We start from the raw sequence: 72,089 nt of genomic DNA, 5'->3' as shown, positions 1-72,089 counted from the left end.
CCTCATCTGTCAAATTGTCCTCGGTTTCATTAATCTTACAATTCCTCTCTTGATTGAGTATCTGAATTCGCCTCTTCTCCCACGCCACATCTCGTGGGGTTTGGCACATCGACAAATTCTTAGACAAAGCCCTCTTCCTATGAGGTGTGTGTTCCAATCTCTTCAGATCATCAGATTCTGATGAAGACGTGACATTGGTTTTCTCGATTAATGATCCCGATTGAGAAGTTCGAGTAGATTGATGATGTCGTTCAATTGACGACATCAATTCAACCGACCCTTACTCACCAACTAGGGTGGGGTGGTTGGAATTTTTAACTAATTCTAGCTAAAATATATGCATAAATGTTTAAGAAAGATAGGATACATTATTTAGGATTTAGAGATCAATATGTTTTTCTTTCTTTTCTTACAACCAAAAGAGAGGAGGGAAAACAAAATGAACCCCCATGCATGCATGCATGCAGGCACAAATTCCTACCGCTACAACATTGGATCAAAAAAGAGGTTTTTAATGGTAGGAATTTAGAGATGAGGGCAAAAAAGGACCAACCATTCTTATTTATGAATATTATAAACTGGTTCTTTCTTTTATCATAATTGAGACGTTTTTAAATTAGGTGTGAATTTAATTTCTCTTTATTTAGGTGACCTCACGTTCATAACTGTGATCTAAAATAGATAGGGCAATCAGAATCTTTTTAATGACAATCTTTCTTTCAAATATTTTTTTTTTATATAATTACTCAATCTTTCAATTATTATAGGCACGATCAAATCTGATAAGATCTTCTGCTACCGAAGGGGTGTTTCCCTATTGCAGACCAATCAAAACTCAACAGCATTATTATATTAATAAATTAAAATTGGGTTGAAAGGAAGAGAGAACTCGGAACTCGTATTTTATTCCGGATTCAGCAGAAGCGGAAAGGAGTGAAACTTCCTTTGCTTCACTCCGTTTTACATGACCCATTGAAGAGACGGTCTATACCGTTTTACATGAGGTTGTCCATGTAAACTGATTGACATATATTAATTGTTGAGTGAAGCGAACTTCATTTGACTCCGATTTATAAATTATGTTTATAAATTTATTTGTGATGTATTTAAATGATTAAATAATAATTCATATATTTTTATTTCTGATATATATAAAATAATAATTATGAATTAATATAATTTTATTTTAAGATCTGTTTAAAATAATAATCATAAATTATGTGATTTGAGATATTTAAATTAATTTTTATGAATGATTATAATTACATTTTATAATTGTGATATATTCAAATGAATTTGTACAAATTATTTTGTATATTTATATATTTAATATGCATAAATTTGTTTGTAATGTATTCAAATATATTTTGACAAATTATTTAAAATTTTATATAATTATATAATTATATATTAAATATATACATATAACAACATATTTTTAATTAATTTTGAAAGATATTTAAATTATTTTGTAAATATATTTAAATAAATTTGTAAAATAAAATATTCAATTTTTTTTTGTAATATATTTAAATTAATTTGTAAAAAAAAAATATTTTAAAATTTATTTGTAAGATATTTTAAAAAATTATTTACATTATTTTATATTTTATATAATTATATATTAAATATATATAAATGTTCATGTAAAACCACTGACACATGTAAAAATATTTATACGTTCATGTAAAAGTATTTATGATTTCATTTAAGTCTGTAAAAGAATAAAAAAAAAAAAAACAAGCGTTACCCGGTGAAGTAAGCTTCACCTGGGTATTTACAGCGCTCAAATGAGTGAAACAAGCATTACCTGGTAAAGTTTGTTTCACTCAATATTTGTTGCGCTGATAGAAGTGAAACAAACTTCACTAGGTATTTACATTTGTAAGATATTTAAATAAATTTACTTTAATTATATATTAAATATATATAAAACAACATGTTAAAAAAATTTTGTAATATATTTAAATAAATTTATAAAATAAAATATTTTAAAATTTATTTATAAGATATTTAAAAAAAATTGGATAGCGCTTGTTTTATTTAAGATAAGAATAAAAATAAATAAAACAAGCACAACCAGATTTTTTTAAATATCTTACAAATAAATTTTAAAATATTTTGTTTTACAAATTTATTTAAATATATTACAAAAAAAAATTTGAACATGTTGTTTTATATATATAATTATATAAAATAATTAAAATAAATTCATTTAAATATCTTACAAATGTAAATACCTAGTGACGTTTGTTTCACTTCTATCAGCACGGCAAATATTGAGTGAAGCAAGCTTCACCAGGTAGTGTTTGTTTCACTCATTTGAGCGTTGTAAATATTCAGGTGAAGGGGCAACGCTTGTTTTATTTTTTTTTATTCTTTTCCAGACTTACATGAAGACATAAATGCTTTTATGTTACGTATAAATGTGTCAGTGGTTTTACATAAACATTTATATATATATATATATAATATAATTATATAAAATATAAAATAATTTAAATAATTTTTTTTAAATATCTTAAAATTAAATTTTAAAATATTTTGTTTTACAAATTCATTTAAATATATTACAAAAAAAAATTGAATATTTTATTTCACAAATTCATTTAAATATATTACAAAATATTTTGAACATGTTTTTATTTTATATATATATATATATATATATATATATATATATATATATATTTATATAAAATAATTAAGGTAAATTCATTTAAATATCATTTGTTGTAAATAACCAGTAAAGTTTACTTCACTTCTATCAGCTCTGCAAATATTGAGTGAAGTAAACTTCATCGGGTAGTGTTTGTTTCACTCATTTGAGCGTTGTAAATACCCAGGTGAAGCTTGCTTCAACGGGTAGTGCTTATTTTTTTTTATTATTCTTTTGCAGACTTTGTTGAAGACATAATTATTTTTACATGAACGTATAAATGTTTTTACATAAATGTGTTAGTGGTTTTACAAGAACATTTATATATATAATATATAATTATATAAAATATAAAAAATTAAATAATTTTTTTTAAATATCTTAAAATTAAATTTTAAAATATTTTATTTTACAAATTCATTTAAATATATTACAAAAAAAATTGAATATTTTGTTTTACAAATTCATTTAAATATATTTATAAAATAATTTAAATATCTTTCAAAAATAATTAAAAATATGTTGTTATATGTATATATTTAATATATAATTATATAAATTTTTAAATAATTTATCAAAATATATTTTAATACATTATAAACAAATTTATGCATATTGAATATATAAATATATACATTATTAAATAATTGGTACAAATTCATTTGAATATATCACAATTATAAAATATAATTATAATCATTCATAAAAATTAATTTAAATATCTCAAATCACATAATTTTTAAATTATTATTTTAAATCGATCTTGAAATAAAATTATATTAATTCATAATTATTTTTATATATATATCAGAAATAAAATTATATGAATTATTATTTAATTATTTAAATACATCACAAATAAATTTATAAACATAATTTATAAATTGGAGTCAAATGAAGTTCGCTTCACTTAACATTAAATATATGTCAATCAGTTTTACATGGACAACCTCATATAAAACGGTGTAGACTGTCTTTTCAATGGGTCATGTAAAACGGAGTGAAGCGAAGGAAGTTTCACTCATTTCCGCTTCTGTTGAACCCAGAATGAAATAAGGGTTCCGAGTTCTCTTTCTTTCAACACAGTTTTAATTTATTAATATAATAATGCTGTTAAATTTTGATTGAAAAACACCCCATTCGTTAACAACAGATAATATGATCTGCGATCAAATGATTAAAGTTAGATCTCTTTTATCTCCATATTAAGTCTTTAAGTTATATTTATAGAATGGTTAGGTAATGCACATTGAATTATATATATATATATAATCAAACATATTAAGTTTTTAATGGGAATGAAAATTATTTTTGATTTATTTATTATTATAAAATAACAAAATAAGACATTATATATTTAAAATAAAATAGAATTTATAAAAAAATTTAAAAATATCAATAAATATATATATATATATATATAATATTATTAATTAAAAAAACTGAAATAAAAAAAATATTTGTTAAAAATAAAAATAAAAACTGTTAAACAAATTAATAAAAATATTTAAATTAAAAATATATTTAATTAAATAGGTTAAGTTTTAAATTTATTTAGAAATGTTTTTGGGACTTATTTATTAATATAAAAATATAAATTAAAATACTTGAAATCATTATTATTTTTATTATTTAATTATATATATATATATATATATATATATATATATTAATTTTAAATAATTTTTTATTATATAAAAATAAATTAAGACATTTTATGAATAATTTTTTTTATTAGCAGATATTTTTTGTTTGTTTAATTATTGTTTTTATTGGTTCAATTATCTATTATACTAATTTATTATTATAAATTATAAATTAAATTAAAACATTGTATACAACAATTTTATTATCATATATTTATCTTTTTAGTTATTTATATATCTATATATATTAATTTTAAATATTTTATATTTGTCTAATTATTTATTATCTTAATTTATTTACTTATAAATAACTTTTTATATTTAACTTTTTTAATTATTTTAATTTATATAAATGTCAATTCTTATTAAACTTGGTTATTAAATAATTAAAATTATTATAAATATAAATAAAATCTTAATAAATTAGTTAGATTATTTTTTAATATTTTTATTTTTCAAATATGTATATAATAATAAAGAATATTAAATATAAGTAAAATTTCATATAATTTGATTGGTTAATTTGATTCAAAATTTAATGTTTAATTAAATTATTTTTCTAAACTACTTTTTTTTCCGATAATTGATGTTGTTAATTTATATGATAACCTTTCTGTCTTAATATATTTTTTAAATATTTTTCAAAATTTATATATTCGACAGATATAAAGATTTAATTTCATTTATAAATTAAAATAAATATAAAGACTTGAATAATATTATTTTTATTTAAAATATTTATAATAAATAATATTTATATCTTCATGATGTAACGTTAAATAGAAAGCTCATGCATCAAATATACAAACTATTTGAAAATTTTAATCAAAAAATCATGTAACATTTGTTATTATTTAATTTGTTTTAATATTGTTGACTTATTGAATGAAGTTTGTTACATGTTGAAAATTATACTAAAAATAAATCATTGATTTGTGATTTGATTTTATAATGTGATATTTTTAATCTTGTTTTTGTGCTTTTATTTCTTTTACGGTTCCTTTGGTTTTTTAATCTTACCAAAACATAACCATTTCATTATATATATGTAAATATATTTAATTATTCAATTGAATTGATTAAAATAATTTATTTTTATAATTTTAAATACAAAATATAATAATAATTCATCAAATTAAAAATTCAAACAACTTATTTTTTAATCGAATAATATATTTGGTAAAAGCTCACTAATAAATAACTTAACATAACTTCTTAATAATTTGTATGATATTAAGTTTTTATTTTGAACTAAAAAAATAAAATAAAAAAATAACTTCATATCAAACAATTTGTAATAATATTAAGTTATTTATGATAGACTGTTTTAGTTTTTAATAGATTAAATTATAATAATTTTTTTATATTTAAATTTTATAAAATTATTTTAGTTAATAAATTAAATAATTGATAAGAACTATAATATATATATATATATATATATATATATATATATTAGATAGCTAGAATAACTCATTTTAATTTAAAGTTGGTATTAGTAAAAATTAAAGATTAGACAATTTTATTACTTGAACTATTTAGGTGGTTTGAGTATATAAAATAATATTTAATTATTTAAATTTAATTATTAATGAAAATATATTATATTCAAAATTTTAATTATATATATAAGTAATATTAAAAAATAAGGCATGATATATATATATATATATATATATATTAAATCTTTGATTTTATTCTCTGAATTTTTTTTTATCATAACATGTTGATATCTTTTTGCAGTTATTGATTATATTTTTATTGTGTGTAAGAAATGACTCTGCACTGTATAGAACATGACTATGTAAAGGAAATCATCATGATTTTAGAATTGCAGTAGCAAGACTTAAAGAAATCGTACACGGTTAAAAATAATTTTACTTTTTCTTTTCTTTTCACTTTGTTGTAATTAAATTCATACAAGTAAATCATATATATATATATTTATATTTGATTCTTTATTAAATGTTAAAATATATTTTATAATATTCAGACTTATACAGGTTGTAAATATATCCAGTCATTTAAAGAAAAATAATATATTTTTAAAATAAATTGAATTTCCTATTTTGTAAAATAATAACAAAAAAAATTAAAATATTCAAAATTTCGGTCTACTCATTCTCTTTCCTCGTGGTCCACGCGAGTACGGTTATAATTTTGAATTATTTACTAGGCTAGATTGGATAGGTTTATATTTCTAACTTATGGCTTGTTTGATGTGTGATTTTTTTATTTTTCCAAGATTTTATCCCAAAATTTAACATTTTTTAATTCATAATTCCAACCATTTAATCATTATTTTTATATATTTAAATACTAAAATTATTCTTTATTTAATTATATAAAATTAATTTATTTTAAAAAAATAAAATATTTTTAAATTTTAAATACTACAAAACTCATTTTTAAAAATTTAATTACACACAACTTTTTTTTTTAAAGAAAAAATCTCAATAACCACGGCATCAAGCTAGCTAAGGTATATTACTATTATTTGATAAATTTAATTATTTCAATTTATAATTTGTATTTGTTTAATTGCAACTTATTATTGCTTATAAACTAAATTAACTAACTTTCCCACAACTATTATATCCAAATAATATGAACCTAAAAATATATGATGGGTTGCATATATGATTTTATTATATTATGATAAATAAGATTTATTCAATATTATATATTATAAATTCAAATTATTTGGATATAAATAAATCTTTTTAATAAATATAATCAAATTTAAATTTATTAATAGAGAACTTTATATTCTCAAATCTCATCCTCTCTCTCCTTCTTCCATCTCCATACAAATTCTTTTATAAATATCTCCAATCCCTTCATTTTAATATTCACAATTTAACATTTCATTTCAACTTCAGTTTCTTTCTCTCCATTGTTTTCATAACAATATGGCTGATATTTCTCAGGTAAAATAATTTCATAATTTATAGTTAATACATGTATATGTTAAATTTAGAAAATTAATTTTTTAATATTAACACATTTTCATTTATTCAAATACTCATCGTTTAATAATCTGATTAAGGATGATTTGATGACATTAGAAGTTTAAAAAACTGTAATATTGTATTTTTTTATTATAATTCAAAATTTGTTTTATTTTAGAAATATAAAAACAAAATATTCAAAATCATAATAAAGATTCAACTGAAATTAAAAAGAAAAACAAAAATAAAAAAAAATAAAAAAATTGGAACAAATAGTATTACATGTTTTATTCTTAACCAAATACAAAATTAGTAAGGTGAGATAAGAAATTAGGATTTAACTCAAATAGTATGTTTTATATTTGGTTTAGAGTATTCTAAAAATAAAACAAACTATAAGATAAAAAATTATTTAAACTTCTTCTAAAATAAACAAGATATAATATATATAAATTGTATTATGAATTAAAAAATATAATGTTATAAACTATAAGAACTTACAGTATATATAGATTATTATTATTTATAAATAATATATAATATTATTTATAAATAATATATAATATTATTTTAAAATTTAGAAAGATAGCATATCCCACATTTGATTTGATGAATAGATAATTTAAAATTTTAAAGAAGAAAAAAGGAAAAAAAAATGTATACCTATTTATTTACTTTATGTGAAATATAATTATTTAATCATATATATATATATATATATATATATATATATATATATATATATATATATATATATATATATATATATATATATATATATATATATATATATATATAGATAGATATATATATATAGATCTATAGATATATATAGATTATATAACAAAATTATATTTTCATTTTCTTTTAAATTTTATTTATAGTCATTTTATTAATTTTATTAATTCTTTTATCAAGTATTTATATAAATTTATCATCCATTATATATTATTACTTGTTTATATGTATATTTTTAAATTATTGACATAAAAAATTGTTAATAACCTTCTTACATAATTTTTTTATTTGTATTTTATTATAAAATACATATTTTTAATTAAATTAATCTAATTTATGTTTTTATTTTGTAGAAGGTTGATTAGAAGGAGATGCACATGAATGGTGGTCATATTAGATTAAGTTCATTTTTTTATATTATTAAAGTTTTATTAGAAAATTAATGTGATTATTTGTTAGGAAATAGTAATAGCAACAATATATAATGTGATTCTTGATAAATGTAAAAGGATAGTCACTCTCTTGACTAATACATTAATAACGTATATAATTAAATGTTTTTTTAAATGTAGCCTTATCTATGCAACGAACATATACTCTCTTAGGATTTATACAAAATCCAACAATTCTTGAAAAGATAATATTATAGGTTTATTTTACAATATCAGATACATTTATATTATTATCTCCTCAAAAATTTCTGGATGAATTTTGTACGATTAAATCCTAAGAACATAGATGTTCATAGGATATTAAACACTACATCAAATAAAACATATAATTATATAATGTGATTATGGTATTAGTCAAGAGAGTGATTATCCCTTTACAATTACCAAGAATTACATTATAAGGTATTATTGGTTAGAATTATCCTAATTATATCCTAATTTAATGTGTGAAAAATCAATATCTGAATGCGGCGGAAGCGTACCTTAATTTGATTGCATGAATCTTCTATTTCCTTGTAATAGAAAAAGTCTTTAATCTTCTATTTCTTTAGACTTTCTTTATGTGGAATGGTTCTTCCATTTGATGAGTAAGTCAATGGATTTCTCTCTCTGTTGATGGGGACGCAAAGGAGAATTGACGTTACATCAAATGGGGACCATTACCGTTACATATAACCAACAATAAATTAGTTATTATGGTTTGGCAATTTCTAATTTATCCCCTTCATAAAATTAGAAATGTCACTTAGGTATCCTCACTTTATATTCATGACAAATACACCCATAAGCCATAAACTTAATTTCACATTAGATCACATTATTTTGGCTTATATTAAATATGACATATGCACAATTATTTATTATACAGTGAACCTAAAAATTCAAACAATTTCTCACTGGGTCACGTATGTACAAAAATAAATGTATCAACCATAATGCGCCTGAAGTTGTATGTCATCTTAATCATATGTTGTATAAACAATTTTATCAATTAAACGTATAAATATAGGACCAAAGAGCTCGTCGTTGTATTTAAGCACAACTAGACCCAACAATGATCACATAAATCAATACAATTAATTGACAAATCATATCATGAATGTGAGGAATGAAAATTTCATGCAAGGTGATTTTTTCATGTCAATTTTCAACTGGTCCTACTTGACTTTAATGAGATCATACTTTAAACATAATTATACAAAGTGTAATGAACTGAATAATACTTAATTTCTGATCAGAATAAAAACTTTATTAATATCTATAAAATAATTAAACTGGAAGATGTCAAAATTACAAACTCCCACTGAAGTTAGAGATCGTTGATCTCTATAACACTCATACGAGCAATATCCTCATTAAAGACATTAAATGATAAACTTATTTTCATGAGGTTCATAACCATAGAGTTTGTACATATATATTTTATAGAAATCTATCCACTTTGTATCATTTCTTTCATAAAATAAACTTGATGTCAAAATCACTTAATTTGATGCCTAGTAACATGTCATAAATTTCGCTGCAATAGTGGATGACGCCATAAGTGTTTGTTTGACACTTCTTTAAGAAACGACAAAACCAGCTAGAGAAAAATATTATCCGAAGTAGATTTCATACTATTTTGGCATCTCGTAATATCGGAGTCAGAATACTCAATGATCTCAAAACTTTCCGACTTCTTATATGTGAGCATTTAATTCTTAATTCTTTTCAAATATTTCATAACAATTGGGCTACTTAATGTCCAGCAAAGTTTGTGACAAACAAAATGTCACCCATATATAAAACCATAAATAAACATTTACTCCCATTGAACTTGTGATACACAAATAATCAATTAAATTCACCTCAAAACCAAAAGAGAGAATTGTTATTTTGTGAAACTTATGGTATCACTAACGAGACGCTTTTTTAAGTCTTTAATTTGCAAACCATATTAATTTGGTTTCTCAACACAAAGTTTTCTCGTTGCATTAAATTGTTTTTTTCAATGTCTCTATTGAAAAACCCCCCTTAACATCTATTATGGTGAAGCTCGATATCAAAATATGCAATGAGTACTATAAATTGTCCTTAAAGAGTAATTCAATTAAACTGGATTGTCATAAAGACACTTGATTTTGAGGTTGTTGAGTTTGTACTTAATGAATTTGATCAATATTGTCTTGTTACTCTTGATTTTTTAATATTATCATAATATCAATAAAATCCTTATCAATGTTAAAAACACTTGAGATATAAATCAAATATTCCAAAATAGGAATTATTGATCTAAATCATTTTTAGAGACACAATCATTTCTCCCCTCAAACTCAATATCCTCAAAAAAAATATTGCAGTCTCGTCTAAAAAAAACTATCTTTATCTTGACATAATAAAAAAATTATAGCCCTTAATCACTTAGAATATTTAATAAAATAGTTGCTCACATTTATACACTTAAGTAACAATTAAATTCAAATAATGATTTATCCCATCTCAAAATACTTAATGCAACATTAATATCAAGTCTTTGGACAGTAATATTAATTGCTAATAGTATTTTGGTGTAATGATCAAACATTAATAATAAGACATGTCAAATAATCAATCTATCTTTGGATCGATTAATTATTCACATGAATAAGACTTTATAATTATTACATATTTATCATCACAAGTATTAATGCAATTCTGTCAATTAATTATGAGCCTTTGGGCCAAATAATATAATCACATGAATTACACAATACTACCATTCAAAATTGTCTTGATTTAATTTCAAACAAACATTGTCACTTTGGTGATTATTTGTATCAATCAATACAATCCAAATAATGAAAAATAATATCATTATTTTAAATTTAAATGTCATATTATTGTATAACCCAAATCAATAATATATATTTTTCCAAAGAAACATATAATTTATTTTATTATAAAAAATAAAAAATATACCTAAACCAAATCATACTTCTTGAATTTGAAATTTGTAATGTCTCTTATTAATTAAATTAAATAATAAATCATCAAGATTTATTTAACCAAATTTCAAAAATTCTTATTATTAAAATCCAATTATTCATTAATTTATTAATAATCATCAACTTTAATCTTTTAATCCTAAAATAAAAGATATAATTAAATTTTATTATATATTGATTTATATATACTTAACAATAAAATTATTCCTTAATTTTCTTTGATTTATAATATATATTATATATTATATATTATTTAATCCCTTAACAATAATATCCAAATGATATTTAATTAACCGTCAATTTAAAACAGTCAATTTAAAACCAGAATTGAAAATCTAACTTTTTAACAAAACTTAACGAGAGAGACTAAATATCCATAAATTTAGTAACTTAAGAGAGAATCTAAATATCCATAAAGAATCTAAATATCCATAAAATCTAGGACAAATCTTTATATCTTTCTATTATGTGATTTATCAAAATTCAATATATCTATAATCCAAAAACATGCTTTTAAATAATTTATAAATAAATTCATGCATATATAAATCTAGTAATCTTATATATTAATGATAATTGCTTAACCTTAATCTATCGTCAAGTCAATCTTGATGATATATATAGATTGACGATATATATAAATGTTCCTCTCTAACCGATACTTAAAAAATAATATCCATAAATTTAAGAACTTAAAAGGTAAATATACATAAATCTTTATATTATCGTATTCAAATTAATTGATAACATACTTTTAAATAATTTATAAATAATTCAAAGCATAAATATATATAATCCGATTAACATGCTAATTATTTATAAATTCATAAATGTATATATCATTCCCAGATAATTTAAATATCCCTCCTAAATCTAGGGATCTTATCTTAATAATAATAACAATAACTAAGTCCATAGATAATTCAAATATATCGTCAATCTTAATAATCTTAGATAACATTATTGAATTCTTAATTCAGAATATATATTAAAGGATAATTATCTTTCTGATTTAAAATTTCTTCACATAATTAAATTAGGATGGCTCTATACCAATTGTTATAATTATCCTAATTAGATCCTAATTTAATGTGTGAAAAATTAATATCTGTCTGCGTACCTTAATTTGATTGCATGAATCTTCTATTTCCTTGTAATAGAAAAAGTCTTTAATCTTCTATTTCTTTAGACTTTCTTTATGTGGAATGGTTCTTCCATTTGATGAGTAAGTCAATGGATTTCTCTCTCTGTTGATGGGAACGCAAAGGAGAATTGACGTTACATCAAATGAGACCATTACCGTTACATATAACCAACAATAAATTAGTTATTATGGTTTGGCAATTTCTAATTTAGCCCCTTCATAAAATTAGAAATGTCACTTAGGTATCTTCACTTTATATTAATGACAAATACACCCATAAGTCATAAATTTAATTTCACATTAAATTACATTATTTTGGCTTATATTAAATATGACATATGCACAATTATTTATTATACAAGTGAATCTAAAAATTCCAACATTATTTACTACTTTTATTACTATTGCCTAACAAATATTGACATTAATTTTTTAATAAAACTTTAATAATGCCAATACTTTTTTATATTAATCTAATATGGCAATGTAAAAAGGTTAATAATAATTTATTTATGTCAATAATTTAAAACTATACATATAAACAAGTAATAATATATAATGGATGATAAATCTATATATATATATATATTTGTTAAAAATGTTTTAAAAAATTAATAAAATGACTATAAATAAAATTTAAAAAAAATAAATAAAAATATAATTTTGTTATATAGTCTATTAATATTGCCCAACAACAATTTGAAAAGAGTAATCACATTAATTTTCAAATAAATCTTTAATAATAAACAAAAATGATATGGTTTGCTGAAGAAGAAAAAAGATGAGTTGGTATATGTGGGTATAAATGTAAATACGCGTTTGAGAGGATGATGTAATCAGGGACGAATCTATATAGGGGCTCGGGTGGGCTGAAGTCCACCCCGAAAAAAAATAATTTTTTTTTACGACAGAAATATGACATTACCCTTAATTTCTTAAAAAAATTTAATATAATTCATTGTTTTTTTTATCTAATTATTAAAAAAAATGGTAAAACTTTACTTTATATACTTGTTTTTTTCAAAATTTTCTCGTTATTATTTTAAGCCCATCCTAAAATTTTTCAAGCCCACCCCAGTTCGAAATCCTTGATCCGTCCCTGGGTGTAATAGTCGTATATGTGAGTACAAATTAAAATAAATTATTCGATGGGATAGTATGATAGTGATATATGTGTGTAAAAATTTGAATAAATTATATGTGTTTGAGACGATAATGTGATGGTAGTATATGTGAGTGTAAATTTGAATAAATTATATGTGTTTGAGAGGATAATGTGATTGTGATATATGTGGATGCAAATTTTGAATGAATTATATGTATTTGAGGAATAGTGTGATGGTGTTATATATATATATGGATGCAAAATTTGATATTATTTATAGATAAGAAATTATAAAAAGAATTATAAATCAACATCCCGTTATATATATATATTAAAACTTAATTTGAATTTAATTGATTTATCGAGAGTTGTAGTTAATTTGGATATATAAAAAAAATGGGACAACGGACTAAGTATGTAGCCCGCAAACACACTTAACCATTTAACTAGGCGCCTGATGGACTCGAACCCATGAAGTTAGGGTTAACTCACCTTTTATTGCCGCTAGGCTGAAAAAGGGGATTAATTTGGATATATATATATATATAGTAAATGAATACTTATGTCGGATCGTGGGTTGACCTGCCCATAAATTTGAAACGGGTTAAAAATAAAATTAAAAATGCTATATGTATGTTTCGAACTTATAACATAATAAAACAAATACAACCCTTTAACCAACTAACCTAATAAAATTTAATATTTTAAATTCAACATCAAATTTAATGAATGTGCGATATTTCTAACAATATAAGTTCAACTTTTAACTAACTAATATATATATATATAATGCTTAATTTGAATTTGCTTGGTTTGCAGGGTCAAAAATTGTGGTTAATTTGGATATATATGTGAGTGTAAATTGATACTTGGGTCGGATCATGGGTTGACCCGCCCATAAACTTAAAACGGTTAAAAATGCTATATGTATGTTTTGAACTTGCAACATAACAAAAATAAGCACATCCTTTTAACCAAGTGTGATTGAGGTGTGGTTTTTCAATGGATAATAGGTTGATAACAAATGAGAGTGGTTAAAAATATGAATCAAATATTTGATTGACCAAAGTATGAGATCACGAGGTTAAATGTTGATTGAGATTGATTGTTAATTTTTTAAGGATAAAAGACATGTAAAAGTGTGATTGGGATGTGATTTACCAAGGAATAAGAGGTGGGTAACAAAGGATCGTGAGGTCACAAGATTAGAGGTCGATTGAGATTGATGGTTGGTTTACTAAAGGATAAGAGGCGTGTGAAACAATGATTGAGATTGGTGGTTGGTTTTCTAAGGAATAACAGGCGTTTGAAAATATGATTGAGATTGATGATTAATTTATCGAGGATTAAAGGCGTGTAAAAATATGATAAAGAGGCATATAAAAAAGTGTGAGTCACAAAAAGTTAACTAATTAACTCTTTAGTAATAAATATTAAATACAAAATATATATACATACACAAAATTATAAAATTATTTCAACAATCTCAAGTGGTCTAGCGATAAGGTATTCACATTTCATGTTTTGAATCCAAAAAAAATAAATTTAAAAGTGAGTATTATAAATATTTGGGAGATCGATGTTAAAGAATGTAGTTTTAAGTATAATATATGGTGGCACAACTTTTAAATAAGTGATAAGAGACATTTGAAAGTGTGAGGTTGGATTTATTTGTTGCTTTGATGATCATTTAAAATTGGAAGGTCACGAGATGGAGTTCAAATGGTGGGTGGTTTGTATGTTGAGGGGATAAAGATATATATGAAAAAATATGAGTCACGAGATGATGGTCAATTGGGAGGGGTTAATGGCTGATTTGATGAGGTATAAATGGTGAGTGATCAATTGGTATTGGTTATTGATTTATTGAAGTAGGGGTAAAAGATATCGTCTAAGATTTGTAGGTTGTTTGTCGATGGAGTAAAGAGACATATGATGGGATAAAGAGACATATGAGAAAGCGTGAGTCATAAGATGATGGTCAATTGAGATACTAGAAAGTGTGAAAATGTGTGAGGTCGTGAAATGAGATGTGGATTGAGATTTGGTGGTTGGTTTGCTAGAAGTGGGGAATAATTTAAAAGGTTGGTAACAAATAGATATTAGTGGTTAAAAATATATGAATGATATGTTGATTGACCGAAATATAAAAGTGTGTGAGATCACGAGATTAGAGGTTGATTGTGATTGGTGAGTTATTTATCAAAGGGACAAAGAGAACATATAAAAAAGTGTAAGTTACAAGATGAGAGGTCGATTGAGGAATTTGTGTTGGTTTGAAGAGGAATTGGTATTTTGGTTATTGATTTGTTGAAGTGAGGTAAAAGAGATCATTTAATATTGGTGGGTTTTGTCGAGGGAGTAAAAAGGCATATGAGGAGATAAAGAGACATATGAGAAAGTGTGAGTCATAAGATGATGGTCAATTGTGATACGAGAAAGTGTGAAAATGTGTGAGGTCATGAGATTAGATGTTCATTTAGATTTGGTGGTTGGTTTTCCAGAAGTGAGAAATAATTTAAGAGGTTGGTAACAAATAGATATTAGTGGTTAAAAAATATGAATGAGATGTTGATTGACCAAAATATAAAAGTGTGAGAGATCACGAGATTAAAGGTTGATTGTAATTGGTGAGTTATTTATTGAGGGGACAAAGAGACATATGAAAAGGTGTAAGTCACAAAATGAGAAGCACATTGAGGGATTGATGTTGGTTTGACGATGATAAGAGGTATGTGAAAGTGTGTGAGGTCACAAGATGAAATGTCTATTGAGAGATTTGGTGGTTGGTTTATAGAAGTGGGGGTAAAAATAGAGGCCGCGGTAATATAAAAGAAAATGATAATAAATGAGATATTAGTGGTTATAATATATGAATGAGATGTTGATTAAAGAGAAAGATAAAAAGTGTGAGTCACAAGATAAGAGGTCGATTGGTGATAAAAGAGGTCGCGGCAAGGATAAAAATCATGAGATGAGAAGTCAATTGAGATTTGTAGTTGATTTATCGAGTGTGATAAGAGTCATGTAAGTTAATGATATGAGAGGTCGATTGAGATTGGTGGTTGATTTGATAAGAGATAATAAGTGTGTGAAAATGTGTGAGGTCACGATATGAGATGTGAATTGTGTGATTGGTGGTTGGTTTGTCGAAGTTGTGATAAAAAAAGATCGTAGTAATAGATAAGAGGTCGGTAATAGTTTAAAACGCGTCTAACTAGGGCTGCAAATGAGCCGAGTCGAGCTCGAATTTGCTTGAGCTCGAGCTCGACTCGATTTAGTATTTATTAGGGTTTAGGGTTTATAAATTTAAGCTCGAGCTCGACTATTTACCTATAAGCTCGGCTTGACTCGAAAAGCTCGAACTCTAGCTCGAATTTAAGATCGAGTTCGAGCTCAAACTCAAGCTCGAGCTCGAATTCAAGCTCGAACTCAAACTAAAATTTATTTTCAAAATGAAATATCAAACTTTCATACATATTCAAAATTTAAAACATAATATTTAAAATTGAAAATATGAAAAAATCATAACTATTTAAAATTCCAAAACCATGATAATCCAAAAAGCATTCAACCACAATTATTAGTCAAAATTCTAAAATTAATGTACAATACTATATAAATTGTTTGAACATTCAATATATTAATATTTTTTAAGTCACGTTCTTTAAGCATAACACAAATACACCTACCTGCATTTAAGCTTAAAAATAATTAATATAAAAAATACATGTTAAAACAAATAACTAAAATTTAACTTACTTTAAGGTTTAAGGGTAGATACGGACAAAAACAAATTCAACCTATTTTTTATTAAATATTATTAATTATAATTAAATTATTTGGGTACAAATACAACAAAGAATTTATTAACTTATTTATAACAAGAATCTATTAATTTATTTATATATTACAATATATTATTAATATTGTAAATTCATTTTTTCTCTCAATATATTATATATAATATATACTTAACTTTTTTTTATCTTTTCATAATATACAAAATATATACTAACATTTTTTATCTTTTATTATATATAATATACTAATATTTTTTTATCTCTTTCAATATTATATATAATATAATATTGTTTATGCATAATAGTATTTTTCTATATAGATCTATGATCAATATATATTAAAAATATTTTTTTATATAGATCTATGAACAATATATATTAAAAATATTTTTCTATATAGATCTATGAACCGATTAATATATATAATAGTGTTTTCCATATAGATCTATGAACGATTAATATATATAATAGTGTTTTTCCATATATATCTATGAACGATCTATATAAGCACAAATTTTTCACAATACAAAAAAAAAAATCAAATTATTTAAAAGTATGAGCAATATCTATAGTAGAAAAGAAAATATATTTTAATTTACCTGTAGGTTTCTTGTGAATGAATGAGAGAAATAGTGTAGATGAGAGATAACATAAAGAAAATGTATTAACCTATTATGAATGAGTGAAAGTAATGAAAAAGACGAAAGAAAAAGAAATAGTGAAGAAGATAGAGGAGAAGAAGAAATGGTGAAGATAGAGGAAGAAGAAGAAGAAGAAATGGTGAAGACGAAAGAAAGAAGAAGGAAGAAAAAAAAAATGAAGAGTCACTTATGATTAATACATTAGAAATTAGGGTTTTGTTTTACGACAATATAATATAATAATTTGGATTATGGGCCTTCTATATATATGGGCTTTGAAAATAGAGAGAAAAAAAAATTATTTTAAATTTTAAGTTTTTTTATATTAAATAAATAAATAAATATATTATATATTATCAGGCTCGAAAAAACTCGACAAGCCATCGAGCAAGCATTATATGAGCTCGAGTTCGGCTCGAATATTAAACGAGCCGGCTCGAGCTCGGCTCGAACTCGATCAAAGTTAAGCTCAAGCCGAACTTTGATCGAGCAACTCACGAGTAGCTTGACTCATTTGCAGTCCTACGTCTAACATTACTTTAGATAAGAATCAATTGAGGAAGTTGTGAAACTCATTGATCTTCTTCAAGATCTCCGTGCTCGTTAAAATTTGTTCTTCTTGTTTGATTATTGGTGAACTATTTTGTGTTGTGTTTTTTTTTAAATGTTTTTATTTCAATTTTTGTAATGATTTTTTCGTTGAGCTTAAACAACTCTTATTTATATCATTTTGCATGGAACATTTAAAAAACATAATTATAGATAAAAGCAAAATGTATGACACAATTTAAAGTAAAATCTCTGAATCGATCTATAGTAACTAACAAGATAAACTGTGAATTGACTTGATTGATCTTCTTGAAAATCTTCGTGTTCATTAAAATTTGTTCTTTTTGTTTAATCATTGGTGAACTATTTTGTGTTATGCTTTTTTTTAATAAATATTTTCTTTCAATTTTGTAATGTTTTTGTTGTTTGGTTTAAATAACTCTCATTTATATCTTTTTGTATGGACCATTTAAACAAAACATTACTTTAGATAAAAGGAAAATGTATGACACAACTTTAAGTAAAATCTTTAAATCGAATCATAGTAACTAAAAATATAAATGGTGTAATTTACTTGATTCTTATTAAGAAGAAATTTACATATCTTTTAAGGATTTTTCAAATTCATAAAATTAATTTTTTTAAATTTAAATGTTTAATAATTTTTAAAATATATATTAATATTAAATTTTGGATTAACTTAAATTTTAATAATATTAATTTTATCTAAAATACTTATAAATAAATAATATTTTATTTATATTCTTTTTTTTGGGAAAATTTTTATTTATATTCTTACCGATAATTTAAAATATTCATGCTAAATAAAGTAAGAAAAAAACTAAAAATTTGTTTGACATGAGAGACATTGACGTTTAACTATTTCTCTATGTACAATTTTAGATTTTATGTCACAATAACTTATTTAATTATTTATTTTTTTTCAACTTTTTATTATTAAAAAATTATTAATAATTTTTTTTTAATTTTTTATTATAAATAACTTTTTAAAATTATTAATATATTGATATATTTTTAAAATTATATATATTTTTGTTACATATATAAATTTATTATTATACATTTTTTTTAATATATATATATATATAAATAAAATGAAAGTGAAAAAAAATATAATTTTTTTTAATTATTCTCTCATATTTATTAAGAAATAATTTTCAAAAATAAAAATAATTCAAATAAAAATAAATAATTGCATTAGAGAAATAATTAATTTGATTAAAAAAACAATTTAAAAATTTTATATTTAATTTTTTTATACAATCTTACATATATTTATTAAATATAATATATATTTTAAAACATTCAATCTGCTCTACTACTTCAAAAATATATATATAAACAGAGAGAGCAAGAAAAAATATTAATGAAATATAGAGATAAATTATTAATTGAACAAAAAATAATTAACAGAGAAATATAACAGACAAATAGACATTTAGAATTATGTTGACTTAATAAGTCTTAATCACCAGCTGCCCATACTTTACCAAATTTTTATTTTTTTTTATCGTTATTTATTTAATAATTTATCTCTTTTTCATTTTTTATTTTAGTATTTTTAATAATTTATCTTTTTTTAAAATTTATTATTAAATTATTATAAATAATTTCTTAAAATTATTAATATATTGATATATTTTTAAAATTATATATATATATATATATATATATATATATATATATTTGTTACATATATAAATTAATTATTATATATATTAAATTTTATTTTATCTATATATAGTTTTTATATAATTTTAAAATAATATATAAATATTTTATTTAATATATATATATATAAAAGGAAGAAAAAAACTTTTTAATTATCTATTCAATTATATATTCTCTCTTATTTTTTAAAAATTATAAAATAATTTTTAAAAATAAAAATAATTCAAATTAAAATAAAAAATAATTAATTATATTATACTTAATTAAAAATATTTACTCATTAATTTATTATATTAGATTAATAAATTATATTATTTTTTTCAGGAGTCAACACATCTATTTTCATATTTCATGTCTAAAACATAAATAAGAAACAAAATATAATTTAAAGTAAAAATAATATAATTTAAAGTTAAAAATAATTGTCTAAAATATAATAAAATTTAAATATTTTAATTTTTTTTGTAAATGATTTCTTCACAATTTATTCATTAATTTTATTATTATTTATTTCAAATATATAAATAAATTTATTTTGAACATAAAAATATATATTTCAAAAATAATAATTTAAGGAAATAATTTATTGGATTACAGAAAATAATTAATAATTTATATAATTAATTTTTTCATCTATTTTTATATATATTTATCCAATATAATATATATTTTTAAAATATATATTTATAAATTTTGTTATTTGATTCATTATTTTATATGGATGTATTATTATTAATCGGGTGGATTGAAAAACTATTAATGTAGCAAAAAAAAAAGTAATTAAAAGAGGGAGAGAGAATATGATTTTTTTAAAATTATATTTAATCAGTAAAGTCTTAATTATCATTTTACAACATTCCATTATACTTCCACTCCAAATTATATATATATATATATATATATATATAAAACATATTAGACAAAAACAAAAATTAAAAAAATAGTTCTAAAAGATGTTGAGAAATTTTTTTTTAGTCCTTTTAATGACTTATTTTAGCATTGGATTGGAAGCATGTTTCTCTTTCTAACCCTCATATTTGAATTAATGTTATTTTTGTTTGGTGCAATATCTTATTTAATCAGAAAATTTTTATCTCGGATTTTGTTATCTGAGTAATACTCTTAATTTTCACTGGGTTGTTTGCTGCTTATACTTTTCGATTGTATTGGTGATGTTTTCTCGAGTCTGTGTCTGTCCCCTTTTTGACAACAATTGAGACGAAATTATTGGATTTAAAGTTATTGTTTCATATTTTCAATAATGACTTATTTGATTTTATATTTCTTATAGAAATCCTCTTACATGTATTTTTTAATTAAAAAAAACTAGCATGACACCTCATATTCATAGCCCCGCTTCCATTCAAAGTGTTTTCGATGAGAATCGAACTCATGACATTTTGGTCTCTTAGGTCGACTCTTTCCACCGAGGCACTCTGATGAGGTTCCTCTTATAGATATCCTCACATAATTTTTATGTGTTGGTGACAGGATATTCGAGTTTTATGGATATTGGGTTGTACGTCCCTTTTAGGTCAACTAACAAAATTCCAATTATGTAACCCTACTTTTCATGTGTATGATGTTATACTCATAATTCTCTCATTTGGGAATTCGAGTTCATCTTCTGACTCAACAATAATGGGTTGGTCAACAAGGAAGTCCGCAATAATGACTCCTTTGATAAACTTCTGTACCGTATAGGGTATGTCAGTATTCGAATAACATCATCCATTTGGATAGCCTTGGTGACAAAAGAGTTCGTTGGAATAAGAAGTGGATCGGGTTCAGTCTTGATACAAATTTGATAAGGTGGGTTTGCATGTAGTGTCTCAACCTTTTAGTGATCCATTCTAAGGCCCAACAAGTCATCATCAGATGTAGTATACAACCGTTTTGAGTTTGTCCTCGTTGTCTTGAGCCAACATGCTTCCCATGGTTGTGTCTGTTACAGTAAGGTATAGGATGAGAGGAATGTAGGCTCTAGGCGGCATGAGTACGAGATACGATTTTAAATAATCATTGACTCTGCCAAATGCTTGTTGACAGTCTTCATCCCATACAAACTTTTGGTCTTTCTTCATTAGTTTAAAAAACATATCGCATGTCATATTAAGCTTACTAATGAAATCGGCTAATGTATTGGATTTTACCCAAAAATCTGCAGACCTCTCTTTTGTTTCGAGGGACCGGCATAGCCGTGATTACTTCTATCTTAGTGGGATCGACTTCAATGTCCCTCTATTTGATTAAGAAGCCTAGAATTTTACCAGCTGTGACTCCGAAGGTGCATTTCTTCGGGTTGAGTCGTAGTTGATATTTCCTGATTCACTACAGGAACTTTTCGAGGTTTAGGACATGTACTTCTCGATCCTTCGATTTAAATCTTGTCGTCAACATACTTCCACCTCTTTGTGGATCATGTCATGAAGGATCATGGTGGCTGTCCTCTGATAGGTGGATTCCGTGTTCTTAAGACCAAAATGCATGATCCTATAACAGAAGGTTCCGACTTTTATTATAAACGTGGTATTTTCGTTGTCTTGCGGGGCCATCATGATTTGGTTGTATCCTGAAAATTCATCCATGAATGACAACAATTCATGATCGATACCATGGTCGACGAGTATGTCGATGTGTGGTAGCAGGAATTGATCTTTAGAGTTGGCCTTGTTCAAATCCTGATAATCTACACACATGCGTAGTTTTCTGTCTTTCTTCAAGACAAGGACTATGTTAGCTATCTAGGTATGATATTTCACTACCTCGAGAAATCCAGCTTCAAGTTTCTTTTTTACTTCTTCCCAGATTTTATTCACGACTTTATATTTCATTTGTCTGAACTTTTGCTTTACTGACTTAGCGTCAGGATATAGAGGAATATGATGTCGTGTGATCATTAGATTAATGCCTGACATATCCTTGTATGACCAGGTGAAGACGTCTTTGTTGGCTTTTAGTAGTTCAACATTTTCCAAACGTTTCTAGAGGTTTAAACTTTGGCCGATTAATATGATATGAGGATCGTCGACTATGTTTAAATTGATTCTGTTTTTCTTTTCCGCAGCGGAGACAATCTCATCATCAGTTTCTAAGAAGTGTTTGGTTTTGAAATTTAAGTTAGAGTAAAGGAAAGATCATTTTTACTCATAGATTCGAAGTCTATTTCTTGTGTTACATAGAGGGATATATTAAATGTAAGAAAAGATGATCCAACAAGATCATTGTTCTTAGGATTCTTACAATGTACAATATTTAACATCTCTTTACACATGAGGGTATAAAGAGCTCTACTTTCATCAATTACTGTATCGATTGATGAAAGGGAGTCAATTTCTTGAAAACTGAGAGAGCTAGATTCTTGAGCTAGAACAATTGTCAATGGAGAGTCAAATTTTCCAGGGTATCGCGCCAATAGTCTGTTTTTTCCTAATCACACAAACAGAAGGGTTAGCAAGAAGGGTTAGCATTATGAGGACAATCTAAAAATATTTCGAGACCTAGAAAATGACTTTGTAAATCTAGATTGGTAAAGGGTTCGGGGAAGTCAAAGCATAAGGTGCTTTGTTCTTCGTGGATGAACTGTCCATTCAAGGTTGGTTGGACAACTATGTGTCGTTTGGATATCTTCTCCTTGCGAATTTCGTCGAATCCTATAGGTATGTATCCTAGACCGCGTCGATCCATGTTACACCATCATTGCGGGAATGATGTCATACCTTTGGTGTTTGAGCCTAAACCCATGCCATGGAAATATCCAATTCGACGCATCATTATGATAGAGGGGAGGCTAAACATACTAAAGTCAGGGTGTTTGGATGAGTCTTTACCTTCTAAGAGGATTGAACATATCTCGAACCCGCTTAGTTCAACCTTAAGGGTGTCAATGTGGGTAGACACAATGACTGTTGTGGTGTTAGTTGTGCCGTTGACTGTGATGACTTGGACGTTAGCGATGAACATGAGCTTTTGATGTAGGGTAGAGGCTAAAGCCTTAGATTGATGAAGCCATGGTCTTCCTAAGATCAAGTTATAGGAAGGCTACATGTTGATGACGCAAAACTCAACTTGAAAAGGGATGTCGTCCACTTGAATGGTTCACTTAAAACAACACATTATCTCGCGGTGAGAGTTGTTGAAACCTATGACACACATGTCAGATGGTATGATCTTGTCTCGGGATACTCCAATCTTTTCAAGAGTCCGCCATGACATATGTTGAGAGCAGATCCATTGTCTATTAAGACCATGAGAATGGTCTTTTCCTCCATTTGCATAGAAATGTAGAGGGTTGTGTCATGATTTGGTTTGGCTGATGGAAGATCCTTGTCTTCAAAGTCGACCATGTTATGTTGCGAACTAGCGGATATGATCCCTACTAGTTCTTCAGGGGTGTTGGCAGGGACATTGACATTACTTAACTCATTAATGACGGGTTTTTTGTGCTCGATAGAGTACAACAGAATTTCCTATATGGAAATATTAGTATTTGTCCTTTTTAGCTGATATTAGGAGACTGTCTTTTGGGTTAAGAGCTATGAGCTCATTTTCCCTACTTGTTCTTACAGGAAGCTAGGGATGTGAATGGAAAATTAGCTAGTGTGGTTTTCATAAAATTGGTTAGAATTTCGTTCCACCACGTGTTGTCGCGATGTCTATCGGGGCGTAGATGTGGAAAATCGTTTTTACGTCCTCCATTTAGAAGTCTCACTAGAGCGGGCTTTGGAGTTCTCTTTGGGCCAGGGTTGATCATGCTGATCCTTAGTTCAGCATTATGGATAAGGTCTAGTAACGCATTGGAGTCAAGGGATGCTTCGTCAGTGGTGAGCGTATTGACTTTATGATCCGGTAATAGATTCTTTGTTATATCCGGCTTGGCAAACACGTTTTGATCGATCAAGTCCTTGAACAAGTATTTAAGGGCACTATAATTGTCGATAGCGTGACCCTTTGCTTGGTGGTAGTCGCACCAAGGATTCTCATACTTTTCCAAGAATGGTCTAGAAGTTCTTCAAAAGAGGGATTTTATGAGATTATTTTCTTGGAGAATCTTCATCACTTGACTTAAAGGAATTCATAGGTCATCAAAGACTCTATGAGGTTTAGGTGCATTTGGAGATATAACCTTGGTAGGAGTCGTTGTACCTACCTTAGGCTGTGGAGGCTTACTTGGGCTTGTCTTTTGAGGCGATTGCTCATGTCAGGGAGTAGTAACCTAGTGTACTTATGTCTTTTCCTTTCTCGGGAAATGACTTGGGGGTGAGGTAGCTTTGAACACTTTTCAATCTTTACCTTATTTCTCGATAGCATCATCAAGGTTATTGCTAGTCTTTATCAATTTCTTCATATTTTGGAAGGTTTTGACGACGAATCCAACATAATATCGTCCGTTAATGTTTTCCAAAATCATATTGATTTGTTGTTGTTCGCTCGTGAGGTATCGATTTCCTCATTGACAACTTTCCAGCTTTCAATAAATATAGAGAATTTATCATTTTCTCCTTGTTTAATGTTCTTCGACCTCTTTTATGGTCGTTCGAGGTTGAGATGCATTGAGAAGCATTCTATGAACGTTGCGGCCAGTTCCCATATGCTTTGTAGATAGACTATCTTTTGCTGGTAATACCAGCGTAGAGTAACATCGTTGAGGTACTAAGGAAACAAGTGGTGATCATTTGGTTCTCCAAGTCGCAATGGGGTCATTGCGGAAGCGTACATTTTGAAAATACTAACGAATCGTTTTTTCCTATGTACTTATATAAAGATGGAAGTTTGACGCTTACTGGAATAAATGCTCGTTCGACAACTTTCATAGCGTCTTTCTAGTCATGATATTCTTTAGTGCTTTTTCCCTTAGCTAATTTGTTTAGATGACTTGCATCTCTGCCTGCATTGCTTGAACTTGAGTCATTTGGCATTCATATTTCGTTAGCGGTGGTTGATCAACCTCTAGAATTTGTTTTTCTTGTGGTCTCATGGCTTGATTACCTCCTCATTTTATACCTCGTGTAATTAGGTTGATATCCTCTTTGGAGTTTTCATAAAGAGAGACTTCTTCTTGAGCTTGATGGCCAGTAGGACGAGATTTAATGGGGTGAACATAATTGGGATTGTCTAGTTAGGAAATTGAGAAGAATAAGGTATATTTTGGGATGTAGATGGAATTTACTGATTAGTTAAAAAAGATGTGATCAACGCGAGTTTCTATGTTACATGTTGCAAAGTTGCCTTCATTTTCTTGAATTCGGTCACTAAGACCATTTCAGGTACTGAGGGTTCTTTAGCCATCTAATGGTGTATAAAACATTTAGTTTTTTATCTCTCTTTCTGGGGGTCGTGTTGACTTGTCGTAGTCATGGATTATTGCGAAGAGAAAGAGATGAGGGTTTTGTAGTTGTAACAAAGTACAAATGCATATAAAATGAATCCTAGAGATTGAGCATCTCTTTTGTGATTCGATAATAAATTATAGAGTTGTTATATAAACATACTTGTTAAGTTTGTTATAGAAAGAGCTCTCTTGTTGATATTTTATAGAGAGAGTCTAAAAGGGAAAAAATATTGACGGAGGTCATAGACTTTAAATCCAACTATAGTCTGTTTCTACAATAGCAACTTCATCATAAATGTCATTTTCTTGATGGGGTACCATGACAAGATTTTCCTAATTTCATCATTGCTTTGTATAAGCGGTCCAAGCAAGACTTTCTTCATTCTTTGATACTAAAGGGAAGGGGACATGATAGCATTGGAAGTTACTGGCAGAAAACGTTTAAGTTTGTCGAGCATCTAGATGTAGAGAATTAATGGTGAGCCCCTTTTGCTCATCGAGGAAGATATGCATGAATTATTTAAACCCATCAGTATTTCTGGTAGAATAACACATGAGATGATATGGTATGCTATCTCCAGGATTCTTGAGGAGGTTTTACCATTTGCCGGTATTAGTGGGCTAGTAGGATCATCATTATTATCATGGATGATCCTAGAGTTAAAGGAATTCTCCATTCCTTATTTCCATCTTCGTTCATGTTTGGAAATTGATGTATGTCTTTGCGAGGATAGTATCGGGTGTTACCTTAAAGTATTTGTATCCCTCTTGCAAAAGCTTTCTTAAGGAAATTGATTCTATAAATGGCTTTAGATGTAGAACATTCTTGTTGTTTGTCATGAGGATAGCTTGGAACTCCTCTATAGTTGGGCACATAGACATTTCTCTCAAGAAGTAAGCCCGTTTTACAAGTTCCACCTTCATTGCAATTCCATCATGAAAGTGGAGTTTGCCTCGATGTTTATGAATCTCATCATTGGAATGAGGCCATAGGATCAATAGTTCCACTCATTTGCGTGAAAATTATCAATCTAGGGAACTAGCTCAACATCCGTCAATATGGACATTGTCTATGATTAGAATTTCAAAATATTTCACAAACATGCGTTTGTTTTAAAAAGAAGGAATGTGTTTGAGATGCTCACTTATACTATGCATGCATACACATAATACATATATAGTAGTCACATAAGGGGTTATAGTGACGAGGTTTTGGTTGTCTAGGCACGACAAACAACCGGCTTGGTGATAGTAACCAGGTTTTTTGTACTAAGGGGAATCATAAGAGAGTTTTATTCACCGATAATGGAGGGGGTAAAACCGCCGTCATAAACCAGGGAATATTTACTCAATTTGGAATTTCCCTCCACCTCCACAATGAATGCATCATAAGACTCATCGCCAAAGGGTGGGGTTGATCCCGTGCATCCTAGTTTTTTTCTCTCTCAACATCACTTGATTTTGTAACAAATTGTCATTTCTCATGAACAATCTTTACACATAAGTGTAGAAGTACCGATCACAACCGTGTACTTCTTTGCAAGTAAGAAGAGGGTGATTTACTATTTACACAAAAGACTTTAAATAGGGTAAAACATATGTGTCTTTTAAGTGTTGTATCTTTCAAAACAAGCTTATTAAGTGGAAATGTGATACAAACGTTTTAAAAGCCAAGTTTATGTATTCGAGTTAAACATTTAATCCCCAGTAGAGTCCCTAGAAAGGTGTAACCCCCGGAAAACCCTTTATATATGTTTCCGTGAAAAGCTCGAAGTTCGAGAATTTCAATCTCGATTTGTGTGTCAGGAATTTTTTTTTGAAATAAAACAAAATTTAAAAGATTTAAATGATTCCTAATGGCTTTTGAAATTAAACAATTATTTTTGGGGTTCAATTTTAAATAATTTGAGGATTTACGGTAATTAAATCACAATTTAATTTATTGGAAATCTTTTAGTTTAAATTAATTAAACATAATTAATTTAAAAGATTATTTATTTTGAAACAAAGTCGCCAATTAATTTTTGAAAATCAATAAAAGTTGGCATACATGTACAAACGTATTGACTAGAGTTTATTTTGAGTTCGTAGTTTGGTGATACTCGAGAAAGGGCTTTCGCGCTTCATTTTCCGTACCCGTTTTAAAAACGATCTCTACTTATAAAGTTGGCTTTTGAAAATCAGTTGTATAACGTTTGAGTTTTAACCAATTAATCTTCCGGTCTTAGTCATGCTTCTAGGTTTTAGTGTTATTTAAAATATTGAAACAACAATATTTAAATGTTGGTACATGTTGCTAATGATAACTATGGAGGATTATACCTGAAGAATATTAGTCATTTTAAGGGTGTTAGGATTTAGAAATAAACACCAAACATGCCTTAGTCTAAATATTTTTTGTGGAAATATTTTGAAATCATTTTCTAATTTTTTGAAAATGGGTTGGAGTCCCAAAATTATAAAAATCATTTTGGGTTTTGAAAGTGGAACCAAATAGGCCTTAAGACCAGAGTCCTAAGCCTTGGGTTTGTTTTTATGGATCAGGGTCTAAAAACCCTCGGTCTGGTGCTAAGGACTCTCGTTCCTTGGCTGAGAATATCGGCTTAGGTGTATAAATCCATCGGTCATGGGCTAGACCTAGGCTAAGTTCATCATCCTGGGTGTATAAACTCATCGGTCACGAGTTAGCTCTAGGCTAAGTTCATCGGTCCTAGGTCGAACCTTTCGGTCCTATGTTGGACCTATCGGTCCTTGATTAAAATCATCGGTCGGACCTCTCGGTCCTAGCTCAAGTACATCGGTCGGACTTCTCGGTCTATTGAAACCCTCGGTCCTAAGTCTCGATCCTAGGTTCAAATTTCTCGGTCCTAAGTTTTGGTCCTAAGCTAACAAGCATCGGTCTTCAAGAACACCAAAATTAGGTTTTTTAAAATTAGTTTTTTTTTATTAGGATTCTTTGATCCAAGGGTTTGGGTAACTTCACAAAGTTCACCGGAATATGTTGATTATCATCTTAAGGTATTAATCAACCTAGATGATGATCAAATCGTTCAAAACAATTTGTGATCAAAATTTGAGTTTTTGATTTTAAAGTTGTTTTGAGAAGAAATGAGCTACCCAATAGCTTTCTTATATACCATATACTTGATTGATACCAAAACAAGAACACTAGTTGTTCGTTTTGATCAAATCAAGAACACAACAATTTCAATTATTTTGAAAATTTTGATTTTGATCAAACATGATCGGGATGGATCAAACATGATCCAAACAGTTGACCAACATCATTTCAATCATGTTGGGATGCTTTTTGGGATGTGATTCAAGAGAATTAGCCCAAGAAAGACAAATACGTTTTTTTTTTTATTTTTAAATTTTGGTTTTTCTGTTTTAGATTGATTGATTATTTTTAACCCTTCAAAAAGTTCATAAATGATCCTATGATCAATATCCAGCCATAAAACACCATAAACAACAAGCATTCAAGCTTATGAAATTTGAAATATAAAAATTTCAAATTCAAACTGTAAATATGAATTAGAGGGTTATTGAAACCTTACAAAGGAATGGAGAACACTCCTTCATCCTTAGAGAAGCTTTTAGGATGCTCAGATCCATGCTTTAAGGCTGTAAACGAATTTTCAAAAAATCCAAAAGCTTTGTACTTTGATGGATTTTTTTGTAAATCGCGATTTAAATGTGGAGAGTGGATTTCTTGGCTTCGGAATGATTCAAGGATGTATTATAGCATCTTTGAGTTTGTTGGATGACTCAAGTGAACTGAATCATCTAAAAGCCATTAATGGCATTTTGGTTGTTCTTAAGTCAACTTGGCGAAATATGGATAAATCATCCTTATGGTTGTATGAGAAATGATCATTGTAGTATGGTAATCATTTCAACCTTTAAATCAGACGAAATGGTTGACTATCGGATGAGTTCTAAGTTGGCGAAATTGAAGACAGATCTTCATCCTTATCTTCGCGGCGTCGCGATGAAGAAGACAATCGGAGGTCAAAACGGCATCGTTTTGCACGTGTTTGGCATTCCATCAGCGATCCGTCAAGGCGCCATTGCGTCTGAGCATTTTCAGCTAACGGGGCTAACGTCCAATTAGTCGATTCGATGCCTCACGAGCACGCGCTTCCTCCGCTACAATGGGTTACGCATGTGCACCTAGAGCATTAGATGACAATCCAACGCTCATCTGATAGTTGTAGCTTCGGTTGTAACTTTCTTCTTTCGATTTCGGCTACACTCGATCACTAATATATTTTTATTTTAAAAACTTAAGAATTTTTTTGAAATTGATTTTTTTTTTACCCTTTTGACTTTAATTTTGATCGGTTTAAATACACAAAATATTAAAATAAATATGGAAAATATTTTACCATTTTATTTTATTTTTTGTATGTTTTTAGGTTAAATAAATAATTTTGGGAGATGAAATGGATACCTCATTTCATCTTAAATTACTTATTTTAATTCCTGATTTTTTTCTAAAAGTATTTTAAGATAAATGAGTACAACATTTATCTCAAATAATTTTATTTTTATTATTTTGACCATTTTCCTTAATTACTTATGTTTTAATTATCACAATAATTAGCATAATTAATTGTTTTAATTGGGTTTTGTTAATGGAGTTAATTATTTTGAATTTATTTATTCAAAAATAAATCAAAATAATTATTTTAATTTTATAAATTAGCGTGTAAATTTTTAGTGCTTACACACGCCTTCTTAAAAAAAAGTCAAAGTAATATGTCACATCCCGACACTTTATCACTTCTACCTTAATGGTCTCATAAATCTCTTCCGTAAAATGAGCTTCCAGTATATCTTTGAATTGTACTAATTAAATCAAAAGTTATACCACTTAATTTAGGTTTGACCTTAAATGACCCCTTAAACAAACCAATATGGAATTTGACAATACTCGTAGAGATTTCAGGTTCATTATCATGTTCTCCCTCGATCGAGATCAAATTAATCAAATTATTTTTTGTTTGCGCGTTAGAGATCCCATGAAAAAACTTAGTGTTTTTTATCTCTGACTTTTAACCATGTAACTCTACTCCATTTGTGTGTCCTAATTTTTTTCCTCCTTACACATATCGAGGAACTTGCTAACATTGTGAATTTGAGAACTAACCTCCTCAGCGGAGAGTTCACTAATCTCTTCAACCCCGTCAATGGAATTAATTTCATTACACAAGTAATTTATTTTAGCACAAAATAAAGCACGATCTCCCACGAACCAAATTTTGAGAAACTTACGCTGATTCCTTAAGTTCGCAAAGAGATTACTCGACGGAGAACTAGTCGATGACTGATTCACCCACCAGGATTGTACACGCGGTATAAAGTTCTCTTTGATCAATCATTTATTTTCTAATCTAAATGGTTGATATATTCTCTCCATCTTTCGGCGTTCCATCAAGATCGGTCGGTGATCTGAAGAACTCCATGAAGGACCTTTTGAAATATATTAGAAAATCTTTAATAGATTGATTTACTAATTAAAAATCTCTCGATACGAGAATGAACCTAAACCTCATTTCTATTATCTCTCCTAAAGTTGAATTGATCACCTTCCAAAGACAAATCGATAAGTTTAAGTTCTTTAATTGTCTCTAAGAACTCGCGAATTAGGTTATTATGTCTATTGACTCATTTTCTTTCAGACGGGAATCTAACTTCGTTAATGTCGCACGTAAAAATAATTGGTAAGTCTCAAATACTAGTCATGTTCTTCATTTCATTAAAAACTTTGTTTTAAATTATGAAAAAACGGTCCAAAGATCGCAGAAATTACCCATGGGAAATTATTATCCCGATTTCTTAGTTGAACGTTAACTGAATATCTATCTAAATTAATACTCGTTTTCTCATACTTCATTCAATGCAACAAGAATTTCACCTGGCGTCGCTATAGAATCAAGAGCATCCCAACCACACAACCGTCAATTACATAAATCACTAACGACTGATTAATCTTCTGAATTTTAGTATCACTAAAACAGTATATGTCACAACCAAGGGTTCTCATTAGTGACTTAATGTTACCTCTTTTTACACCATCATTTAACTCATAAATGTTTCAATCATTGATAAAAATCTAGTCGAAATAACTATTTCTCGATTTCGAGACACAATTTTCTACTTGCATATAACCCTGCGGTAGATCATTTAGATTTTTCAACTTGTTTTGCGATAACATTTTCAAATACTATATTTCTTTTTAATCAACTTTACAAATTGAACCTTAATATTTTTTTCTCATTTAATTAGAGAAAAGTAAAAAAAAAAAAAAAACTACATAGAAACAAATATTAAAAGAAAAATATAGTATAAAAACATAAAACTAAACATGCATATTTACATTCTCAAGAGAGAGAAAGGGGAAAACACCATTTTCAGTTTAATGTATGCATAGGTTAGGAAAACATATTTCATTTTCACCCATTTTGGGGAGAAATTTGTTTGACAGTTAGATATGGTCTAAAATCGGGGAAATGACGGTTAGATATTGTCTAAAAATCAAGTGTATTAACTCCGATAGTGAATTCGGTCGGTACCAACATGGATTTACCAATTATGGTACTCATTTCTCAAAAAAAATCCTGATAAACATGCACATAAGTGTAGAAGTACCGATCACAACCGTGTACTTCTTTGCAAGTAAGAAGAGGGTGATTTACTATTTACACAAAAGGCTTTAAATAGGGTAAAACATATGTGTCTTTTAAGTGTTGTATCTTTCAAAATAAGCTTATTAAGTGGAAATGTGATACAAACGTTTTAAAAGCCAAGTTTATGTATTCGAGTTAAACATTTAATCCCCAGTAGAGTCCCTAGAAAGGTGTAACCCCCGGAAAACCCTTTATATATATTTCCGTGAAAAGCTCGAAGTTCGAGAATTTCAATCTCGATTTGTGTGTCAGGAATTTTTTTTTGAAATAAAACAAAATTTAAAAGATTTAAATGATTCCTAATGGCTTTTGAAATTAAACAATTATTTTTGGGGTTCAATTTTAAATAATCTGAGGATTTACGGTAATTAAATCACAATTTAATTTATTGGAAATCTTTTAGTTTAAATTAATTAAACATAATTAATTTAAAAGATTATTTATTTTGAAACAAAGTCGCCAATTAATTTTTGAAAATCAATAAAAGTTGGCATACATGTACAAACGATTTGACTAGAGTTTATTTTGAGTTCGTAGTTTGGTGATACTCGAGAAAGGGCTTTCGCGCTTCATTTTCCGTACCCGTTTTAAAAACGATCTCTACTTATAAAGTTGGCTTTTGAAAATCAGTTGTATAACGTTTGAGTTTTAACCAATTAATCTTCCGGTCTTAGTCATGCTTCTAGGTTTTAGTGTTATTTAAAATATTGAAACAACAATATTTAAATGTTGGTACATGTTGCTAATGATAACTATGGAGGATTATACCTGAAGAATATTAGTCATTTTAAGGGTGTTAGGATTTAGAAATAAACACCAAACATGCCTTAGTCTAAATATTTTTTGTGGAAATATTTTGAAATCATTTTCTAATTTTTTGAAAATGGGTTGGAGTCCCAAAATTATAAAAATAATTTTGGGTTTTGAAAGTGGAACCAAATAGGCCTTAAGACCAGAGTCCTAAGCCTTGGGTTTGTTTTTATGGGTCAGGGTCGAAAAACCCTCGGTCTGGTGCTAAGGACTCTCGTTCCTTGGCTGAGAATATCGGCTTAGGTGTATAAATCCATCGGTCATGGGCTAGACCTAGGCTAAGTTCATCATCCTGGGTGTATAAACTCATCGGTCACGAGTTAGCTCTAGGCTAAGTTCATCGGTCCTAGGTCGAACCTTTCGGTCCTATGTTGGACCTATCGGTCCTTGATTAAAATCATCAGTCGGACCTCTCGGTCCTAGCTCAAGTACATCGGTCAGACTTCTCGGTCTATTGAAATCCTCGGTCCTAAGTCTCGATCCTATGTTCAAATTTCTCGGTCCTAAGTTTTGGTCCTAAGCTAACGAGCATCGGTCCTCAAGAACACCAAAATTAGTTTTTTAAAATTAGTTTTTTTTATTTGGATTCTTTGATCCAAGGGTTTGGGTAACTTCACAAAGTTCACCGGAATATGTTGATTATCATCTTAAGGTATTAATCAACCTAGATGATGATCAAATCGTTCAAAACAGTTTGTGATCAAAATTTGAGTTTTTGATTTTAAAGTTGTTTTGAGAAGAAATGAGCTACCCAATAGCTTTCTTATATACCATATACTTGATTGATACCAAAACAAGAACACTAGTTGTTCGTTTTGATCAAATCAAGAACACAACAATTTCAATTATTTTGAAAATTTTGATTTTGATCAAACATGATCGGGATGGATCAAACATGATCCAAACAGTTGACCAACATCATTTCAATCATGTTGGGATGCTTTTTGGGATGTGATTCAAGAGAATTAGCCCAAGAAAGACAAATACGTTTTTTTTTTTTTAAATTTTGGTTTTTGTGTTTTAGATTGATTGATTATTTTTAACCCTTCAAAAAGTTCATAAATGATCCTATGATCAATATCCAGCCATAAAACACCATAAACAACAAGCATTCAAGCTTATGAAATTTGAAATATAAAAATTTCAAATTCAAACTGTAAATATGAATTAGAGGGTTATTGAAACCTTACAAAGGAATGGAGAACACTCCTTCATCCTTAGAGAAGCTTTTAGGATGCTCAGATCCATGCTTTAAGGCTGTAAACGAATTTTCAAAAAATACAAAAGCTTTGAACTTTGATGGATTTTTTTGTAAATCGCGATTTAAATGTGGAGAGTGGATTTCTTGGCTTCGGAATGATTCAAGGATGTATTATAGCATCTTTGAGTTTGTTGGATGACTCAAGTGAACTGAATCATCTAAAAGCCATTAATGGCATTTTGGTTGTTCTTAAGTCAACTTGGCGAAATATGGATAAATCATCCTTATGGTTGTATGAGAAATGATCATTGTAGTATGGTAATCATTTCAACCTTTAAATCAGACGAAATGGTTGACTATCGGATGAGTTCTAAGTTGGCGAAATTGAAGACGGATCTTCATCCTTATCTTCGCGGCGTCGCGATGAAGAAGACAATCAGAGGTCAAAACGGCATCGTTTTGCACGTGTTTGGCATTCCATCAGCGATCCGTCAAGGCGCCATTGCGTCTGAGCATTTTCAGCTAACGGGGCTAACGTCCAATTAGTTGATTCGATGCCTCACGAGCACGCGCTTCCTCCGCTACAATGGGTTACGCATGTGCACCTAGAGCATTAGATGACAATCCAACGCTCATCTGATAGTTGTAGCTTCGGTTGTAACTTTCTTCTTTCGATTTCGGCTACACTCGATCACTAATATATTTTTATTTTAAAAACTTAAGAATTTGTTTGAAATTGATTTTTTTTTTACCCTTTTGACTTTAATTTTGATCGGTTTAAATACACAAAATATTAAAATAAATATGGAAAATATTTTACCATTTTATTTTATTTTTTTGTATGTTTTTAGGTTAAATAAATAATTTTGGGAGATGAAATGGATACCTCATTTCATCTTAAATTACTTATTTTAATTCCTGATTTTTTTCTAAAATTATTTTAAGATAAATGAGTACAACATTTATCTCAAATAATTTTATTTTTATTATTTTGACCATTTTCCTTAATTACTTATGTTTTAATTATCACAATAATTAGCATAATTAATTGTTTTAATTGGGTTTTGTTAATGGAGTTAATTATTTTGAATTTATTTATTCAAAAATAAATCAAAATAATTATTTTAATTTTATAAATTGGCGTGTAAATTTTTAGTGCTTACACACGCCTTCTTAAAAAAAAGTCAAAGTAATATGTCACATCCCGACACTTTATCACTTCTACCTTAATGGTCTCATAAATCTCTTCCGTAAAATGAGCTTCCAGTATATCTTTGAATTGTACTAATTAAATCAAAAGTTATACCACTTAATTTAGGTTTGACCTTAAATGACCCCTTAAACAAACCAATATGGAATTTGACAATACTCGTAGAGATTTCAGGTTCATTATCATGTTCTCCCTCGATCGAGATCAAATTAATCAAATTATTTTTTGTTTGCGCGTTAGAGATCCCATGAAAAAACTTAGTGTTTTTTATCTCTGACTTTTAACCATGTAACTCTACTCCATTTGTGTGTCCTAATTTTTTTCCTCCTTACACATATCGAGGAACTTGCTAACATTGTGAATTTGACAACTAACCTCCTCAGCGGAGAGTTCACTAATCTCTTCAACCCCGTCAATGGAATTAATTTCATTACACAAGTAATTTATTTTAGCACAAAATAAAGCACGATTTTCCACGAACCAATTTTTGAGAAACTTACGCTGATTCCTTAAGTTCGCAAAGAGATTACTTGACGGAGAACTAGTCGATGACTGATTCACCCACCAGGATTGTACACGCGGTATAAAGTTCTCTTTGATCAATCATTTATTTTCTAATCTAAATGGTTGATATATTCTCTCCATCTTTCGGCGTTCCATCAAGATCGGTCGGTGATCTGAAGAACTCCATGAAGGACCTTTTGAAATATATTAGAAAATCTTTAATAGATTGATTTACTAATTAAAAATCTCTCGATACGAGAATGAACCTAAACCTCATTTCTATTATCTCTCCTAAAGGTGAATTGATCACCTTCCAAAGACAAATCGATAAGTTTAAGTTCTTTAATTGTCTCTAAGAACTCGCGAATTAGGTTATTATGTCTATTGACTCATTTTCTTTCAGACGGGAATCTAACTTCGTTAATGTCGCACGTAAAAATAATTGGTAAGTCTCAAATACTAGTCATGTTCTTCATTTCATTAAAAACTTTGTTTTAAATTATGAAAAAACGGTCCAAAGACCGCAGAAATTACCCATCGGAAATTATTATCCCGATTTCTTAGTTGAACGTTAACTGAATATCTATCTAAATTAATACTCGTTTTCTCATACTTCATTCAATGCAACAAGAATTTCACCTGGCGTCGCTATAGAATCAAGAGCATCCCAACCACACAACCGTCAATTACATAAATCACTAACGACTGATTAATCTTCTGAATTTTAGTATCACTAAAACAGTATATGTCACAACCAAGGGTTCTCATTAGTGACTTAATGTTACCTCTTTTTACACCATCATTTAACTCATAAATGTTTCAATCATTGATAAAAATCTAGTCGAAATAACTATTTCTCGGCTTCGAGACACAATTTTCTACTTGCATATAACCCTGCGGTAGATCATTTAGATTTTTCAACTTGTTTTGCGATAACATTTTCAAATACTATATTTCTTTTTAATCAACTTTACAAATTGAACCTTAATATTTTTTTTCTCATTTAATTAGAGAAAAGTAAAAAAAAAAAAAAACTACATAGAAACAAATATTAAAAGAAAAATATAGTATAAAAACATAAAACTAAACATGCATATTTACATTCTCAAGAGAGAGAAAGGGGAAAACACCATTTTCAGTTTAATGTATGCATAGGTTAGGAAAACATATTTCATTTTCACCCATTTTGGGGAGAAATTTGTTTGACAGTTAGATATGGTCTAAAATCGGGGAAATGACGGTTAGATATTGTCTAAAAATCAAGTGTATTAACTCCGATAGTGAATTCGGTCGGTACCAACATGGATTTACCAATTATGGTACTCATTTCTCAAAAAAAATCCTGATAAACATGCAACAATCATGTCATCAATATAAATGATAAAAAATTAAAACTGTACTTTTATCACTTTGTTAGGAACAATATATTGTGAATTGCATTGAATAAAGCTACAAAGTTTCACTATTATGTATTGGACATGTTGGGAGATACCATACACATTTTCAAGGATTGGACATTTTTTAGCTCTTGTATATTGTATTTTACTTAATTAGGGTTTATTTCATTAAACAAACATCACACTTAAACCAGAACATTTTTCGTCAAAATAATGTCAGATTTAACTTTTTTTTGGCTACTACAATCATACCTCTGTTCGAAAGTCACAAAAAAACATAGCACCAAATGATGATACATAATTATGGTCCGATTGATGATTTTGCCTGGTCCATAATCTCTACGAATTTGGAAACAAACAATCTGACCCTTTTACAATTAATGATTAGAAGACAATGGACGGCAAAAAAACAAAAACGGGTATAATACACCCAAAAGATATTTAAACTGGGAAGAGCATCTGAATTCGTTTAGGTCCCTATATCTAGTACAACTAACCTTACAACAGAATAAGGATTAAAAAAGGAGGCTAATGCTCGCAATAGTATGTTACAAAAAAAAAGGAGATAACTCAAAAGGAGGATCCCTCAGCCAGAAGCAACTTCGTCGAGTTCGAGTTCCTCTACCTCACTTTCTGCCGCTGATATCAAAGACACTGACTGAATCTTTCCAGCATGCTCCAATCGCATCAATATCACTCCCCTGATTTCAAATAATTTTGTGAAATTATGTTTTTTATTGTCTAATTTGCTATTGTTGCTTTCAAGGAAAACCATTATCACACTTACCTTGCATATCGGGACTGTATAGACACATCTCGAACCTTTATTCGATTGAGTGTTCCGCTTTGGCTCAATAGAACCACCTCCTCGTCACTCTCACCATCATCTGCTAAAAAATTGTTACTAAAGAAGAATACTAAATAAATCACATGATGAGAATAAGTTGTACATAATTAACATTACCCGCCAAAGAAAACCCAACAATAAATACAGCTGCCAATCGGTCATCTTCTGTCGAAAACTAATGAAGAGATGGAGAATAAGTTTAGTACAGTAAAAGAAAATGAGAGGGTAATAACAAATTTAAATGACCCATATTACCCACCTTATAACCAATCAAACCAACTCTATTCAAAGATGACAAACGGAATGTGCTGAGAGGAACACGCTTGCCAAAGCCATTCTCTGATATGAATAGCAACCATGGACCTCCCGACACTTTTCCTCTGATATATATTGGAGATCACAATTTCAAAACGAAAGGAAATATCAGATGCAATAACTAGAGTAATGCCTTAAGTGAGTTAATTAATAACATTTATCCAAAAATAAGATGGCCAGAGATACAATTCGAATAAATGAATTAATTTCAATTCAGAGTATTAGAGTAAACATTTAGTCACAAATGAGTAGTCCAAGTACTTACCGTCCTTCTGAAACTCTCTCCACATCCTTCCGCATAGCAGCTGGAATCATATCCATGCTAGCCATTTTATCTCCCTCCTTAAGCCTCATAGCAACAGATCCCCTTGTATTCCTTCCAAGAGCACGTACCTAACAAATAAAACCAAGCTTGTTATGTAAATATGTCAAGAAAATATCTTTGTGAGAGGCTTCCTACCATTCAATAAAAAACAATGTACAAGATAATAATAACAAGTATAATTATTCAATATTCAATAATAATAATAGCAATGATAATGATGGTGATATTGAAATTCAGAGAGAAATACACACACAAGTCTACTATGAAATAAGACACTTGCATTGCATTCTAAAAATAGACATTCTGCAGGTATATGGAATAATACACATAGCAACATCATTCCATTCAAAAACTTGAATCCACGCTATATAAAATGTTGAAAATGTCTATATTACCGCTCTTAATATAATGGTTTTCTTTAGATTCTCTGATAAAAATACAGATACATAATGTTGTTTATCACTGACTAAATAAACACGTTAAGTTGGAGTATATTTAACATGTGTAGTTCACCAATCTTTTTCTATGTTCTGTGAATTGAATGATTATTCAACAATGGCTGTTATATTACATCAGAAATCATTCTAAATTGTTTCTATATTTAGTGGTTTTGTTTTGAAACTATTAAACAACATAATTTATTATTCTCATCTTGTAAAGTGATCACGCCAAAGAATATTTCTTATCTCCAATATGTTAATTCTAAAATTCATTAAACTGATAAGACTTATAGAAAAGTATAAGAGCTAGGGATATTTCTTCTCTGAATAATGAAAGGATATTTTGATGTTCTCTTACTTTTAATTTTAATAAAGAAATATATAATCATTAATTAGTTTTATTTGTTAAGAAATAAAATAATCATTTGATACAACAAAATATGGAGATAAAACATAATCAATAGACAATTATAATAATTTTAAAAAGAATTAGAATGAAATATTAGGTTACTGTTGGTATCCCACAGTCATTTATTAACCTTGTCTTTCTACAAAACTACTTAAACTTGTTTCAAGTGATTTGGATTGAACTTTCCTAGAATCCAAAGCAGAAAAATGCAGGCTGCCCATTTCAGCTTATTGTAATTAGTATCTTATTTCCTTTTAACTTTTATTAAACAAAACCCCACAACCTCAGTTTTTTTGCTCTACAAAGCTTTTTATTTCAGGATCACCAACAATTCATTCCTATTTTACATGAATAATTTTACAAGAACAAAAGCGAAATTTTATATTTTACTGGAAAGTAAAACAAATACTTACAATGCCACAAGAAGCAACAATAACCATTCCCTTTTGTGAAGCTGTTACAACAAGGTCATCATTTGTGCATCGACGAACCCACTTTAGTTCATCACCAGGGACCTACAAATTCAGTGAGTTTGAGATTTTTGGAGAAAAGTACCATCCACGTGAGCATTCCAAGAGATTCTATGACATACCAATTGAATTGCAATAATACCCGATGACCTGATTGATGAGAAAGAATTCAAAGACACTTTCTTAACATATCCTTGCATGGTAAGCATAAGAAGATAGTGATCTTCAGCAAATTCAGTCACAGGAATTACTGAAGTTATTCTCTCTCCATCTGATAAGGATAAGATCTGTCTCGACCAAAATAATGTTTTTTAAAAGCATGTTTGGGCTAAAAGACTATGATAGTAGAATATAAAGCTCCTTACCTGTACCAGTGGGGTGCCTGCAGCAGCCCTGGTGCATTCTGGAATTTTATAGGCACGAGCAGAGTAAACAATTCCCTTGTCACTGAAAATAAATATTACATCCATCATTTCCAATACAGAAGAATGTGTAAGTCTATTCAAAACAAAAGTATTCCTACAGCACAAAACTTATAAATGAATCATAGTAGTTTTATGGAGAATAACTAGGAATAATTCTTAAGAACGTATTGTCAATAAAAAGATGAAATGATCAAATACATCATCAATTCAGAATAACTGGCAAATAATATTGGATATCAGGTGGGTAAAACGGGAGATATACCTGAAATACATGATGTAATCATGAGCGCGACATACCAAGAAATCAGACATTGAATCATTTACTCGTAATTTCCCGATTGATTTGCCAATTGTTCCTCGATTCTGAAGATTGAAAGTATTTGGTTTCATTCGTTTCATATAACCCTTCTCACTGATTACCTGAAGATTACAGCCAGGAAACATTAGAACCAAAACGATGGAATATTGGTTTGCGAAACAGTCTATTGGATCAAATTACCAGTAGCATTTCCTCATTTGGGATAACATCTATTTCTTCAACCTGGCCAGCATCTGTTTCTTCCAACACTGACCTCCTTGGATTAGAAAATTTATTCTTAAGCTCAACTGCTTCATTTTCTATGAGCTGCAGAGAATAAAACAAGATTGTAAGTAAAAAAAATTAATTAATATTTCAAATAAAATAGACAGATAGAGCAATCTGTTAAGTACATTCTGTCAAAAATGTTAGCTCGAGGGAGGTTCAACTTGTTTAGTAACTAGCAAATGTAACTGTAGAAAAAACTAAGGCTATGATTGAACGTGTATAGAATTAGAATTGAAATTATAATTCCATTATATAATAATTCTACTGAACTACAATTCAATTCTTATGTTGTAAGAAATCATAGAATTGCAATTCCGAAGTAGGGATGATGAAACTGAAACTAAAAAAAAATCATATACGTTCAACTCTGTTAGAATTATAATTTTAGGTCCAATTTTTTATTTTAAGACATCAAACAAACAAAGGATTTGAAATTGGACTCCAGTTTCAATTCTAGTTCCAACTTTGCCTGAACCAAACATAGCATGTATTACATAATGCTACAAAATAACAGTATCCTATTTGAGATCGATCACGTATGATTATTCACAATCATAATTAACTATATATAATGAAATATTGCGGAAGCAAGATTGAATAAAATTGGGGCAAATATTATTTATGGGTGCCTTTTAAATACATTACACAACTAATTCAATGATAGAGTTACTTCTTAGTTTGTGCAATCACTAATACCAATGTAATGAAGAGCTATGAATCCATAATAAACAGTAAGTAATGAAGAACGATCCCTGGAACAAACGATCAGTGATTATCAACATTCTAAATTTCTATGCTCAGACTTCAACAGGCAGAGGCTCCGTAGCTCTGATACCAATGTAACAAATCTAGGGTTTACAAAGAAATAATACGAAAAAACAAGAGAATATAGATGTGAAACAGTCTTAAGTTTTTCAACATTAAACATTTGATATCATAAACCCTAACTATTACTCTATTTATAATAAAGCTATAATAAACCAACTAACTACTAATGGGCTAAGCCCGGCCCATTACATCAGACATATCCACTGTATTTGTAACAGAATAGAACAAAAGAACTTTTCAGAGAAATAGTTATGAGAAAGAAAGGATCAAAGGATTCCTACTCGACACATTTCCATCTATTAAGAAAATGGGAGTTTGCAGACAAGTTGGGATTATTTCGACCTGATAAGAATCTAACTCTTTTGTAGTTTGTTTTTCTTTCCATGTAATCACTGATCGCTCCTCACATTCCTTTTCTAATGTAAATGTTTACCATTATTCAGAAAATGTGAAGAACTCTCTATAAGTTGCAACTAAAATTGAGAAAAGTGAATTTGAATGTAAAGAAAAGCAACATTAATAAAAGTAAATAGTATAAACCCTCTATCAGTTATCATCACTACCAGGAGAGGCGGATAAAGAGAAATTGTTAAACGAATACATAGTTAATCACTCCAAAAAGATAAGGTATTGATATATATTATATACTAGGGATAATCTTATTCATGGGATACCACAAGATAATAATATAATTATTCCAACAGTAAGAGGGAGCTTTTGTAGCATACATGGTCTTGGAGAAAGAATAAAGATTGCACCAAATGATATAGGAAATATTAGCTATAAATATCATAGCCAAAACATAACTATTACTATATATTTTCTATTTAAACTAGTCATCATTTTTCCCTTCTAAAATGGATTATCTTGATTTTTCATCTTTCCTGATGGGTAATAAACTTTTCAATGTTCAAGGCAGGAATCTACCTGGAGGACTTGTCTTTTACTGGACAAGAGCTCCTCTAATCGAGATATTTGCTCTGACAAGGATTTCTTTTCATCGACAAGCTTATTTCTCTGCATTGTTATAAATATAGAATAAGTTAGCATATGTTGATTAGTAATGAAAAGGCTTACAGCAAATTTACACATGCCTAAAGAAAAGTTTGGATGGCATAAATAACAATGCACCTCAAGTCGTGTAAGCTTTCTCAGATTTATATCTAGTATTGCATCTGTTTGCTTCTCAGACAAGTTGAATGCTGCAACAGAAGAAACAAAATTAGCAGCTAAGATAGTTATATATGTACAAATTGAAAGATCATGTCATCCCATTTTCCTTCGCTATTTCTAGACACGTCTGAAATCACGAATTTCCAACATTTATCAGAGAGAATAAAACTGATTAAAGCAAATTAATTTGATAACATAAAACTGACTTATCCTTGTTTTGATACACAAAGGAAAATATTCAATGAATTTCAACCCATTGCAGAACAGTCAATGGCCATTGTATCATTTAGTTCACCCTATCCCTATCACTTCCTTCAACTTAAATCAAGTGACCAAATCTAGAGCTAGGGAAACGTCTCAGCATAAGAAGATAAAATGCCTTCTATGATAATTTTTTAAAGAAGACACTAGAAATGTACTTATACACCAGCCAAAGAAATATGTGGAAATGTCATGGGAAACGAACATCAGTATAGCAATGAACTTAGGTAAGGGAACAACAATTTCTTCATTGAAAACCCAAAACCTTCATGATCGCATTAAAACCTTCATCATCCAGCCTAAGCCTTTTATGCATAATTTGGGCTCTATTTGGGTACAATTTGCAGAACGAAATTTATGTAATGGGTCTTGGTTAGCCATTTGGTACACCAACATTTTAGTGAAAGAATCAAGTGGAGTACACATGCATGTGCTTTTATGTGATTTCCAATGAATGATGTTTGTTCTCTCATTAACTCCAAGAGCATAGAAAGATTTACAGAACAAAAATGACTAAAAAGTTAATCTAGTAAAATTCATTGTAAGCATATGATAATGAGAAAAATAGAATTCCCTCTTTATTTCATTTTATTTTTATTTTAAAGTTAATTAATACAAACAGTAAGGGTGACTTCTAATAATACAAACAGTGTTTATACCGAGTTGATTTGGGCGTTATTTGTTGAACAACTCAGTCATCAAGCACACTGAATTGGTAGAATCCACTCTTTCAATTAAAGCAATGATGTATGTAGAGTTTTGGAGAAATTCCAAAACTTAATATGTCCTCCACCAAATAAACAAGTGCATCAAAATTCCCAACATATTATAAGTTTCCTATACTTCACCCATATACATACCACATCCATTTAGGATGAAAAACGGTATTCTTAACATGCAACACGCTATGCTAATCCTATTCCAAGGCTGCAAATTCCCCAGCAAAAGAAAAAGGACAGCTTTCAGTTTGATCACGGTGAGAAGATATTAGGTAGGTTTTGAAAGGTTTACTGGTGTGTGGAGATTCTGATCCCTCTGCTACTTCTTGTGGACCCTCAAAATGCACAAGTAAAGCAGAAGCTAATAGATTGCTCATATGTGTATTAGGATAGTAAAAATTATTAAAGTTATTGCATATTAGTTACAAGTACTTAGTAGTTAGAGGTAGTTCTTCACTTCCCATCCTCTTTTCATTCTAACCAGATTCGGTACTGTATCAAATATATCCATTAATACATGATTATCCAAAACAAAAACCACATAATGAATCTGTTTTACCAAACATAATGAATCTGTCCTAAAAAATTTCACTCAATTTACCTAGAAATTACATGATTGCACGTATCACATGAAAGTGCTAAATTCTTTTGCAAGAAATAGCCACATATAGGCAAGAAAAGCAGATAATATATTAATCCTTAAAATAATATAACACCAAAGCCCATGGAGCATAATAGTAGACACAAGGAAGAAATCAGAAATGTGAAATAGCACCTTTTCTCAAGGCTGCTGATGCCATGGCATTATTTTGAGCTTCCTTGATTATTTTAATTACTTCGTCCACATTACCCAGTCCCACTATTATACCCTTTGATCAAAGTAAAACTTAGTTAAGCATATTAACAATATCTACATAATAGTAGCATTAAAAACCTTGAAAAAAATAGTATACCTCAACAATGTGACTTCTTTCTTGTGCTTGTGTTAATTTAAACCTGGCACGTCTTTCAATTACATTGCATCTAAAATCTAAGAATGCCTGCAGAATAATAAATTTTTTTAGATATATTTCTAGTGAATGAAATAAATATAGTAAGAAACACAGATATCAAACTGTTATTAACCTTTAACATTTCCATCAGACCAGTTTGTTGAGGTTGTCCATTAAGAATACTGTTGTGTAGATAAGTTGAAGAGAATCAAGAGTAGTAAATACTTCATCAGCATCAGGATAATAATTGAACAACATCGAAATATTATTGAACATGAATTTGAAGTAACATGATTACACATGCCTCTATAAGTGTGAGGAGACCTATCTTTTCAGATGATATAATGAAAAGGAAAAGGTTCAAACACCCTTAAACCAAAAGAAACAGATAGATGCTACCTCATTGACTATTTACTAATTAACAGATTAAATATTATGTCCACTTAGAACAAAGAAATTTATCTTTCCCATCATCTGATAAAATCGTATAAAAGATTCAGGTTTTGTGATAAATTGGGTATAGGGCACCTGGATGGACTTGTCAGAAATAAAACCTATGAAGCTCAGCCACTTAATACAAAATTAGTAGATTTATGATTTATTCAGTGGCCTAAATGCTAAAATAGTTTGGGCATAAAACATACCCGACCATGTTGCAACTGAAACTAGTTTGAAGTGGAGTAAGTCGATACAGGTTATTAAGCACAACAGCAGGATCGGATCCCCGTTTAAGCTGGAACATACAGACACAAAGAATGAAGCAGTGGGAGAGAAGAAAAAGAAAGAATGATTAGTAGATTATAACTTCCCAACAGAGTTGCACTCCTAAAGTAAGTTTATCCACTTGACAGGAAAATTTGCAAACCCAAAATGTGAACCATTTAACTACATATGCGTATAAAGGTACCTCAATAACGACGCGCATTCCGGATCTATCGCTTTCATCGCGAATATCACTTATTCCTTCAATTGTCTGCAGAGAACAGAGCATGCACATAATGTAGTAACCATCAAAGTAACAAACCTATTTTCCTAAATATGAAAAGTGCATCAATCAATAAACATCAGTTCAATTGCTACAAGACCACTTATTCCTTCAATTGTCTGCAGAGAACAGAGCATGCACATAATGTAATAACCATCAAAGTAACAAAGCTATTTTCCTAAATATGAAAAGTGCATCAATCAATGAACCATCAGTTCAATTTCTACAAGACCAGTACTAATTCCTTCAATTGTCTGCAGAGAACAGAGCATGCACATAATGTAGTAACCATCAAAGTAACAAAGCTATTTTCCTAAATATGAAAAGTGCATCAATCAATAAACATCAGTTCAATTGCTACAAGACCACCATGCCCAAAGATCCAAATGATCATATAGAATTTATCTCAATTGTTTAAATAATCCCAAAACATCTAGATACATCAAAGAAAAGGAGAAAAGCTTTAACAACACAAACTGGCTCAGTGTTGAAATCAGCCACTGTACATTCAAGCGACTCAAATCACCCACTTACAAATTAGCTCATTAGGCACACTCTGTTACCTTGTTGGGAAATGTATGGCCTCTGTCTTCCCAATATTTACCTGGCCATATGCCATGCTTAATCAGACCCTGTAGGCTAAAACAGCTTTACTTATCCTTATTGAGACAAGTCTCAGTTTTCACTCACTAAGATTATTAATAGTCCTTACTATAATTAACTACCGAATTAAGAGTGAATTTGCCTGACTATATTCCATGCTTAATCACACCCTATAGGCCAAAACAGCTTTATTCATTTTATTTATCCCTAATGAGGCAACTCTCAGTTCTCACTCACTAAGATTATTTTCTAGTCCTTACTACCCCATCAGGTTGCTCAGTGGAAATAGTCGACCTAATAACCAAAAGGTCACGGGTACGATTCCCACTGCAAGCGCTTTGAATGGAAGCGGAGGGCCATGGCTGTAGAGTGTCATGCTAGTTCTCCTTAATTAAAAAAAGATAGTCCTTACTAAAATTAGCTGCCAAATTAAGAGTGGTTCCTCCTTCACCGCTTATATTCATAGCTCATCATGTTCTCCTCCTTGGCATCATTGCTTGATTAGGCAACTTAGTTACCATGATAGGATGATATTCTCCCCATTTCAAAATTCTTTTATAGACAGGCCCATCACTTGAATGATTTATGAATTTAAATAGTACATTAGTAAAGTTTTTTTTGGTTTTCAAATAATACAAAGCTCTGAATCTGTAATTCGGCATCTTAAGCATAAAGCATTGATAAATTGCGACAAAATTTAGCATATTGGTTGGTTTAGCTTAGTAGAGGTAAAATGATTTAAAATTGCATTATTTGTAGATTAAGATTCCATCATGAATTATGAGAATAACCTAAAACCAAATGATTATATGAAGATAATCAAGTTACACTTTTGAATCATTATCATTATTCTCCTATCCTGTATTGTTTTCTCATCTCCCTTTTTCACCAAACTCCAATTAATACATGCACAGATTTATTTTATCATCACAAACTTTCCACCTCCCCCAGCTGTCTCCATCCAGCTTATAGTTCATGGTGTATCAGGACAATGATCTCAGGTCACAAGAGCTTTAAGACCTATTGCTTAATTTTTTTATCTAAAATGGATCTAATTAGACTGAAATAACAATTGCAAGGGATCTGGATAAAATAAAATATTGAAAACATGCATCTACTAAAATAATAGACTACATATTCAACAAGTATCAAAAAGAACAGCATCAAATATCTTCAAAAGTAATATTTATTTTGCAAAAGGGAGAATATAATTTAGTACAGTACCTTGCCTTCCACAAGCTCGGCAATCTTCTCAACAAGAGAAGATTTGTTCGTCTGATAAGGAATCTGTCCCATGCACATAACAGCAATTAGAATTACCTCACAATCACTTGGTATTTATTTTTTTCAGCTGAACATCTCTTTCCAACAGAATAACGATTCAAACAGGAAATAAACCAATGATACCTCTTCTATGATGATTGCATTACGCTTTGTCTTGGCATCAATCAATTCAAAAGAGGTCTTCCCTCTTACTATAATGCGCCCTCGTCCAGTTCGATAAGCCTCCAAGATGCTGTATAAGAAAAGAGTACATTCAGTTATCCGCATCATTAGCCGTAAAGGAGTCAATGTTGCCAAAGAGCAATATGATTAAAGAAGTCAAATAAATTCTGGCCATGCTAATTCACAGAAACAAATCTCTCAGTTTCAGTATCAATTGTATTAAATATGGCTACAAAATACATCTTTCATCATAAAGCAAAAAGTTTAAATAAAAAGCCACCGGTACACTAGTTAGACATTTTCTTACATGCTTGAAGAAAGACACAAAAATCTATCAGGTAAAACAGATTTCCTTGGAAAAACATCCACATAATATCAACCCTTTACTAAACCAAAAAAGTACATCACTTATACCTTTTTTCCTTTATTTAAAAAAGGTCACCACTTTCATCTGCATTATCAAGTTCTACGAAGCATCATAAAAGGAAGATAAGCATGAATTATCTGGAGGAAGGTATAAGTATGCATTGTGAAAACCAATCAGCAAACAAGACTTTTAATAACAAGTCTATTCAACTTCATCAAACAGGTGAATCGAAATTATTATGCATTGTGTGTTCAAGCTTCTATGTTTCATCAACTAGAAAATGTATCTAGATCTCTTTTGTCGGAATTACTGCATAGTAGAAATATAGGGAAGTTCAGCATACCCTGCAGTACCCATAATTGAGCCGCCGGTTGGGAAGTCGGGTGCCGGCATGTATTCCATCAGTTGTTGGAGCTATTTCAAATAATACAATTGACTGAATGAGAATAAAAACAAAAGTTCAACTGGATAAAGAAAAATACTAAAAGAAACTGTAATTTTGTGACTGCATACTACCTAATCCAAAACATTGTTTAATCCTGTAAACATATTCCCATATAATGACTTTCAGTAAAAGGTGAGAAAAAACATGAAAGAACAAGAACCAAAGAAGAAAAGTATTCTCCAAGAAACAGAAACAAATTATTTCTCAAGTGACCATAGATCTTAACAATTGGAAAGCAAAGTAATGGCATGCCATACTTAATTGCACATCACTATTATAAAACCTCCATGATGGTCAATAAATCATTTAGACAGACATTTTCCATGAGACTGATTTAAAAGAAATTGGCACAAGAGTTTTCTTCATATTTTTTACTAGGCCCACAGCTGATTTGTCTTGGGATCAACCCCAACAACCAGTAGATTCATAAAATGAGAACTTATTGACATAGCTAATTTACATTTCATCCAGAGCCATCAACTAAAGAAAATGGAAGATCTTTTGGCAGGGCCAAATAAATCTTCATATCACCTTATAAATCAGCTAATTTTTTCAAATAACCCAAGATCAAACAAGCTTACTTAACTCATACAGATATTGAAACATTGTTATTCAGATTAGTTGTCACAAAAAACTGTCAAATGAATATTATTGAAATATTCTAGCTCTGATTAACAATCATTCTGAGGTCTCTTTTTTCAGTAAATCAAGATTCCAACATCCTTTTTTGCTGAAAGCAAGAGTGAATAAAAAGTGTGGTGATTTTATTCCATGGGTCATACCCCCTTTAAATACATAATATACATGCAATGTGATGTTGAAATGAGATGAGATGAGAAAGAGAGAACTCCTAACTGCTAGGATTAAATTACAGATTTAGAGATGTGAGAAGAGAGAAACCCCTAGGAGATAGAATAGAATCACCAACTAAATTTTCAGCATACTCAAACATAACCACTCTTCTATTTATATTGTTCTAACTTCTCCCTAACTGCCACTCTTCATAACCGCTAGATGTCTTAACTCCCTTTTGTAATTCTTCCTTCTTCAATTAGCCCTAAACCTACCTCTTGTATCACAATTCAAGTATAGAGTTGCTTCCTAAAATAATGGGATATTATTTTAGGATAATTATCTTTTAACCACTTTAGACAATTATTATAAAGAAAAATAACCTCAGCACTTATCTACCCAAATAATATTTGAATTATCCAATAATCTGAAAACTCTAATTAATCTGGATTTTATCAACAAGTCTATAACACCGGGAATATATCACTCAATGCATGCTAAAATTTATGCAAACTGAAACCAGCCATAACACAAAAACTGTGAACAGATATTTGTAGATTTTTTTCTTGCTTCTTTAATAATTTATTGAGAAGCACAGAGAATCAAATAAGAAAAGCAAAAGAAATAAAATTGGACATGCTTAAATAGGTAATGAATATTAAGTACTTGAACATTAAAGCTCGCAAGCAACAATTACAAGATCAATAGTTCACAAGAGTGCTAATAAAGGATATATTAGTATAATACCGTAGCTTCTGGGTTATGAATTAATGCAGAAAGTGCATCAACAAGCTCCCCAAGATTATGTGGAGGTATATTGGTGGCCATGCCGACCTGAAAGTTTTAATTATCATCTGCATTAGTACACCAATAAATCTAGAAGCTTCAAGCAGACGACCAATCATCCTTCACAAGAAGAATCCGGCATGAATGGAGATTCCTCAACAGATAAAAATATATATCTTGTCCACGTGTTAACGAACTGATCACTGAAGAAAATCCTTACAACACTACACAATGGATAGTTCAGCAATCATCGCTCACAACCTGATGTGAATCATATTTAGAAACTAAATGGAAGAAACAGCCTAAAGAAGGGAGTTTTATATGTATTGTTTGACATTGGAAATAGGTGAAAGGTCATTCCATCAAATTTATGGTACAAGTTTATTACCACTCGAGACCAGGGAAAATGAACAAAGAATCCCCATAGTAATTAGTTCAAAGGACAAGTAATTGACAATAGTAAAAAGTATCTCATTCTACAAAAATTTCAGTAGTTGGAACTAAAGATAAACTCTACAGCCTACAACATTACCAATCATCTTTACTATAAGAGACCTAAAAAATAATCAAAAACTAATGAAATTTCAGTGGTTGGAATTAAAGATAAACTCCACATCCTACAACATTGCCAATCATCTTTACTATAAGAGACCTAAAAAATAATCAAAACTAATGAAATTTCAGTATAAACAAGCAAAAATACTGAACAAAAATCATATGGAAATACCGCTATGCCAGAAGAGCCATTCAACAACAACTGTGGAAGCCTGGCAGGAAGAAGAGATGGCTCCTTTTGTGAATTGTCAAAATTCGGAACAAAGTCAACCTCCAAATGATGCAAAATACAAGAGAAAATAAATTAGTAGAAGAAAATTTGCATAAATGCACAAGAGAAAAATTATCAAAACAGTAATACTGACTGTATCTTGATCCAAATCAGCCAACAGCATCGCCTCGGTAAGTGGCTGAAATAATCAATCCAAGACATTAGCCTCCAAAGAAATCAAAATATACTTCTTCCCTTATTAACATTTCTAGTTTTTTTCAATAACTTATCATTAACTGGAAGATGCATTATGCATAATAAAAAGCAGCCTAGTATGCAATTTTCCATCATTAGAGATTAAAAAGGCTTCCACTTAAAACAAAAGTACAAAACCTACTTCCAGCCTGCACTCTGTGTAACGCATGGCAGCAGGGGGGTCTGCATCAATGGAACCAAAGTTACCATGCCCTTGGATGAGTGGGCTGCGTAAGGAGAAATCCTGCAGAGAAAATAAGTTTCTGTAGTTTAAATTAAACATACAAAATATAGTATAATTGTTTAAGCCTGAACCTACATGTAACTCCAAGAAACAAAAGGGAAATAAACTTTTAATCAAATTTTCTATTTTATGTATTTTAATCATGTCAGTTGCATTTCAAAGTACTGTCACAGTGTCATGAGACAGTGCAATAGAGAGCTATAAGAATTTTTCAGACTTAGGCTTATCCCTAACACATAATTCAAAAAGAAAAATACAGTGATATTTTTTGGTAGAAGAAATTTGAAAATCATTGGGTGTTCCAATATGGTTATGCAAAGAGGGCATTAGATATGTTAGCCACGGTGCTTATCATCCAATTCCATCTTTCAACACTTGATGGTATATGTTTAGGTTGAAAAGTTAATGATCATAATTATAAAGTTACCTGAGCCATTCGGACCATAGAATCATAAACAGCAGTGTCCCCATGTGGATGAAACTTACCAAGAACCTAAGACAAACGAAATGAAGTTCAAGATAAATGGTGACAACAAATAAAGAGGGTAGTTGACATTTCGGATATTTCATCAGCAATATCACCTCTCCAACAACTCTAGCACATTTCTTGTATGGTTTTCGTGAGGAAAGTCCCAATTCATGCATCGCAAATCTGTAAAAAAAAAATAATGAAACAATTAGTGAGAACTACATTTAGGAAAATTCTGTAGCAAGCAATCAAAACATTTCCAAATGAGTTGTGACAATCATTTGTTTAGGAGCAAAATTATCAGATGAAGAATATTAATACTACCAGGAAACATGATAAAAAAATGGAAAAAGTAAAATTCAGACTACACAAAATCCATTCAATTGAAAGTACTAAATGCATATTTCATATGCCCCTTGTGCAATTAGAAATTAATACAGACAAACACATGATTCTTTTCTTTAGACATCCTTGACATTCATGAACTTTGAATAAAAGTATCTTTGGTAGTATAAAATACAATAGCACTTTAACCTGTAGGATTGAAATGCCTTTGCTTGATATAAAATATTGTAATAAAATAATATAAACTGTCAGATAATTGACAAACCAAAAGGAAGTGCTAGACATTCAAGTAATGCCAAAACTGGTTGATAATCAAACACATTTTAAGTTATCATATCAATCAGATTCCTTCCATTACTTGCATAATAAACAGGAATAACTCACAATATGCGACGATGCACAGGCTTTAAGCCATCCCGAATGTCAGGTAGGGCTCGACCTAACAATACCGACATTGCATACGCCATATATGCTTCCGTAGCCTCTTTATGGAGCTCCGTAGGGATGATCCTCCCATCATTTCCACTTTGAGCATCCTTCAGAATGATACTACCGTTCCCTTCATCTACTTCCTCCTTAGTAGCAGTGTCCTCCTTCTTCCGGGCCTTCACCGGACGAATTCGTCTCGAAGGAGCGGCTGAAAGAAAACGGAGCTGCGAAACGCCCTGTCGAAGTGTATACAATGGAGTGGAAGCATCTGAACGGGTGAAGTGGTAACGGAAAAGGCGGAACCCTGTGGATGAAGCCATTGATGAGTGTTTGATGGAAGAATGAGAAGAAATGTTCATGCCATTGAAGAGAGGAATTCAAAAGTGGCTTTTGAATAATGTAGTGTATTATCCTGTCAAGTGAGAGGTTTTAGAAAGGGATGATGATGATATATGCTAAAACCCTAACCAAGGTGCAGCGTGAGAAAATATATCTCGTGCGCGCCAAGTTGCCGTTTTGTTTTCTTTTACATTTTCATTTTGTTTTGTTTTTATTTATTCACATTTTGAATTAGGTTAAATTCAAGTTTGTTAAAAAATTTAGAATGATATTTTTTTTTTAATTAAAAGAGAATTAATATAACACTCACAGTTATGGTCCCGTTTAAACTCAAAGTGCTCGAATAATATATTTAGTTTTTTTATCTCTATATATATATAATAATGCTTAAATTTAAAGTAATTGGATTGTCGAGTCGAGAGATCTGTTTATCTCCGTAAATTTTAACAACAGTAGAGACTTAAATGTCCTTAAACTCATTCTACCCAAATAAATTTATCCTTATTTCATACATGTTTTTCTGTCACTTTAGCCAAAATAAACCAAATAACCCAATTTAGGACAAGCCCTATGTGAAATAAAAACGTTGGTTTATCAAAGTGAGAAGATGGTTAGATGCGAAATGATATTGATGGTTAAAATATGTGATGAAATTGATGGGTGGGTAAAATGACATTCACGAGATTAGATGTTGATTGGCATGTATGGTTAAAATATGCGATGAAATTAGTGGTTGGGTAATGACATTCACGATATGGAATGAGATGGTTTGAAGTTTGTTGATTTGACCGACGTGTAAGGTCACGAGATTAAAGGTCAAATGAGGTGTAAAAAATATGAATGAGATGGTTGGTTAGTCGAAGTGAGGATAAGTAAGTCAGGTTGTTTATTGTCAAATATGTGAGGAGTGATTTGTTTGACCAAAGTGAAAGTAAAGTCTCGAAAAGAAAGGTCGATTGAGATTTGTGGATAAAATTTTAGAATGAGATGGTTGGTTAGTCGAAGTGAGTATTGTCACACAATGAAAGGTCGATTGGGGATTGGTGGACCAAAGTAAGGGTCAAAAAAATTGATAATGTACCAAAGTAAAAGTTTAAGGTCTTAGTATGGAAGGTCCGATTAGGGTGGATAAATGTGAATGAGATAGTTGGTCAGTCGAAGTGAGGATAAGTAAGTCGGGTTGTTTATTGTAAAATATGTGAGGAGATGAATTATTTGACCGAAATAAAATTAAATTCTTGAGACAAAAGATCGATTGAGATTTTGGTGGTATAAAAATGTGGAATGAGATGATTAGTTAATCGAAGTAAGTAAGGTCACGCGATGAGAGGTCAGTTAGGAGGATTAATGAGTCAAAGTGAGGGTAAAAGAGATTGATAATGTTGGATATGGTAAATTTGACTGAAATAAAAGTGTGTAAGGTCATAGCATGAGAGGTTTGATCATGATATGGATAAATGTGGAATGAGATGATTAGATAATCGAAGTAAGTAAGGTCACGCGATGAGAGGTCTGTAAGGAGGATTAATGGGTCAAAGTGAGGGTAAAAGAGATTGATAATGTTGGATATGATAAATTTGACCGAAATGAAAGTGTGTAAGGTCATAGTATGAGAGGTTTGATCAAGATGTGGATAAATGTGAAATGAGATGGTTAGTTAATCAAAGTGAGGATAAAAAAATTAAGTTGTATATTATAAAATATGTGAGCAGATGGGTCACGAGATAAGAGGTGGGTTGGGGATTGTGGCCAAAGTGAAAAGAGTAAAAAGAGATTGGTAATATTGGAGATAATTAATTTGACCGAAGTGAATGTGTAAGGTCACATAAGAGAGGTCGATTATTAGGGTGGATAAATGTGGGATGAGATGGATGATTAGTTAAATTGACTAGTGCTATTGAATCTGCAGTTAAGGGAATATCACCAGTTCTTGGAATAAGAGCTCTTGAACTCAATGGGGGAGGTTTAGCCTAGCTAGCCCTAATTTCGGTCAAAAGGGTTTGGCGTTCAGATGGGGATGCGATTAACAATTCTCTTTCTAAATTGAGGATAAAGAATGTCGGGTTGTATATTGTAAAATATGTTAGGAGATGGGTTGTTTGACAAAGTGAAAGTAAATGTTTCGGGATGAGAGGTCGATTTTGAATTTGTGGATAAATGTGAAATGAGATGGTTAATTAGTCAAAATGAAAGTAAGATAACGAGATGAAAGGTCAATTGGGGTGGATAAATGTGGAATGAAATGTATGGTTAGCCAAAGTGAGGATAAAAAGGTCGAGTTGTATATTATAAAGTATGTGAGAAGATGGGTTGTTTGATAAAGTGAAAGTATGGTCTTTGAGAGATGAGAGGTCAATTGTGATTGGTGGATAAATGTGGAATGAGATGTTTTTTGATTAGTCGAATTGAAATTAAGGTAATTATATGAGAGGTCGATTGAGAAAAAAATTGATATTGGTGGTTAAAATGCACGAGAAGATTAGTTGTTTAATCGAAGTGAAAGTTAAGGTCACGAGATGAAAATTCTAGTTTGAATTGGTAGATAAATATGGAATGAGATGGTTGGTCAGTCAAAGTACTTTAAGGTCAGGAGATAAGAGGTCGATTGAGCATTGGTGGGCTAAAGTGAGATTAAAAAAAGAGATTAATAATGTTTGAGATTTTTGATTTGACAAAATTGAAAGTGTAAGGTCACGAGATAATAGGTTCTTGAAAATAATATGTGATGAGATATGTGAGAAGATAAATTGTTTTACGGGAATCTTATATATTTATGTTACAAATCATTTAAGTAATTATTACATATATTTTTTATTATTTATATAAACATGTTAATTTTAAATGTTATTTAATTTTTGTTAAATATTTATTATAATAATTTATTATTATAAAAAAATTAAAATATTATATGAAAAAAAATTATTAGCATAGATTTTTTAATTATTATATTAATTTTAAATATTTTTTAATATTAATTCAATTATCTATTATAATAATTTATTATTATAAAAATTAAGACAGTATATTTGAAAGAAGAATTTTTTATTATCTTTGTAATTATTTATATATATATATATATATATATATATATATATATATATATATTAAAAAATAATTATTTGTCCAATTATATATTATAATAATTTATTTATTTTAAAATAATTAATTATATTTAATTTATTTATTTTTTTATTTTTGATAAATATCAATTTTATTAAATTTAGTTATTAAATAATCAAAATTATTATTTTATAAAAATTATATAAAAAAATTTAAATAAATTGGTTAGTTAATTTTTTAATATTTTTTTAAATAAATATATAATAATAATAAGTAATATTAGATTAGAGTAGAACTTTATATAATTTGATTGGTAATTTGATTCAAAATTCAATGGTTGAAGATTTGTTTTGTTGAAATTATTTTTATTTTTATCTAATAAATGTTGTCAATTTATATGATTGGTCAGTGTGCTTTAGATTTAGGGACGAATTCATAAATCCGAGTTGTTGTGGATTTACAAAAATAACAATAAAATTTTAAATAAAACTAGTAGATAAATGTACGTTTTTCCATTTTTTTAATAATTGATAAAGTTAAATTGAAAAACTTATAAGGTAAAGTCACATTTTTACCGTAAAAATAATGAACATTATATTTGAATTCTTGATTTTTATAAATTAAAATCCATTCAAATCATTTAGATTTGAATAATATTATTTTTATTTAAATTTTTTATATATAAATAATATTCTGTTTATATATTATCTGTGAGTTATAATTATTATTATTGATGTAAATTTAAGACGAACTAGTATAACTATTATTATTTTTAAAAGATTGAGATATTTACCGAATTAGTAGCTGATAATATTTTTTGACTAAGTATTTAATCGGTACAAGATTCATTTAGGAAGCCTAAAATAATTATTCAAATATTGTAATATTTCTTTTAACCTTTTATTAATGTTACTTTGTCACTTTGATTTATGAGATATAGAAGGAAAATAATATAAAAATATCTAGAAAAATGTCCAAATGGATAATATTGTTCAAAATTGGTTTGCAATAATGAAAAGCAAGGTTTTGAAAACCGTTCCGGTTACCGACCCGGTTTTCTGGGCGAACTCCGGTTTAACCGGTCTAACCGGTTCAACCAGTGGTTGGACCGAATTTTAAATTCATTAAATTTAAGTTCTTGTCGGTGGGTCACCAAAATTCGAAAGGTGAAACAACTCCTTCAAGATTTCATCGAATGTAGCAGATGTCTTCAATGACCTGCTACTTTATTGGTGGTGTTAAATCTCCCACACTGATGTCTCCTTCATGAAAGGCCGATGATCACTGGATTTGGGTAAACTAGATTTAGTAGAGAGAGAAGAAGAGATAGATCCAGCAGAGAGCTTCTTGAAGGGCCGATGACCACTAGGTTTGGTTTGGGTTGATAAAGTAGATCTAGTAGAGAGAGAAGAAGAGATAGATCCAGCTTAGAGCTTTTGAAGAGCCGATGATCACTGAGTTTGGTTGATAAAGTAGATCTAATAGAGAGAGAAGAAGAGGTAGATCAGATAAAGAAGAAATGTCCAGAGTTACCTTTCGGACCGGATATTTCCGGTTTGTTTTTTGGGTTAAACCGTCCGGTTGGACCGGATTTTGCCCGGTTCGAAAGGTGACCGCATTAAAGTCAAAAACCGGACCGTTCTCTCAACCGTTTCGCGGTCGGACCGGTTGAACCGGCGGTCCGACCGCGTATTTTAAAACCTTGATGAAAAGTGAGGAGAAATGCTCTAGATAGGGATGAAAATGGGGTATTTCGATGCGGGAAATACATATATCATTCTCTCTCCGCTTTTATTTTGGGTTTTTTTTAATATCATCCGTTCCATTTGGTTTCGAGATATCCCGCGGAACACCGTTTATAAAACAATTTTAAAAAAATTAAAAAAAATTTATACAAAAAAATTATATAAACGGATTTTTTAATATAATATATATGGTAATATATTAAAATTTTATATTATTATAAAAAAAAAAATTACAACTCCTATAAAATATAATGAATAAATAAATATATTGGTAATTTTATATATTTAGTTGTGTTCATAGTGTTCGGGACAGGGTCGGGGCGGGGAACATTATATTTGAATTCTTGATTTTTATAAATTAAAATCCATTCAAATCATTTAGATTTGAATAATATTATTTTTATTTAAATTTTTTATAAATAAATAATATTCTGTTTATATATTATCCATGAGTTATAATTATTATTATTGATGTAAATTTAATACGAACTAGTATAACTATTATTATTTTTAAAAAATTGAGATATTTATCGAATTAGTAGCTGATAATATTTTTGACCAAGTATTTAATCGGTAAAAGATTCATTTAGGAAGCCTAAAATAATTATTCAAATATTGTAATATTTCTTTTAACCTTTTATTAATGTTACTTTGTCACTTTGATTTATGAGATATAGAAGGAAAATAATATAAAAATATCTAGAAAAATGTCCAAATGGATAATATTGTTCAAAATTGGTTTGCAATAATGAAAAGTAAGGAGAAATGCTCTAGATAGGGATGAAAATGGGGTATTTCGCGGAAAATACATATATCATTCTCTCTCCGCTTTTATTTTGGGGTTTTTTATAATATCATCCGTTCCATTTGGTTTCGAGATATCCCGCGGAACACCGTTTATAAAAAAATATTAAAAAAATTAAAAAAAAATTATACAATAAAATTATACAAACGGATTTTTTAATATAATATATATTGTAATATATTAAAATTTTATATTATTATAAAAAAAATTTACAACTCCTATAAAATATAATGAATAAATAAATATATTGGTAATTTTATATATTTAGTTGTGTTCATAGTGTTCGGGACAGAATTGGGACGGGTCGGGGCGGGGGACACAAATATCATCCCCAACCCATTCCCATTCGGTTTTAGAAAAAAACCGCCACAAACAGGACAATTCGATTCTGTTACCGCGGGGCGATTTCAAATTGTCATTCTTACCTCTAGACATTTCATAATTGTCTCTTAAATGACTAATAAAGAGTGAAGAATGGATGAAGTCTCTTAAATGACTAATAAAGAGTGAAGGAAAATAATATAAAAATATCTAGAAAAATGTCCAAATGGATAATATTGTTCAAAATTGGTTTGCAATAATGAAAATTGAGGAGAAGTGCTCTAGATAGGATGAAAATGGGATATTTCGATGCGGGAAATACATTTATCATTCTCTCTCCGCTTTTATTTTGGGGTTTTTTTAATATCATCCGTTCCATTTGGTTTCGAGATATCCCGCGGAACACCGTTTATAAAACAATTTAAAAAAAATGAAAAAAAATGTATACAATAAAATTATATAAACGGACTTTTTAATATAATATATATTGTAATATATTAAAATTTTATATTATTATAAAAAAAATTTACAACTCCTATAAAATATAATGAATAAATAAATATATTGGTAATTTTATATATTTAGTTGTGTTCATAGTGTTCGGGATAGAATTGGGACGGGTCGGGGCGGGAGACATTATTAATGTTACTTTGTCACTTTGATTTATGAGATATAGAAGGAAAATAATATAAAAATATCTAGAAAAATGTTCAAATGGATAATATTGTTCAAAATTGGTTTGCAATAATGAAAAGTGAGGAGAAGTGCTCTAGATAGGGATGAAAATGGGGTATTTCAATGCGGGAAATACATATATCATTCTTTCTCCGCTTTTATTTTGGGGTTTTTTTTAATATCATCCGTTCCATTTGGTTTCGAGATATCCCGCGGAACACCGTTTATAAAACAATTTTAAAAAAATTATGAGATATAGAAGGAAAATAATATAAAAATATCTAGAAAAATGTCCAAATGGATAATATTGTTCAAAATTGGTTTGCAATAATGAAAAGTGAGGAGAAGTGCTCTTGATAGGATGAAAATGGGGTATTTCGATGCGGGAAATACATATATCATTCTCTCTCCGCTTTTATTTTGGGTTTTTTTTTAATATCATCCGTTTCATTTGGTTTCGAGATATCCCGCGGAACACCGTTTATAAAACAATTTTTAAAAAATTAAAAAAAATTTATACAATAAAATTATATAAACGGATTTTTTAATATAATATATATTGTAATATATTAAAATTTTATATTATTATAAAAAAAAAATTTACAACTCCTATAAAATATAATGAATAAATAAATATATTGGTAATTTTATATATTTAGTTGTGTTCATAGTGTTCGGGACAGAATTGGGTCGGGTCGGGGCGGGGGACATTATTAATGTTACTTTGTCACTTTGATTTATGAGATATAGAAGGAAAATAATATAAAATTATACAATAAAATTATATAAACGGATTTTTTAATATAATATATATTGTACAATAAAATTATACAATATAAAAATATCTAGAAAAATGTCCAAATGGATAATATTGTTCAAAATTGGTTTGCAATAATGAAAAGTGAGAAGAAGTGCTCTAGATAGGGATGAAAATGGGGTATTTCGATACGGGAAATACATATATCATTCTCTCTCCGCTTTTATTTTGGGGTTTTTTTTAATATCATCCGTTCCATTTGGTTTCGAGATATCCCGCGGAACACCGTTTATAAAACAATTTTAAAAAAATTATGAGATATAGAAGGAAAATAATATAAAAATATCTAGAAAAATGTCCAAATGGATAATATTGTTCAAAATTGGTTTGCAATAATGAAAAGTGAGGAGAAGTGCTCTAGATAGGGATGAAAATGGGGTATTTCGATGCGGGAAATACATATATCATTCTCTCTCCGCTTTTATTTTGGGGTTTTTTTTAATATCATCCGTTCCATTTGGTTTCGAGATATCCCGCGAAACATCATTTATAAAATAATTTTAAAAAAATTTTAAAAAAATTATACAATAAAATTATATAAACGGATTTTTTAATATAATATATATTGTAATATATTAAAATTTTATATTATTATAAAAAAAAAATTTACAACTCCTATAAAATATAATGAATAAATAAATATATTGGTAATTTTATATATTTAGTTGTGTTCATAGTGTTCGGGACAGAATTGGGACGGGTCGGGGCGGGGACATTATTAATGTTACTTTGTCACTTTGATTTATGAGATATAGATTGAAAATAATATAAAATTATACAATAAAATTATATAAACGGATTTTTAATATAATATATATTGTAATATATTAAAATTTTATATTATTATAAAAAAAAATTTACAACTCCTATAAAATATAATGAATAAATAAATATATTGGTAATTTTATATATTTAGTTGTGTTCGTAGTGTTCGCGACAGAATTGGAACGGGTCGGGGCGGGGGACACAAATATCATCCCCAACCCATTCCCATTCAATTTTAGAAAAAACCCGCCACAAACAGAACAATTCGATTCTGTTACCGCGGGGCGATTTCAAATTGTCATTCTTACCTCTAGACATTTCATAATTGTCTCTTAAATGACTAATAAAGAGTGAAGAATCGATGAAGTTTCTTAAATGACTAATAAAGAGTGAAGAATTGATGAAGCATGTTATCATGTGAAAGAGGTCGAATATCTTCTTGTTTGATTATAAAAACTCCTTGGTATGTTATTTTAATTTTGTGTTCAACTGTTTTCAAAGAAACAAATTTGGATAATGAAATAAAGTTCCATTTTTTTTATATAAAAAAAAAGTAGCCTTTATGATAATGCTTTCTAATGCATGTTAGCACCGGATCATCTGAGATTTTTCCACTCAATAATTGTATTTTTGTAATAGTTATTTATAAAGATAATAGGCAGACATGGATCTTATTTAAAGAACGTGATCAACATCTTCAGCCTGTTTATTTGAGCAAGTTGTGAAACCAACTTCAAACATCGATGTGAACATGGAAGAAGTTTCTTCTTGCAAACTTCTCCTGCATTTACTCATCTAGGCCTAAGTTATGAATCTAATAAATTTGTATTATCTTATTTACTTCTTCCTTACAATTTTTGTTTTAATATTTTCTTTTAATAAGTTATGATAATTCATGTACATTATAATAATTCAATATAATCATTCTCTTATATTCTAACATGGTATTAATTTTTTGTTTTGTAATTGAGCACATCAAGTCCTAGTCTTTCGCTGCCTTTATTAATAATTACTCTAGTCATTGATGGGAGACTCTCATAAATTTATTATTATATTTTATTTTCAATAATAAATTTTTATCATTGTTTTCTAGATTTTTTTTTAAATTTTCTTATTTTCTTCGACTATCATATCTTCTGAGTTTTATTTTTTTTTGTTGTTTTTTTAATCTTAGTAGTCTATGCCCATATTTTATTGATTTTAATTCAATTATATGTGATTTTTTTGTTGGTTATTTAATCAACATTGTCATCATGTCGTTATGATATATATATTTTCAGTTATTTTACCCCCAACATTATATACCCATGAAATTATACATTTTTCACTAATTTATTTAATCAACACATTGTCATCTTGTTGTTGGATGGATCTCAACACTCACGACCATCTTCAGAGTTCTTTTTTCAATTGTTGGTTCACCTAGAATTAAATGCACATGAGATTTTACCTCTTAGTTGATTTATCACTCAACACACTATTATCATGTCATTGAATTAATTACAACACTCGAGATTATAAAGTTTGAAGAATATAACATCAACATTTCACATTTGTCTTCAACCTCAAATTGTTCAAGTCATTTCCATCTTGAGTTTAAAGAGATGTTATACACTAGTAAAAAATGTATGATCACCGAGGAATCTCACCGAGAGCGATCAAATGCTCTCAGAAATATTTCTTCCACCGAGAGCATCACTCTTCCCACACTGATATTTTTGAAGACCACCGAGAGTATTAGTTATTCCTCCTAGATAATATTTATTTCCGAAAGCCTTTGTTGTCTGCTCTCGGTGAATGAATATTTCTGAGGGCCCGCGATTACGCCCTCAGTGAAATCCTTTTAATTTTACCCAGTCGCTTCCTTTCTTCTTTCTTTCTTCTTCCTCTCGCGCTTCCTCTCATGATCCCTTTCTTTTTTTCTCTGATTCTTCGCTCACAGATCCGCTCGACCTCCGCCCTTCCTTCGCTCACAGATCCGCCCTCCTCCGCCCAGATCGATTCTGCCCTCCTCTACCCTCCTCCTGCCACAAATTGACGATTTCTCCCTCATTCGCCCAGATTTTCGGCCATGCAAGTCTTCAAAAGTCTTTTGCTTTGGCTAAAATCACGACTATTATTTCCAGGGGTTTTCGACCATAGAGTTGAAGTTTCCTCCACTTATCTGAGAGACGTTCAAAACAACTTTTAGAGCTGAAATCAGTCCCTGTTATAGATCCCCAATTATTGTAAGATTTCTATGCCACGACTAATTTCATTTCTGTAATAGAATCAAGGTTAGGAAAAAGTAGAATTCATGTATAAGGATTGGGGATAAATTTTGTAAACACGTGTTTATTTTGGTATATGAATCTGGAATTTGTTTTGGCAAAGTTTGATTCATTTTATTACAATTTGATCAAAAGTTATTGTGATGTTAGGCTTAGTTTATGGAAATCAACAACAAACATTAATCTATTTAGGTATAATCAACCCATGAGACTGATTCTGAAATCTGATATTTCAGTATATCTTGTTTGTTTAAATAAATATAACTTTATTTGAGTTGTGAATTGGAATTTTGAATTCAAAGAAAAGTTCTAGTAAAATCTGTTATGCTAAACTTTTGTGTGATAATACTTTTTATTTTAATTGATTTAGAGGTTCAAATCACTTTACTTAAGTAACTATGCAATTAGGATTTTTGGGAAATTATTTCTGCCTTGATTTGCTTTTCAATTTGAAAATCCTCTTGAACTTGAGTCTTAACTTGATGGTAGATATTTCCTTCCCCTATTCCAAGTTGATTCCTCTTCAGCTTCCCGATTCTAGGTACTCCCCGATTCATTGTATATATATTAATTGGAATTATACTTGATTCTTTGTATATATTTATATGCTAAAAAGTAGTAGCAACATTACTACTATTACAAGGTCTAGTTATCTATAGACTATGGCCTTCACCAATTGTGCATGTCTTTTGATCTTGCATTGTAAAGAAGTAGATTTACATAAGTAGATAGGTGAATCACTTATCAGATAACAAATGAGACAATCAGAAATGATGTTGAAACCAAATTAAGGGTTCTTCCACACTATGAACATTGATGTTTGTTTGCCTTCATTAAATATGTTTGCATGTCTGCTGGATTTAAATTGATTTAGGGATTTACATTAGATATGTTTGTCTGCCTTCATTAGATATGTTAGAAATGAAATTAAATATTTGCCTTCATTAAATATGTTAGATATTAATAAATATGATATGACGATGTTTATTTGAGTGATATTTGGACTATATAAAATGTAGGTTTTTCTAGTAACACGATATTGACATTATTGATGCTTTAAATGATGTTTATTTCATTCTACATAGATACTTTATTTAGTTAAATTGTGTTACTAAATTAATTCCACTAAGTTTAAAATATCTAAACATTTCAAATGATTGAGATTAATTAATTTCTAATACTCTTTTCAATATAACCATATTTTGGTGTTAAGAAATCTGATCGACGTTGGAAAATGGAAATTCCGGACAAAAGTTGGATGCTCCTACGTCGAGATCATCCACAATATATGAAAGACGTTGAACAATTCCAAAACTTTGCTCAATACTCTACTAGAAGGGAAAATATTGATTGTCCTTGCGTTAAATGTGCAAATCGAAACTATGAGAGTGTTAATGTTGTGAAGACACATCTAATTATACACGGTATTAGAATGGACTACAATTTTTGGTATTTTATGGTGAAAGGAGCTCCACAAATGATATTGTTGATGATGGCGTTGATAATGTTGATAATGATGTTGATGACGAATTAAATAATGAAGACGATGTTAATGAGAATATCATAGAAGAAGATAATACAGCTGATGATATTGATAATGATGTTGATGACCGGTATATGGAAGATATTCTCAATGATTTGTATCCCAAAATTCAACACTCTAGTTTTGAAGATTCGGTTGACAATGATAAAACATTCTACAAATTGTTGGATGATTCAAAGCAGCCTTTGTATGAAGGTTCTCAAATTTCAAAGGTTTACACATTATTGAAGTTGCTTCATATTAAAAATGTTGGTCAATGGAAAAATACATCATTAGACCTATTGCTAAATTTGCTCAAAGATGAGATTTTACTAGTAAATTCTCATTTACCTAATTTTATTATGAGTGTGAAAAAATTATTACAGATATCGGTCTTACATATGAAAAGATCGGTGTCTGTAATAATAATTGTATGCTTTACCGTAAACAAGATAATGATCTGCAACCTTGTAATGTGTGTTCGGAATCGTGGTTCGGGATAATTGTATGCTTTAACATAATGCAGACATATTGGGATCGTAGTTCGGGACCCGACTGTGATATCACATCGTATTCTGCATTGGTTAGACTTGAACTCTACCGACATAGAGCATCTTTGGAAGTCGGTAATGGTAAGTGTTAATATCTTATTGTATTAACTTTCATTCTCTAATACATAATAATAATTAATCTCGTATGTTTGTAGAATCGTTTTGAGGTAGTGCCGGAACCTATTGGGTATTATCAAAAATAAATAATGGAACATGTGAATGTGGTTTGGGATAGGTATCGATGTGATATCAACCAGAATCGTGTTAAAGCTCATGATGGGGATATAACAACTATTAGAGCACACAAACCGAATGAATATACAGAAGATGATTGGAATTACATTTTAGATTGTCATTTTCTCTAAGACAATTTCCGGATGAATTTTTAAATTCTAAACTTTACACATCCTTGTTTATAATGCAACTAAGTATTAATTGATGTTTTCAAAAATAGGTAAGAAGTGAGCGAAATTCACAAAATATGAAGAATCTTCGCATAACACATAATGCGGGAGTGTGTCATTCTATCAAGTGGCAACAAAAATGGTAAGTACATATTTATTCAATAGAAATTATAATATGTTAACTATATTTTAATAAGTAACACTAAAATTTAATCTTCATAGGAGAGGACTACGGGTATAGTGCCATCACACATTGAGCTTTTCTACGAGACACACAGTAAAAAAGGAACATGTGACGACTCTACTTGTGCGGTGGATCCCCATATACAAGAGAAAATTGTAAGTGTATACTTCATATTTCACTTATTTATTGATTTATAATTAACTAATCAACTTTTGTTTCTTTTTGTATGATGCAATGCGTCAGACGCTCGAAAGAAATCCCGATATGTCCGATTATGAGTTGATCGAGAACGTTTTTGGACGATAAGGGCACGAGAGGGTCATTGGAATGGGATTCGGCGTGAGGCCCACACAGTTTAGAGGAGATTTGCGTGGTGGAAGCCAATCTCAACGAAGGGAGCAAGAGGTTGAGAAGTTACGTACTAAATTACAAGAGGAGGTTTTGAAAAGAGAACAACTGGAGGTTGTAGTTCTTGAGTCAAAAAGAGAAGCGCAAGAGGCAAAAAGACAAGCTCATGAGGCACAAATACAAATGGAAAGACAAGCTCTTGAGTCACAAAGACAAATGAAAAGACAAAGGGAAAATTTTCAGAACTAGTTGGCGACGTTTATGGCGAGATATCCTCCACTTCCACCTCCGGATCAATCTGGTATATGATACTTTTATATCTTTAAATAATTTGACTGACATATAGGATAATGGGATTTTGGTTTATTAGATGATTGAAATTTTGAATGAATTGAGATTTGAGTTTATTGGATAATTGTATTTTTGGATTATTGGGATTTTGATATATGAAATTAGGTATTTCTAATTTGTGTATGATTTAGGTCTGAAATTGTTTGGTTTAAAATATGTAATATTCGATTTATAAACGTTTTATTTAAAAAAAAAACTTATTATAGCCGAGAGCAATAGGCTTATGCCCTTACTAACTCTTTAAAGTTAGCTCCGAGAGCGTTAGCGCTGCTCTCGTTAATATTTGAAAGCCATTTCCGAGAGCGTTAGCACTGCTCTCGGTAACAGTTTAAAGTCATTTCCGAGAGCTTTATATGCTCTCGGTTATAAGTTATCTCCAAGAACTTTTTATGCCCTCGTAAATGTCTTTTTTTCTCACCAACAGCTTTATCACTGAGACGCTCTCGTGAATTCTTTCACCGAAGGCATTTAGCCTGTCTCTTAGAGTTTCTACCCTCTTTAAAAAGCAATTTTTTACTAGTAATAATATAAGATAATATATCGGTAATATATTATCACAACTTTATTATTATATTATATTAATAATGTCTATATAATTGAATAATTTATGTACCTATATATATATATATATATATATAATAATACAATATAATCGTTCTCTTATATTCTAGCAAGGCCCCTAGATATTTATGATTTTGTTTGTATTTAGATATTTGGTAATGTTTGATTTCATTATAATTGTGGACATATATGTCACATGGGTAACATTTCTCTCTAGATGGTAGAAACTATCAAATACCACTCAATAAGTTGGGTTTGGAATAGTCCATTATAAAAAAACAAACAATACAATGTACACTAGTTGTCCCCACCCAGATTTTGTCCACAAGATTATCATCTCATCAAAGGGTATAATAGTAATTACCAGCAACCCTAAGTCCTAACTATCCCATATTTGAACAAGTTGTGAAATCAAAATCAAAATCAAATTAAGAAAAACTTCTTTCCATAACCATGGAAGCTTCTTCCTTGCAAACTTCTCCAGCTAAAAGGTAATCAACCCTCTTTGATTTCATTCACTAGCTAGATTTTATAATTTATCAAGTGTTCATTTGATTATTACATGCAGGCTAGAAGGTAAGGTAGCAATAATAACTGGCGGTGCTAGTGGCATCGGAAGAGCCTCCGCTAAGATATTTGCCCGATACGGTGCCAAAGTCATTGTGGCCGATGTCCACGATGATAGAGGCCGCTCCCTCGCGGAGTCATCGAACCAAACCATCTCGTTCATACACTGCGACGTGACCAAAGACGACAACGTCAAGAACCTTGTTGACTCGGTTATCTCTGAGCACGGCACGCTCGATATAATGTTTATCAACGCGGGCATCCTCGGAGACATTAGCCCCAGCATTTTGTCTACAGATGAGGGGAACCTCAAGACCATATTCGGGGTCAACGTATTTGGCGCATTCTTCTGCGCCAAACATGCTGCCCGAGTCATGATTCCAGTCAAAAAGGGAAGCATAATCTTCACCGTAAGTAGTGCTTCGGTAGCTGCCGGTTTAGCACCTCACGCGTATACTTCGTCCAAGCATGCATTGGTGGGGCTGACCAAGAACTTATGTGTGGAGTTAGGGCAACACGGTATCAGGGTCAACTGCATATCGCCTCATGCGATCCCAACCGAGATTATGACAAAAGGGTTTTCCATGGATGGTGAATCGGCGGCTCGTCTTGTGGCCGAGACGTCTGTTCTGAAGGGGGTTACGTTGGAAATGGATGATGTGGGGGAGATGGCGGTTTTTCTAGCAAGTGACGAGTCGAAGTATGTTAATGGGGTGAACTTGTTGTTAGATGGAGGCTACACAACTACAAATCCATCACTTGGGCTTGCTCTGGCTAATGCAATTAGTCATCTGTCCTAATTATAATTTGTGTCTAATTTGTGATGGATGGGGTTAATTTCATCAATTTTATTAGTACCGTAAACACTGCAAAAAATATAGAATTTCGTGTGTTTTATTTCTTCTAAATTGTTGAACGATCTCTTCATTCTTTTGAGTTTTTTAATTGGTTAAATTATTATATCGTCTCTTCCTATTTAATATTTAATTTTAAAATAATAATGAAATAATTAGATTTTTGTTCAAATTTCATAAAAACTCATATCAAACCAGTTATTGCTCAAAATTATTTAATTCAACAAATTATTTAAAGGAAATATAATTTTTGTGTATATTTTTGTTAAATTATTTTTAATTAATGTTACAGATTTTAAAATATAAGTTTAATTATAAATATTAAAATATTTATATTGAAAACAGATATTTGTATTTTATATTTATAATATTAATTTTTCTATATATAATATTATCTGCAAAACTTTGAGAGCGATAGTCGTACATATCTTTGATTGTGGCATCTCTACGAATAGAAATAGGAACAAACACAGGGAAGAGAACAACCAAACTCTTACTCCACATTATGCATTCTCCCCAAAACTAATTGATGAACCTTCGTCCACATCAAACAAAAAATGTTCACGATAACTTTTTTCACATGATTGATATACCACTCCATATGTTACATCCTACAGGGGGATTGAATTTTTTTTGAATCAACCCGATCAATCCAACATATATTTGTTTTTAATCATATTAACCCAAAGATTCCATTTTCCGAACCAAAACGAGCACACCACTCAGACAAAAAGGCCTTATTAAAAGCACATAGGTCACGAAAACTCAAACCTCCTTATCTTTTGACATTTTTATTTAACTCAACTTACAAGATGTGAAAATGAAGACTCAGAAGACTCCCATAAAAATTTACACATCAATATCTCTATTTTAACTATCACGCTTTTAGGAATAACAAATAATAACATCATGTAAATATGCATAGATTCTAACGTGCTCTTGATGAGAACCATACGGCATCCTTTAGAGATAAACTTGTTTTTTTAGATAGAGAATTTTTTTTCCATCTTAGAGATAATCGGATTCCAAGAGGCTTTAGAGCGAGTCTTTGCTTTAAGTGGAAGACCTAAATATGTGGCCTGAAAACATACAATGCCAAATCCCAAAATACCCGCTAAAACGAGATTTTCTCATAGTTGACACAAAATTAGAGAAGAATATTTTAGACTTGTCAAGATTAACACAAAGTCCTGAGCAAGCGCCAAATAACCACAAAATATCACGAAGATACTTGAAATTTCCATGGGAAGCATTAATCTTACTGAGCGTATCATAAAAAAAGTAAGTGAGAAATGGAAAATGGAGCCCTCCTCGATTCGCAATCAACCACATGGATAAGTTCGTTATTTTCAGCGAAGATCATCGTCTTAGAAAAAATTCTCATGACAATGACAAACAAAAAGAGGGACAATGGGTCTTGCTGCCTAATCCCCTCGAACTCTCGAAAAAGCATTGAGAATTATCATTCACGATAACAAAAAATTTAGTCGTGGAATTGCAAAATTTTATCCACCGAATCCACTTTTTACCCATTCCCATCCTAGTCATGACATCAAAGATAAATTCTCATTTAACATAATTATAAGTTTTTTCAATATCAAGTTTGACGAAGCGCATTGAGCACCATTAGAGTTAGATGAATCAATGCACGCATTGACAATCAACGTACCACATCAATGATTTGACGCCCTTTAATAATTGTCATTTGGTTAATATATATAACTAATTCTAACACCA

At 29.4% G+C, this 72,089-nt stretch overlaps 3 protein-coding genes across 3 annotated transcripts in view; 1 reads left to right on the top strand and 2 right to left on the bottom strand.

Annotated features, from left to right (window-relative positions):
- The window catches only part of LOC124934548, a 1,241-nt gene extending 976 nt beyond the window's left edge, over positions 1 to 265 (bottom strand). The window contains exon 1 of the mRNA XM_047475080.1: positions 1 to 265. This exon is cut by the window's left edge and continues 175 nt beyond it. Coding sequence (XP_047331036.1) covers positions 1 to 265 — 265 coding nt within the window.
- Positions 266 to 38,898: 38,633 nt separating this feature from the next.
- Positions 38,899 to 54,666, bottom strand: LOC124919126 (DNA gyrase subunit A, chloroplastic/mitochondrial). Its single transcript, XM_047459288.1, has 27 exons — positions 54,169 to 54,666; positions 53,553 to 53,622; positions 53,398 to 53,463; positions 52,869 to 52,970; positions 52,626 to 52,670; positions 52,433 to 52,531; positions 51,667 to 51,753; positions 50,026 to 50,096; positions 49,277 to 49,385; positions 49,094 to 49,156; positions 47,189 to 47,254; positions 46,926 to 47,014; positions 46,415 to 46,463; positions 46,243 to 46,329; positions 46,065 to 46,158; positions 44,268 to 44,338; positions 44,064 to 44,153; positions 42,222 to 42,347; positions 41,985 to 42,142; positions 41,663 to 41,744; positions 41,420 to 41,584; positions 41,241 to 41,342; positions 39,919 to 40,046; positions 39,598 to 39,718; positions 39,456 to 39,513; positions 39,279 to 39,378; positions 38,899 to 39,192 (listed from the first exon to the last, which is right to left on the bottom strand). The coding sequence occupies exons 1-27, from the start codon at positions 54,570 to 54,572 to the stop codon at positions 39,078 to 39,080; spliced, it is 2,817 nt and encodes a 938-aa protein (XP_047315244.1). The 5' UTR covers positions 54,573 to 54,666; the 3' UTR covers positions 38,899 to 39,077.
- Positions 54,667 to 69,302: 14,636 nt separating this feature from the next.
- Positions 69,303 to 70,458, top strand: LOC124921921 (secoisolariciresinol dehydrogenase-like). Its single transcript, XM_047462630.1, has 2 exons — positions 69,303 to 69,422; positions 69,500 to 70,458. Exons 1-2 carry the CDS (start codon positions 69,385 to 69,387, stop codon positions 70,296 to 70,298), a joined length of 837 nt encoding a protein of 278 aa, XP_047318586.1. The 5' UTR covers positions 69,303 to 69,384; the 3' UTR covers positions 70,299 to 70,458.
- Positions 70,459 to 72,089: the final 1,631 nt, after the last annotated feature.

The sequence above is a fragment of the Impatiens glandulifera genome, chromosome 1 (assembly GCF_907164915.1).
Source record: "Impatiens glandulifera chromosome 1, dImpGla2.1, whole genome shotgun sequence".
NCBI lineage: Eukaryota > Viridiplantae > Streptophyta > Magnoliopsida > Ericales > Balsaminaceae > Impatiens > Impatiens glandulifera.
Note: the sequence above shows the minus strand (reverse complement) of the source record. Positions and strands in the feature narration are given on the sequence as shown.

Coding starts and splice junctions, on each gene's coding strand:
- LOC124921921 (XM_047462630.1), top strand. CDS start 69,385: ATGGAAGCTTCTTCCTTGCAAACTTCTCCAGCTAAAAG. Junction 69,423..69,499: donor CAAACTTCTCCAGCTAAAAG/GTAATCAACCCT, acceptor TATTACATGCAG/GCTAGAAGGTAAGGTAGCAA.
- LOC124919126 (XM_047459288.1), bottom strand. CDS start 54,572: ATGAACATTTCTTCTCATTCTTCCATCAAACACTCATCAATGGCTTCA. Junction 47,015..47,188: donor GAATGCGCGTCGTTATTGAG/GTACCTTTATAC, acceptor TGTATGTTCCAG/CTTAAACGGGGATCCGATCC. Junction 41,585..41,662: donor CAGGCACCCCACTGGTACAG/GTAAGGAGCTTT, acceptor TGGTCGAGACAG/ATCTTATCCTTATCAGATGG.